This window comes from Camellia sinensis, chromosome 9, assembly GCF_055761805.1.
Source record: "Camellia sinensis isolate YWXY chromosome 9, ASM5576180v1, whole genome shotgun sequence".
NCBI lineage: Eukaryota > Viridiplantae > Streptophyta > Magnoliopsida > Ericales > Theaceae > Camellia > Camellia sinensis.
The window spans coordinates 107,307,191-107,379,279 of record NC_138969.1 but is presented as its reverse complement, the minus strand read 5'-3'; the positions used below and the strand labels follow the sequence as shown (position 1 = coordinate 107,379,279).

The window sequence follows — 72,089 nt, the reverse complement described above, 5'->3', positions numbered from 1 at the left end:
TCACCACGACAATTACTATTCACCTTTCTTGGTCGTTATTCATCTTACTGGGCATTTTTCGTTCGCGGTTACTATTCATCGCCGGAGGTACTATTCATCGTCGGTGTTACTATTCACCTCCGGAGGTATTATTCATCGTCAGGGTTACTATTCACTGCCGGAGGTTACTATTCACCGCCGATCACTATTCATCTGGTGGAGTCACATTTTTTAACAAATTAGGTGGTTCAACCGACCATTTAAAGTAGTAAAATTGCAACAATTTATAAATAGTAAACTACAACATTTTATATAAATTACAACAGTTTATATACAACAGTAAATTACAGCAGATATGTAGATGGTGCAGCCTTCCCGTTAAAGCAATAAAATAGTTACATAAAATAATAAATTACAACAGATATGTGGGTGGTGTAGCCTTCCCATTATAATAGTAAAATAATTATATAAAAAGTAATTTACAACAGATATGTGGGTGGTACAGCCTTTCCATTAAAGCAGTAAAAAAACAGTTATGAAAACCAATAAATGAAGTATTTAAACAAGTCATATCACATTTTTAAATTAAATGAAAGTTTGCAAAAATTTACCTTTCAAAAAAATGATGAATTTTCTGAGTCACAAACCTTCTTTTGATTACCCTCAAGGTTGTGGAATGCGTTCTCAATTTTCAGTCCAAAATTTGGAATTTCAGCTTTAGTGGTTGGTTTTTTAAATTGATGAAATGGAGATAAAAGTTTGGTATAGAAAAATAAAATATCTACGAAAGTATTTTATTTTTTTCTCTCTTTCTAAAAAAAAAACTAATTTTCCTTTTTTCTGATTTTTTTTTCTCTCGAACTCTCTCTCACCACTTCTTGTTTTTCTCCCTGATTCTCTTCCCCAAAAAGCAACCCTCCAATCAATTCTTTCTCTCTCTTTCAATTCTTTGATCCTCCCTTTATAGAAAATAATTTTAAGAAAATGACAAAAGAAGAAGCGGTGGAATGAGCTAATTTCAAAAGGTGCATAGTGATTTTACTATGCACTGCATAGTAAAATTACAATGCATTTTATAATATAATAATATATAAAAGGTATTATTAGTATAAATATATGTACAAATACCCCAAAAATATATATAAAAGCAGACAAATATGTAAAATTTAAAATAACAAAATACATGGACTAATAAGCAAGCCAAATATGTAACATAATTTGACCAAAGCAAGTCTAAAGCAAAAGAGAAAAAAAAAAAAAAAAAAGTGAACGGTGGGAGTGTGGTGAATTTTTCATAAAGGGTAATGGTACCTTTATATAATATAATAATATATAAAATATTTAATATATATATATATACAAAAGTATGATGCCTGGGTGAAACCACGGCACCGAATGAATTTAATAAAATATTATATAATAATATAACATTATATATATATATATATATATATAATACATAATAAAGGAAAAGAAAATGGAGAATGGGTTTAAAATAATTTGGCAGAAACAGGTGTAAAGCTGGGATTAAAGTTTACATTTTATCTTTTTACTGAAAATTTTGTAAGATAGTATATTCTTATTTTTATAATCGAGTAATCAAAAGAAAGTGTCTAAGTCTTAGGGTTGGTCAAAATGGGGTATCTATAGATATGCCAATTGAGTAGGAGGGGAAGTTGGTCTAGAAAAGCATGGAGTTCTGCATGGGCTATAGGGTTGAGAAGATGGCTGCGAGAAATGATGTCACAAGCCCATAACAAGTTCTTATGAGAAATATCATCTCGCAGGACTTCGAAAGACAAATGGGAAAAAGCGTCAAGCAGGGTCTGAGCCTTATATTGCTGGTAAGCAGTTGGGGGAACTGGAGCTTGATAAGGAGTGAAGTGTTGACTCTCGAAGATGGTGAGCCTCAATTCCTCGATCCAATTTGGGTTGGGGGGCAATAAGTAGCAGTGGGAGCCTCTTTGAAAGAAGATGGAAATTCAGGTTTGTTCACACACTCAAGCTAATTAGAGGAGCAAAGTTTTGCTTTTTTGGCTAGAAGTGCAGGACAGATTCCTAAGGCTTTATCAGGGTGTGGAACCCTCGCACCATTTGGGATGGTAGAGTAGAAGTGTACCATGCTGAAAATAGGTTGTGCTCAAGGTTACATAGACGATTGAAAGGAATATACGGGTACACTACAGAGCTACGCTTGGAAGGATGGACTACAAGAGAGTCATCGAATTCAGGAAATCCAGTATGGATGCGTTCCCTCGTTTGAGGTTGAGTAGAAGTAGGCCAAACTCCTCAGCTATAAGCTTAAGAAGAAGAAGAGGAAGTAGCAGCCTCATCCCACACAGAAGGTTTTGTGGCAGAAGAAGAGCTTCCAATATCCATTATTGCAAAGTCTAAGACTAAAGAATTGTGAACAATATGTTCTTGATCCAAAGGTCGGTGAATTGCAAAAGCTTTCATAACTTGCATAAATGGAGGCGGATAGGTGTAATCAATAAATGCATTGAGATTCTTTCGAGACCTATAATCATCTTCCATAGACTCCTTGAATGCTCGATCAATGCAAGAAGCGGTTTGCTTGGCCATGAGGATTGTATCAGTCTTTTCGAATGCTCAGATAGTGAGAAAAGTTCAAGGCGTTGAAGAGCATTTAATGCAGCACAAACATTGCAATGATGGACGTCGATTGCAGTTCTAAGAAGATGCAAAGTCCATGCACGTCCTAGGACGTGGGTAAAGTGACTTGATCTACTAATATCACCAAGTATTAGATATATTAGTGCGGAGGGTAATGTTGGCTGTATAATTTGTAAAAGCCAATCACAATTCAACACGTGGCATGAAGAGGGCAATTTGGGGAGTTAATACAAGTTGCCATCCATAGCTAAACACGTGCCAGCCCATATTGATAATAATGGGTCTGCGTAGCGTTGGAACGATCGAGGAATATAAGATGATGTGGCCTAATGGTTACTAACAAAGTTCAAATTCAAAATTAGGATGGAAGCCTAATTGTAAAGGTTGCGTAGTGGGACTGACTGTGAGAGAGCATGTTCAGCAATCATGGGAAGACATTTCGACGGCTAGAAGCCCACTTCGACGGTTATCATTGAGAAATATAAATAGCAAATAAGGCCCTAGAATGAAGCATCCAGCCTCAGATCAAAAAACCAGTTTTATTTATTTTATTTTCCCTTTCGGTTTTTACAGTTCTTTGCATTTCTGCATTTCAATTCCTATACTACACTTCATTCCTAGGAATAGTTTCAAATAGCTTGTTGCTGTAAACCTCTACGAGGCTGGATCATATCATTGTAAGTTGTTCGTTTTACTTAATGAAATTCAGATTCGGAAATTGTTCTTCACTTGTTGTTATTTGCTAAATTCTCCTAAATAAGCCACCAGTAAAAATCCTCTTCATTGAGGCTGAGAGAACTATAACACAATCGTCTGATAATTGGTTAGCAATTAAACATTCTGTAAGGACTGATTGATCCTTGTTGCCACGCTTAAAATTACATTATTAACCTTCGAGAGCCAAAAAAGCCAACAAACTCTTACAAAAAAAAATAAAAATAAAAAAATAATATTTACTATAAAAATACATAATATTTATCATAAAAATATATAATACGGTGCATGTGGTACCCATAGCATTACCTTATTTTAATTGATAGACCAGATGTAGGGACAGCAACTTTGAGAAAAATTGTTAAAATTGATTCAATATTATTTATACTACAAATTTCCAAATTAAAATATCATAAATATCTATCAATATATATAAATTTGTTTGATTGTAATGTTATTTTTTTATTTATGAGATAAGATACTAAGATTATTGATAGAATTGGGAGGGATAAAATTATACTATAAGATTAGATATGGGGCGATTATTGACAAGATTGTAAAAATAAAGTTATACTATGAAATTAGATGGAATGACAAATTATGAGATAAAATATGATAAAATCATTAATAGGATTATAAGGATAAAGTTATACTATGAGATTAAATATATGATGCTATCATATAGAGGGCTATGAAGGATAAAAGTAATTGAATAGAATGAATGAAATAAAAAGATACAATTATTTTTTAGTGTTAGATAACAAATAAAAAAAAAATTATGTGGATATTACATATGGTATTATTTACTCCCCTCATTTTTTTCCTATTGAATTCTCCATATCAATACTAAAATTATCCAAAATTTAGTACGATGCAAAAACAAACACCGAATTGGATTATCTTGTGGAAACTATTTAGAGGAGACTTATATGGAGGTCCTACTAGGTGGATTTATTGTCTAATAGGTCCTATAATAATTAATGACGTTTTTCATCAAATACTATTAAAAAATGTTACTAATTGTAAATTTTCAGCGATAGTTTAAAAAAATGTTACTAATTATAAGTTTTAGCGACAATTTAAAAAAATCGCCACAGAAAAAGGGTCACTAATTTTTAACTTTTAACGATAGTTTAAAAATTTGTCACAGAAAAATGTCACTAGTTGTAAGTTTTAGTGATAATTTATAAAAATTATAAGAAAGTAAAATCACTACTTGTCAATTTGTAGCAACATATGCAAAAAATGTCACGAAAAATATTAGCGACGATTTTACTAAAACTTATTTTCAATAAGACTTGATGGAAATTTAATCCAACTATTATGACATATTGATAATTTACCCAACTATTTGTCCCCTCTTCAATCTCATCTCTCTTATCTCACAATCAAACACCATATTAATTAGGGTGAATTACACTAACGGTCCCTATAGTTTGGAACTTGTGTCATTTTGGTCCCTGACTTTTTAATTATAACATATTTGACCTTGAATTTTGAATATTGTTCCAAATAAGGACAATTGAAGATACCATTACTCAATTTCAAAGACAAAATCGTCAATTTGATAAAATATAAACGAATTTGACAAAAATAAATGTCAAAAAAATATGTTTGAATTTTAAAAATTATTTCTACTAACCGGAGATAAAATTATGTAAAATTGATAAATCTTTTACACATTTATTTTTTTTTTATAAATTAATTTTTATTATGTGTTTGGATAATGATCATTTAATGGGTGATTGTTAGAATTTTAATGTGTAATCGATATACAATATTTAATATATAAAATATTTTTAGTTTTGGATTTTTTGATTTAATGGATTGATTTAATAACGATATAAAAGTTGTTGCCATATTTAACTTTTGAAAAAATAGAAACTAATTTAATAAAAATAAAAATAAGCACCCATTACATGATCATCATCCAAACACATAATAAAAATTAATTTGGTAAAATAAATAAATAAATAAATGTGTAAAAAATTTATCAATTTTACATAATTTTATCTTTGGTGAGTATAAATAATTTTTTAAAATTCAAAAATATCTTTTTGACATCTATTTTTATCAAATTAGTTTATATTTTATCAAAATGACTATTTTGCCCTTGAAATTAATTAATGGTATCTTTAATTGTCCTTAATTGGAACAAGATTCAAAATTCATAGTCAAATGTGTTACAATTGAAAAATCAGGGACCAAAGTGACACAAACCTTAAATTATATGAACTGTTAGTATAATTTGCCATATTAATAATAAATAAAAAATTATAAGTCAGTGGTAATTTTTAAAAATTATTACACATAAATAAAAAAATTATAATTTTTATTATAACTATTTAGGGATAATTATTTATAAGTCCTATTATGGAGACTTATGCTACATATGGTCCTACTAAAAAATTTATGTTTCCATAAGTCCTGTGGTAAGTTTGTTGACACATTTACCCTCAATATTAGTTGTTAATATCATAAATAATAGTAAAACCATATATAGGAAATTGAATGTTACCATAGATCATATCTATATAAACGTAACGCCACGTGACACCTACATAAACGTAACGTAATGTGACACCTACATAAACGTAACGTGATACCTATACGTAACGTGACACATAGGAAATTACATGTTACCATAGATCATATCTACATAAACGTAACGTAACGTAATGTGACACCTACATAAACGTAATATGACACCTATGATCTATGGCAACATTCAATTTCCTATATAGAAAATTGAATGTTACCATAGATCATATATACATAAACGTAACGTAACATGACACCTATGAAATTGAATGTTGCCATAGATTATAGGTGTCACGTTACGTTAGGAAATTGAATGTTGCTATAGATTATAGGTGTCACGTTATGTTACGTTTAGGAAATTGAATGTTACCATAGATCATATTTATATAAAATATAACGTGACACCAACATAAACCAGCAACATTTTCACATTTACATTACGTTTATGTAGGTGTCACGTTACGTTACGTTTATATAAGTGTCACGTCACGTTACGTTACGTTTATATAGAATCTTGTGAAATACATTCCTATCTAAATAGGACTTGAGACTCTATAAGAAATTATACCAAACTTAACCTATCATAAGTATCTGAAAAAAAAAACTTATAAATAAGTTTTCCAACTATTTATAATGTTTATAACTTTTTTCTTATTAATTTTTCTAACTTCCACCACATTGTTATATGTCCCATTAACATTTCGATAAACCTTACATATTCCCTTTTCAATCAATTCCCTTTCAATTCCTTAATCAAACATGTGCATTGAATGCTCCTCGTATTGTTTCCTTTGTCCATTATGAAAAATCATTTTTCCCCTCATTGCATCTGTACGTTGTGCCTGTTTGGCAGAAATTATTTACAGCTTATTTTAGCTTTCAGTTTAATTTAAGCTATTTTGATGTGTTTGGTTTAACTTATAACTTATAGCTTATAGCTTTGTGGAAGTCAGAAATCAGCTTATTCTTTGAGTGGAGCAGGAGATACTTTAAGAATAAGCTGGAAATCAGCTTAAGCTGAAAGTTATAAGCTATAAGCTGTTTAGGCATAAGCTATAAGCACTTTCCCACAGTTCTACCAAACAGGGCTGTTGTGGACTGTGTTTGTTATTGAAACCACACATTTTTTTTGTCAGAAAGAAATCAAATTTATTATTATTATACATATAGATATTTAGAGTTAAATATATAAATTGTCTTCAAAATATATATTTTGTGTCATTTTGGTCATAATATTTTAAATGTGTCAATTTAGTCATAATATTTTAAACCAATATAAAGACCATTTAATAACAAAATTAATAATCGACAATTAATAGTGAGAGTAGGAGTATTTTCATTAAATTGCCTATAGCAGTAGACAAGTTGAGAACTATATTAGCACAATTAAAATATTAAAAACTAATTAAACTAAAAGAAATCATATATTTCAGGGACCTTTTTTTATTCATATAATTATCATTATTTTGTAGGACAAGTAATTTTATTTTTTTTATGAAAAAGTAAGCTTTTGTAGTAATTATTTGAAAATGTGTGTATTTTTATTTTTTTTTAAATTTTTGCCAAGTGTTACCTTTTACACAATTTTTAATGTTTTAAAATAGGATTAAGATTTTTTTTTTTGGGAGAACGGCTAAAACATATTACATTAATAAAACAAAAAATAGATAAGTTCAAGATAGATAAAAAAAAAAAAAAACCAATATCAAAAGGAAAGTGAGTGGACCGAGCATCATGAAATCTGAAAAAAAATAAAAATAAATAAATAAATAATTAAAAAAATAATAATAACCTCATTCGAAGTAGTAGTTAGATCAAACACTTCCAGGGACAGACTCGAATAAAATAGAAGAGAAGAGTCTCAAGCATTGCGACACCCTACAAAGCAATCACATTTAGATCAGTACAAGTAAAGCAATTTCTAAATGTGGTGTTAAAGTAACTTTAAATTTAAATTAAAATATATGACAAAATTAGATCATTCTAACATTGCTTATACTTATAGTTCTCTAAAAATATATATAGGGTCATTCGTTTTCAGAATTAGATTTGATGAGATTGTTAGTGTGTGATTATTAGTGTGGGGATTGTTAATAAGGAAATTAAGAAAAATTATTTTTGTTTGTGATATATTTTAGTAAGGGGATTAACTATATGGAATATCATAAATATCCTTTGATGTTTTTGATATATTTTAATATTAAAAAATAATATTCTATAAATATATTTTTGTACTATGCTATTTTAATATATATATATATATATATAATAACATAAAACAAAAAAAAAACAAAAAAAAGAAGCAAAAAGAAAAAAATCTACACAACTATAAAATACACAACATGGGCAAAATAGTTTTTTTCTAAGTTAATTCTCTCACTAGTTTTGAAATCTAACCCATGGAGGCCTTTGCTAATTCCTACCTCCAAGACCATCAAGGGTTGGGTTTCAAAACTAGTTAGGAGATTAACTTGAAAATTGTATAAAAATGTATGAAAATGTATTTAAAATAAGAAATATATAGTGAAAATATGTTAAATGTGCATTGAAATTGTAAATTTTGTAAGAGAAATTATTATTTGAAAATTAACCAACACTCACTGAGTGATGAATACCGTCACCCAAATATAAATTATATATATATTAAACAAATCATCAATATAAATATTATGATCTATTATAGAAACTAATTATATTTAAACCAAAAATTTCATCACATTAATAATATACTCACTAACAATTGTAAAATAGCTGCATACCCATTAATATATAAACATGTATCACATTAATAATATACTCACCAACAATTACAAAATAGCTGCATACCCATTAATATATAAACATGTATCTAATTAAAGAACTTATGAGTGCCTCACATCACATGTGCCTACAAGCTTCTCCCACTTCCCATTGCCCATAAATTCCCCTACTGTTTGTAGTTGTCATTGTGTCTGGTTCCACATAAATGTGTCCACGGTGATGATTACTTTTTTTTTATTTTTTATTTTCAATAATGCTAAGTATCGTGAAAAAAGTATCATAAAAAGTCTTCATGAAGATTCTCCACCCTTTAATTAGTTTATAGTGTTTGTAGTGTTTTATTATATGTGATAAGATTTCATTTGTAACTGCCTCTGTAACTGAGTAACTGCCTCTGTAACTAACTCTGCATTTCCACAGATCCCTCAGTCCAAGCTTCATCAGTTCACTCAGTCCAAGCCTCATCAGTCACAGCAGTAGTTCAACTGCATCAGAATCAGCATTGATATGTTGTCTATCACAATCCTGTATTGATAGCAGTCCTCATTATAATATCTGTAACAGTTGTAAAGTTTGTTAATTAGTTAGAAGTGTTTGTTAGTGAATTAGTTAGTTAGTGTTAGTTAGTTATAAATATCATCTCTACTGTAATGTAATCATTGAGTGCAGAAAGTAATGAAATAAATCTTCATCTTCCACATGGTATCAGAGCTTGTGAGAGCTCTCACGAGCAGATTCATCCATGGCTGATCCTATTTCTCTTCCATCTAATCTTACTTCTCTCTTATCAAATTTTAGTTCTCTTGTCACTGTTAAACTTGATGTCAGCAATTTCCTTATATGGCGAAATCAACTTCATAATATTCTTCGAGCCACTGGTTTTTTGGGCTATGTCACTGGAGCAATTCCTTGTCCTTCATCCGAAATTACTGATGCCTCTGGCAAAACAATTCCTAATCCTGCATATGCTCAATGGGAGGCTATTGATGCAAATCTTCTCACATGTCTCATTGCAACTCTTTCTCCTGCTGTATATTCTTCTGTTCTTCATCTACAAACTTGCTCACAAGTCTGGAAAGCACTTGAACAGAGATTTACATCTGTCTCTCGATCTCATATTCATCAGCTAAAGAACAAACTTCACACCATACGGAAGCAGTCTTTCTCAATTGACAGTTATCTGTCACAGATCAAAGCTATTTCAGATCAGTTAGCTTTGTATGGTGCGAAGGTTGATGATGAAGACCTAATTCTTCTCATATTAAATGGCTTACCAGAAGAATATGATGCATTCAAAACATTCATTCGAACTCGATCTACTTCAGTGTCTATGGAAGAACTGTGTTCTCTCTTTGGATCAGAAGAAATTCATATTGAAAGTAAAATCAAGCATTCATCTAATCAAGACTTGCATGTTGCCTATTCAGCAACAAAAGGTTCTTCATCTGGTTCTGTTTTTGATGCTTCATCCTCCAACTTTGGTTCAAATCATCGCTTCAATAATTTTAGAGGCAGAACTCAGCACAGAGGAAGCCGAGGTGGTAGATCTCAGAATAATTTTTGTGATTTTCGTGGTGGAAACAGAACTAATCGACATTCTTCTGGAAATCGTTTTAAATCAGAATATCCTTCTGCATCTGTGTGTCAGATCTGTGGAAAATCAGGCCATATTGCTTTAGATTGTTGGTATAGACATGATAATGCTTATCCATCTACTACCACTACTACACTAAAGGCCTATACAGCAACAGTGCCTTCACCATCATCAGACTCTACTGTACCCCCTTGGTATACCGATTCAGCCGCTACAAATCATCTCACACATGACTTGACCAATTTTCAGCAATATCAAGAGTATCAGGGATTAGATCAAGTTCAAGTTGGAAATGGCTCAGGTTTGCCTATTCAACATGTTGGCAATGGTATTCTTCCTACACCATATTTTTCATTCCTTCTTTCCAATCTTTTACATGTTCCTCCTATATCTTCCAATCTTCTATCTGTTCATCAATTAACCAAGGATCACAACTGTCTTGTTATTTTTGATTCTGATTCTTTTATCATTCAGGACAAACACACACATAAAGTTCTGCATAAAGGCTACAATGTGCATGGTCTTTATCAAATGTCTCCACCATCTTCCATCTGTTCCAAGCAACCACAGGTTTTTCAGTCTTCCACTGGTTCTACTGCTTCAGTTTCTGATCTGCTGTGGCATAAAAGGTTGGGGCATCCTTCAACTGTCAAGCTGCAGCACTTGGCATCACATCTTCCAAATAAAACTAGTTTCAATAAAGCCATAGCTTGTACTGACTGCTATGTGTCTAAAAGTCATAGACTTCCCTTCCAATTGTCTTGTTCATCTGTTGATAGTCCATTTTCTCTTATTCATGCTGATGTATGGGGACCGTTTACTGTTGATCATGCCCCATTTCGATTTTATGTTTTGTTTGTTGATGATTGTACTTGATTCACTTGGATCTATCCTTTACACTTTAAGAGTGAAGTCTATGACAAATTGCTTGAGTTTAAAGTCTATGTAGAAAATCAATTTCATACTTCTCTTAAAATTCTACGAACTGATGGAGGTACTGAATTTGTTAACAAAAGAATAGCTGTCCTCTTCTCTTCCCATGGTATTATTCACCAAACCAGTTGTCCTTATACTCAAGCTCAGAATGGTGTGGCTGAAAGGAAGCATAGGCATATAACTGAAACCGCTATTACTCTTCTTCATCAATCTTCTCTTCCTTTAAAATTCTGGTTTGATGCTGTAGCCACTGCTGTCTTTTTAATAAATAGAATGCCTAGTTCTATTCTGTCCAATACATCTCCATTTCAGGTTCTTTTTCACACACTTCCAGATTATTCCTTCTACAAAGTCTTTGGTTGTCAATGCTTCCCTTGGTTGAAACCTTATACTACTCACAAGCTTCAACCCAAGTCTGTCTCCTGTGTTTTCTTAGGCTATCATCCAACTGTTAAAGGGTATAGATGCTTAGATCCTCTAACTGGAAAACTATATCTCTCTAGACACGTTATCTTCAATGAATCTTGTTTTCCATATGCAACTACTGTTGCTTCATCTACTTCTCCTTCTTTCTCTTTGCTACATCTTCATCAATTTTTCTGGCCTTCTTCTACTTGTTCTGTATCTCAGATTTCTTCTTCTTCTCAACCTTCTCTTTCTCTTTCTCATTCTTCTTCTTCATCTCCTTCTCTTTTATCTGTGTCTCAAGCTTCCTCATCTTCTCCTCATCCTTCCATTTCCTCTCCTCATGCTATTCCTATTACCTCTCTTACTATTGATCTTCCTCTACCTTCTGCTCCCTCTTCTTCCAATATTCACCCTATGCTTACCAGATCCAAGACAAAACCTCCTGTTTGTCTTACTGCTGTATCAGATTTCTCTTATCTTCATTCTGAACCTCCCACTGTTGCAGCTGCCTTAGCCTCTCCTGTATGGTTTTCTGCTATGCAAGAGGAGTTTCAAGCTCTGCAACAACAATGTACTTGGGATCTTGTGTCTCTTCTTTCCCATAAAACTGCAATTGGATGTAAATGGGTGCATAGAATCAAACGTAATTCTGATGGTTCTGTGGCTAGATACAAAGCCCGATTGGTGGCTAAAGGGTACTTACAGCAAGAAGGAGTTGATTTTCATGAAACCTTCAGTCCTGTGGCAAAGCAACCCACCATTCGCATCTTTCTGTGTTTAGCTCTGCATTTTCAATGGCCTATTCACCAGTTAGACATTTCTAATGCCTTCCTTCATGGCACCTTAGATGAAGAGGTTTATATGCTTCAACCCCCAGGTTTTGTTCACAATTCTCACCAAGTATGCAAGCTTAAGAAAGCTCTATATGGCCTCAAACAAGCTCCTCGAGCTTGGTTTTCTACCTTCTCTAAATTTCTTCTCTCTCAGGGATTTGTTAACAGTCACTCAAATTCTTTTCTCTTTGTTCAACATACCAAAACTAGTCTTATCATTCTTGTTGTTTATGTTGATGACATCTTGGTTATTGGCAGTGATTCTTCCCTTCTTACTAAGTTTATTCATCACATGCATACTGTTTTCTCCATGAAAGAGTTAGGTCCCGTGTCCTATTTCTTAGGCATCTCTGTTCAATCTTTGCCTCATGGTTATTTCTTGTCTCAAGCTAAGTATGCCACTGAACTTTTTCATAAAGCTGGTTTGACTAATTGCAAACCTTGTTCTACCCCTTTAGCTGTTAAACCTCCTCTTTCTGCTGGTGATGATCTTTCCTTTTCCAATCCTTCTCTTTATCGTAGCCTTGTTGGAGGTTTACAATATCTTACCATTACCCGTCCTGACTTGGCCCTAGCTGTTAATCAGGCCTGCCAGCACATGCATCTTCCCACCAATGCTGATTTTCAGGCTGTTAAACGCCTCTTGAGATATGTGAAGGGCACTCTTCATCATGGTCTTCATTTTACTTCTGGCCCCTTTTCTCTTCATGCTTTTCCAGATTCAAACTGGGCTGGTGACACCGTTGATCGTCGCTCTACTTCAGGATACTGTGTCTATTTGGGTCCTAATTTGATATCTTGGAGTGCTAAGAAACAATCTATTGTTTCTAGATCTTCAACTGAGGCGAAGTATAGAGCTTTGGCTAATGCCACTGTCGAACTCACATGGTTGCAACAACTTCTCAAAGATATGTACATATCTGTTCCTTCTATTCTTGAGCTCTGGTGTGATAATCTATCAGCTATGGCCTTGGCTACTAATCCTGTTTTTTACTCTCGGTCTAAGCATATCGAAATTGATTGTCACTTTATTCGTGATAAAGTTGTTGCCAAGCACATTAATTTACAGTATGTGCCTACCACAGATCAGGTGGCTGACATTTTCACCAAACCTCTTCCTACCTCCCGATTTCAATATTTGAAAGACAAGCTTCTTGTGCTTCCTTGCCCCATCAGGTTGCAGGGGGCTGATAAGATTTCATCTGTAACTGCCTCTGTAACTGAGTAACTGCCTCTGTAACTAACTCTGCATTTCCACAGATCCCTCAGTCCAAGCTTCATCAGTTCACTCAGTCCAAGCCTCATCAGTCACAGCAGTAGTTCAACTGCATCAGAATCAGCATTGATATGTTGTCTATCACAGTCCTGTATTGATAGCAGTCCTCATTATAATATCTGTAACAGTTGTAAAGTTTGTTAATTAGTTAAAAGTGTTTGTTAGTGAATTAGTTAGTGTTAGTTAGTTATAAATATCATCTCTACTGTAATGTAATCATTGAGTGCAGAAAGTAATGAAATAAATCTTCATCTTCCACAATATGTTATACAATCATTTTTGGGTTAATTTTATAAAACTTTTCATGATATTATTTTCATAACATTACTCTTTTATTTTATTTTATTTTATTGTAGGCTGGTCCACTCACTCATTCAGATATATCGGACCAAGCTTTCCCAGTTAGCAGGCACCGAGAGGCATAATTATTCGAGTTCTTCACACAAAATCACTCACTCTCACTCTCTCTCTCTCTCTCTCTCTCTCTCTCTCTCTCTCTCTCTCACACACACACACACACAAAGCACACACACACAGAGCAAACAGTGAGTGTAAGAAATGTCGCAAGTTGGGTTATGTGTGGTTTCAGTGGTTACCATATTGATAAGTCAGTGGCTTTACAAGTGGAGGAACCCAAAATGCAATGGAGTTCGGCCTCCAGGATCTATGGGGCTCCCATTTATTGGAGAAACGTTTCAACTTCTCATTCCCAACTACTCCTTAGATCTCCATCCCTTCATCAAGAAGATAATTGAAAAGTACAATAATCAACTTTTATGTGCACTTGTTCGTTTTGTTGTTTTATTTCTTTAGTAGTGCTTGGTTTGAATATTCTATTTATGGTAGTGGTTGTTGTCAAGGGCGGTTCTAGGGCTAGGCATAGGTAACTGTAGCTTAGTTCAAAATTTAAAAAATTTGTAAAAATTTTTTTCGTAGCCTAGTCCCGTCCCAAATAAAGGTAAATAGTTTTTTTGTTTGTTTTTTAGATAGGCAACCCAATAGCAGCCCAATACTTACCCAAAAAAATAGATAGGTAACCCAATAGGTTTGTATTTGTTTAAAGAACAAATCTTCTGAAATAATCCTCACATCTTCTAATAAATAGGCAGCGACCCTCTCCATCGTCTCCAACAACCTGTAACAGCTCCACTTTCCTAACATTTTTGGTAAATGTAATTAACCAATTATTTTATTTCGTTGGTTGAAAATGGATTTGATTAACAATGGTTTTGAAATTTTGTCTTTATGCAACAAATATTATATTGCCCTTAGTTTTTTTATGATATTGCCTTGTTCAATATTCTATATTACTCTTAGTTTTTGAACTTTGAGGGAGTTTTTTTTGAACATATATAAAAATAATGAAAGCTTAAATAAAAATTATTGAGGATGTATATAAAAACCCTAATATTTAAAATTATTGCGAATATGCTCTGATTTAATATTAAATAGGGCTAAATTTTAATTTTTTTTTTTAGGTTATAAATAATGGAATCTTCACACTCGAAAACAAAAAATCACTTTTCTCATTATATCAAACAAAACAGAAGTCTAGTAGTACAACATCCAATGTTGTTGAAACCTTATTTTGTGATGTTCAACCGCTTTCCATGCCTCAAGCAAATAAACCAAGCGAATTTGATTCAACTGTTATTGAACGAGATCTTGGTTTACGCTTGCAAATTTGTATATATTCTGTTAATCAACAGGATGAGGTTAGACAAGCTTATGTGAACTTGGGGCTTTATTAACCTAAACTTGAGTATCCTAGGTCCTCATTTGGAAAGCAGAATTGCTGATTTTAACATATTTGGTTTAAACAATTTTCTTAGCTGGAGTATTCTCCTTCAAAGGATAAAGTATATTGTTTTTCATGCTTTTTGAAAATTGATTTATATTATACAATCGATGAATTCGAATCTTTAAAGACTTGTCGAGCACAACTTAGTTAGATTGTTTCTAATCAATAAATTTAGATATTAATCTAGATTATATTATTATTATTATTTTTTTGTTATGTGGTTGTACTTAAAATATTGTATAATTTTATCTTAATATTAATCCATCCCATTGACCAATCTGGATCCGCCCTTGGTTGTTGTTGTACACAAACAAACAAAACAGGTATGGAAAAGTGTTTTCAACAAATTTGGTGGGAAGGCCAATGGTGATAACAGCAGATCCAAAGCTGAACAATTACTTGATTCAACAAGAAGGGAGGGAAGTAGAGCTGTGGTATTTGGACACATTCCAGAAGGTATTCGGTCTAGAAGGTGAAGCCAGACCAAATGCTGTTGGTCAGATTCACAAGTACGTCAGAGGCTCCTACTTGAATTTCTTTGGTGTCGACAGGCTCCAGACTAAGTTGCTTCCTGAAATTGAAACCACCGTTCGCATTAACATGCACCGCCGGTCTACCCAAGGAACCATTGATGCCATAAAAGAAACTGCTAATGTATGTATATATATATACTACTGTATACTACCCACTGCAGCAAACTAAACTATAAACAACTCTCTCTTTCCATAGGGTTTTAATCGGTAGAGAGAAGTAGGAATTCACGATTTATGTTGGGGATGGAAAACAACATGAAGACTAAATAATGGCGATTACCTTAAAGTATGGTCACATAATGTTCCGAAATTATTAAATAATTTCCCCTCTCTTCATACTTTCTCCTCCGTTTCTTTTTATTACTCCTCCCTCCCTATATCTCATCATATTTCACAAATCATCCATGCTATTATTATATATATACACAAATAAGTTTAATGTTCGGATTAGTGCAATGTTATATGGTTACCTAAATGCAATTACTAGGTTTTCATTTTTGAAAAAGACTCCCAAACTTTTCGATCATAAATTCATAATTAAAAAGAGTAACGGTATATATAATCTTATTTTTATTCTTAGACATAAAAAATTTATTATTTTATCTTTTCTTAATTATATAGAATAAAATAATAAATAATGCAAATTTTCGGGAAAAAATAAATCAATTTGTTTCATCTTTAAAAAAAAATTCAAATAATAAATGCATTATTTAAAATGAAAAATTTTACGTTGTTTATGTAGTGTGGAACAAGTCTTATATTAAATTATTAGGAAGTTATCTAATATTAATTTTAGAGAGATTATTTATCTTTAAGTATTTTATCAATGAAAATAAAGTTTTTTTTTTCATTAAATGATTTAATAGTATCTTAACAATTTAAGGAATTTATTTAATATTGCATGAAATTTAAGAATTTTATTAAATAATGTTAAAATATGTATGAGTCTTTAATAATATATATGCAAAACCTAAGGGGAGGTAAGTGAAATTTCTCATTTGATTATATAAGGTAGCTAATAGACAATTTCGTCATTTTTGATACTATAACCTATGACATCAGCATGGCATCAACAATTTCTGTTAAATAGCCTAACAATAGGAGAATCTTGATAATAGTTTCAAAAGTTAAGAAAGTTAATGTAATTATTAAAATTACAAGAGAAGTTTCTATAATTATCAAAAACTTCAGGGAGATAAGTGTAATTTATCCTTATTATTATTATTCTTACATCAAGATCATTCACACACAAATTCTGAGGCTAAGTTAATTAATAGGGAGATGCTATGATGTACACCTTTAAAAGGTGTATACGTATGCCTTGTATAATTTTTTTTTTATTATAAAATTTCACACAATTTCAAAACATAAATAGAAAATGTCATAATTTTTGTAGTACGAAAGTCATAACTTTTTTTTTTTTTAATCATAAAATGTTATAACAAAAATCATAAAATGTCATAACATTATCATTTCTAATTTTAAGATACACATTATAAATTTAAAATTTATAATTTTATCACAAAATGACATAACATACATCACAAATAATCATAACTTTTATTATAAAAAATCATAATTCATTTTATGATATGCATTTTTTTAGGACTTCTTGTCGTAGATTTCCCCTAATCAATATTTGTTGTCTTGGGTTTTGTAGATGGTGGCAATTTTTGCTGCAAAAACTCTGTTTGGTCATGATTTTGAAAAATCATCTGATGATATAGGAATCACCATTGCTGGATTCGTGGAAGGTCTTTTGTCCTTTCCATTGAACATCCCTGGTACTAAATTCTACAAATGTATGAAGGTAATAACACTACAAAACATAAATGTACAGTGCTTCCTTTCTTTTCCTTTTTCATGTTTTCAGAAAGAAAAAAAATAAATAAATAAAAAACATCCACTACTTAATTAATTTTCTGTTTCTAATGTTTGTTTACGAAAATCGTTTTAAAAAAATTTAAAACTGATTTTCTGTTATTCACTAAAAAAAAAAGGATTTTTTTTTTTTGGGGGGGGTCTTTTAATGTATTTTTTGAAAACAGAAAACAAAAAACAAAAATTTAATAAATCATTTCGTTGAAAGTAGAGTATGATGAATAATTATAGAGGTGGATTTATGGATTATGATTTTGCTTGTAGGATAAGGACAAGTTAGAAAAGGTAATAAGGGCAAAGTTAAAGGAGAGAATAGCTTGTCCAGAGGAAAAGAAAGGGGACTTCCTTGATCAAGCAGTGAAAGACTTGAACACTGACTTCTTCTTGACAGAGAATTTCATCGTATCAGTCATTGTTGGAGCTTTGTTTGCAACTGTTGAGACAATATCCACCTCCATAACACTATCTTTTAAGTTATTTGAAGATCACCCTTGGGTGGTGGAGGATCTAGTGGTATAAATGAAATCAACAACCCAATTACTACTAATTAATGTTGATTATTGTTTTAGGCTGAGCATGACATTATTCTAAAAAAATAGAGAGGACAAGAAATCTCCGCGGACTTGGGACGAATATAAATCCATGACTGTTACCATGCATGTGAGTTTCACACTCTAAACTCTCTCTCTCTGTATATATATATATATCTCTTTTGGAAATTAATTTTACTGGATTAATTTTATTAGATCTTTCCATTTTTTACTTCAATCTATACAATAAATTATAGGACTGGGCTCCCTCTAGTCATACAACCGGATTGAAGGGTGTTGTTTAGGCTTTTGGAGGTCATCACCGGTTTGGTTTTAATGATTCGAATCGTTCAATTGATAAGGTTCTTCGTGTATATCATCAAAAACAAAAAAAATAATTAATAAATAAAAAGGTAGATCTAATAATTGTAACTTATTCAATTTATTACATTTGTTACCAAAAAATATATAGTCTATTTTTAAAAACACAATTATCGTCTTTTTTTTTTTTTTTGTGTGCGACAAACACGATAAATTTAACAAGTTACGATTATTAGATCCATCTAATTTTTTTGTGTGAATCATATATACGAAATATTTAACAAAATAAATAGTTCATATCATTTAAATGAAACTTGCGATGAATCCCATGAACCTGAACAACGCTCTTCAGACCCTATGCTTAACTAGAGGGGAGCCACTCCAAAATTATATTATTTGCAAAAAATGTTAATGCACCCAAAAAGTATTTTAAAAAATATCTATAAATAAAATGTATGATATATATTTAAACTATATATCAATCCATACATTATTTTTATATCTTGGAAATTGTCGAATACCATTTTTTTAATTATGGTTGTTCGGTCTTACACACAAACAATCAAATTTAATATGTAGTTCGGTGTATGAGAATAAAATAAGTAAATAAATAATTTCAATGAAAGCCATCCACTCATGCATAGCATCCCTTACAAAGTAAAATATCAACACATAGTATCCATGAATGAATAATATTCTACAAAATTTATTAGTAAGATCACTCCTAATTTTTTATTATCTATGTATGTGTATTATCTGTTGAGTACTGTGATTGAACTAATTTATTTGTTCCTAAAACTTATTCATATATATATATATATATATATATTTTCATCATGCAAAAAAGAAATTGGCACATTGCGTCGTTAACTTGTGTTGGTATGCCAAAAATGCAGGTTATCAATGAAGTGCTGAGGTTGGGAAACACTGAAAGATATCAATTTTAATGGTAATATATATATATATATATATATTTTACCAGTAAACTAAAAATTTCATAAAAAACATGTAATCAAAAGTATAAGAAGATAAGAGAGATTCATAAAGTACAATCTATCCCTATTGCTGCTACTTGTATCCACACAACTAACTTCTCAACCTCACAATTTTTAAAATAGAAATAAACAAAAATAGAAAAAACAAAACAAAAAATAGTCTACACCCAATGCTATTGAACTCCAAAGTAAACAATTCCCCCAATTTAGTCCATTAACTAGACCTTCAAAATGGGCTTGATCCAGCACAACTTCTAAATTTATACTGGGCCTTGGCTCCCCCATTACCACTTAAACTTTTCATAAGCCCAACATGGTCCACACATCCTCACCTTTATGGCTTTCTTCATCTGACCACTTGTTTGAATTATAATGGTATATATATATGCGTCTAGTTAATTAATGGTCAATGTGTTGTTGTGCATCTTATAATGGTTATATATATATATATATATATGCATCTAGTTAATTAATCATCACCATAAATTATGCATCTAACAAAATGGTCATGTATTCCTTCCTCTCTTATTAGGATGGGAGACCACATGTTATATAATTATGACCTATTAATTTGTGAAGCTATGATTAGGGTTTTACATCTCAAACTTAATTATCTTAGAGTTCAATACCAATTGACTAATTTCAATCTCCAGGTTATACAATTCCAGCAGGTTAGGCCATTATGATTGTTAATTCTACCCTTCAACTAAATCCCGATGTATTTAAAGATTCATTGAAATTCAATCCAAAGCGTTGGGAGGTTGATTTTATTCTCTCTCTCAAAATAAAGAAATTAATGATACAATATTGTTAGTCAAAGATCATTTGTCTCAATATAAATTTTCAATGTGTTGAATTCTAAATCTCAAAATTCTCACACAATCTAATATTATTGATAGTGGTTCGAGATATATGACCAAATCTTTGATTCATTAATGAAAGCAGGACATTGATCCACAAATTGCATCAAAGAATTTTATGCCTTTTGGTGGCGGGACAAGACAATGTGCTGGTGCAGAGTTGGCCAAGTCATTTTTTGCCATCTTTCTCCATGTTTTAGTCAGTGAATACAGGTGTGTTTCCCATTTGTTTCATATTTCATGATTGTTCATGTTGCTTCGATTATAGTGACAAATATGATTTAACAAAAAAAATGGAAGTCATAAACAACTAAATTGGAACAAAAGAAAATAATAAAATTCATTTCTTGGTATGCATTTAGTTAAGATAATATATCTTTGTGATGAATTTATAACAGTGGACTACTTTCACAAGAGAAAAAAGAGAGGATGAAATTGGAAATTAAGTTAACATGTTAATCAGATTTGTAAAAAAAAAATTTCTCATTTAAAAAAAGTTTTAATGTAATTTTTTCATTTTTGTTTTTTATTCTGATAGGTGGACCAAAATTAAGGGAGGGGACATAGCTCGAACGCCTTTGTTACGATTTGAAGATGGCATGCATATTAAGGTTTCTAAGAAACATGCATAATTATGAAACACCACCAGTGTTCAAATGTCATATTTATTTTTCTTATTTGGGTTTGGATCTATGTTTGTGTTTGTGTCAGTGTTGGGGCTTGTAAAAACTATGATGGGCAGCATTGAGCTGGTTATAATTTATGTTTGTTTACGAACTATGTAAATTACGGCTTGCAACACATGTCGTAAAAACTCTTTCACGACATACATACAAATGTTGTTATATGACATGCCGTGAAAAGTTGAGCGTCATTTACGGCATGCAGGTAAAGTTATAAAAAGTAATAAATTAAACATTAATGACATACTTTGTATGTTGTATATAATTTTACGACATTTTTGTCATGCTATAAATCGTCACACTTTTCATGACATAATTTTGCATGCTGTAGAAGGTTATTTTTATATATTTATGGCATACCTTGTATGTCGTATATAATATTTTACGACATTTTCTTTCATGTCAGAAATCATTACACTTTTCACGTCATAATTTTGTATGCCGTAGAAGGTCGTTTTTAATATATTTATGACAAACTTTGTATGTCGTATATAATCTTTTGCAGCATTTTCTTGCATGTCATAAATCAGTACACATTTCACGACATAATTTTATATGCCGTAGAAGGTTAGTTCTAATATATAATATATATACATGAATATAACATTGCTTAACAGTATGGAGACAATAACTTATAAAATGCAACCTGTGAATAAACCAAGCAGAAGCAGCAACTATGAAGTAAGCAAAAAAATAATAATAATCTACTATTCATACACCAAACAACCCGCAAATTAACTTCCATCATCAACTTCTATCATATCAAGCTGATAACAACTTCAGACATATAAACCAAGAAAAGCATCCAAATTATAAGATTCACTAATCTCTAAAATACGACTTTAAACATCCAAAAAACATAACTACAAATCATAAATCAATTAGTCTAATATTTAGTCCGAAAGAATGAATTGACTAAGCCATGCAACTATACTTCCTATTGCATCTTGAAGATTATACATTTCATGAGTAGAATGAAACAACGACACATTGACTATTACGTGGCTTACCCATACTTTCCAACGCATAAGTCCAAGGGTCACATGATGCACCTTTGACTTAGGACCCCTTGATGCAATTTGGCCTTCTGCAACCACCAGGTTGTCCCCTCCCAATGCAATTACTTTGATCCGACCAAAATTAGGAGTATATAAGCATATTACATAGCATTCATCCCATTTACCGAGTATTAGTTCAACAAATGAAATGAAAGTGTCAAAAAGTTTCAATCAGATTAAAAAAAAATATTTATGTTGACAGAGTTAGAGTTGGTTGCAGCACATGGGGGGCTTGAAATGTCTATTTCGCTATTACTTTCAAAGGATGTATTCTCTCTACTAAGGTTTTAATGTGGTTTCCTCCTTTCATTAATTGTGAGGTCTTAGTTTTGAGGACTAGAAAAATGACTTTTTCCTCCTAATTGGAAATGATCCTTGTTATAGTATCTGAGAATTGTTATACTGAAAGAAATAAACTATATTACTATCGTCTTATAATGCCCTCTGTTGCCTGGCAACACAATTCCTGATGTCTCGTGATATGTTTATAGGATATCAAAGATTTTGTCAATTTTCATTTCGATTCACTAAGACCTTTTGGATCTCAAGTCAGAAGCGTCAATTTTCATTTCAAAATGAAATGTAATAACAACACCATTACTAAACGCAATCAATAGAGAACATACCTATCATATCTAGAAAGATTTGCATCCATAAAACTTGCATCAACTCCAACATTATGCTTGTTCAATTAATTGCCCCTATCCAAAAAAAAAAATAAAAAAATGAAGAAGAAGAAGAAAAGTCTCAATGCTCATCAAGATGGAGGCTAAGAAAGAACAAACAAATTAAATGAGAAGGAGGTCGAATGATAATGCTGATTACGAGAGTGGTGAAAGACATAATTTCTTCCATTGCTCATCCTACTCAAAGCCACTTTTGGAATCTAGTCCAAATTCATAGACTACTAGATGATGAGGACCATAACACCGTAGGAAGGCAAACAAATATTGAATAAATTGGCCCAAGTCAAAGTCATATTTTAAGATACATCACCAGCATTACATATATACATATATACATCACCACCATTACATACATATACATATATAAAGGAGTTGAAGGAATAAAAAAGTAGTTCCTTTGCTTACATTAGAAAAGTAGAATTAATACAATCATATCATATTCCTCCATATCATAGTGATGCAAAGTCTCGAGATATGAGACCAAATCAGTAGTAGCATCATTGACAAAAACCAACTGGAAAGATGGCTGGCTACATGTAAATGTAATCTATAGGCAAACACTAGTCTCTTCATTGAGGTAGCCGGCCTAGAGCAAACACATTTTACGGGCACCATCACTACCAGTATTATCATCTCACCAAAATCGATGAGAAAGCTCTGGAAATTAAGTTCATGCTGGCAATGACCGTCTGTCTGCCCAAAACTTAAATTTTCTCAACAAAGAAGGGTAACCAAACCACCAGGATAGGATTTGACATTGACTTGGGAGAACTATTTTCTCAGCTGTTGTTTTTACCTTAAAAAGTAAGGAAATTTTTCTAGCCAATTAATATTTGATTAAGTTTGAATATTTACAAGGAGAGTGAATTAGATCCCTAAAATTAGAACTAACTTTTTTCAAACCCTACCAATAGTAAAACAATCAAAACTCGAATTAATCAAACAAATAACATACAGATCGAATAAAAAAGGTTGACTGAGAGAGAGAGAAACTGAATTGAGACCTTTTCCAGAGATCGCGGTGGGATTTGGTGGAGACAAAGGCTAGAGAGGTGTATGAGCTTCAAACAAAATGAGCAATCATAGAAGTGGAAACCCTAGAAATGAAAATCAAAATCAAAATCAAATGAGAGAGGAGAAACTGAATTAATCGAATAAATTCAATAAAGTGCTGCTCTGTTTTTTCATGTATATCTGAATAAGTTAATTGAACAAGGGATGTAATTCAAGGCTCTCATATTCCCAAACTAAGTAGATATGCAAACACTGAATTAATCGAATAGAAACTGAAAAAATAGATATGCAACCAACAATATATACCAAATTAATCAAATGGAGAAACTGATTCAAAATCAAATCAAAATCAAAGAGAGATGAGAGATGAGAACCCAAGAAATCAAAATCAAAACTCTAGAAATTAAAATCAAAATCAAAGAGAGATGAGAGAGGAGAAACTGAATTAATCGAATAATGGATGTAATTCAAGGCTCTCATTGAATTTATCAAATAAAAACTGAAAAAAAAAAATAGATATGCAAGCTACAATATATACCAAATTATTTTTGTATTAAAAAAATCAAGATTATAACTAAAAAATCTAGTTTATTGGAAAAGAAAAAAAAATTTCTCATATCCACTAGAAATTTATAAATATTTAAGAACATCTAGAATTTTATTTTTATTATATATAATTAAAATATAATTTCTCTAGAGAATAATTAAAATATAATTTTTTTTTTTTTACAACATGAAATGTATTTTGTCTTTAAGTGAAAATATTTTATAACATATTTTTGTATGTAATGAAAATATACATTTTTTATGGCATACTTTTGCATATCATAACAAAATCGGATTGAATTTTTTTTTTATTTTTTTTAAATTTTTTGTAGAAGTTTTCACAACATGCATTAGCCTATAAAATTATAACATTTTACAACATGAAATGTATGTTGTCTTAAGTGCAAATATTTTATGAAATATTTTTGTAAGTCATAAAAACATACATTTTTTATGGCTTACTTTTGCATGTCATAAATATATAAATTTACGACTTACATGATATGTATGCTATTATTGAAAAAACATTAATGGCTTGCCAAAAAAAAAAAAAAATTGTCGTAAAATGCATGCGGTAAATATGATGCCGTAAATAGTTAGTTTTGTTGTAGTGAGTTGAATTTACCTTTTATCCTTTAAATAAAGAAAGAAGATCTAGCTCTTCGCCTTTTTGTATTAAATTTTAATTTATTTAATAAATTTTAGTTGGATAGAATATGATGATAATTGGTTGGTTTATAGGTGCAACTGAATTCACGAGGGTGTTGGAGTGGTTGAGTGGGTCTCGGGTCTCATCTTGTCAGACATACAGACAAACCCTTAAGAATTCACCAGTGGGTGTTTGTCGCAAGGGCCCTCCAATAACAAAGTTAGTTCTTTGGAAGTAGTATCCAAATGGAGGAATGTAGAGATATGCGAATAAGATACCTGGAGTGCATATATTCATGGATATATGCATAAAGAAATCTAAGGGTAAAGTAACAGCGTGTATCTGATGTATTTTGCCCATTTCGTGGATCGCCACGTGGTATACTTCCCTTGGGGCATTTACAACCGTACTTGCTAGGGGAGAGCAACGGATATTTCGATTCGTTCAAACTGACTAAACCGAACCGATCCGTTGCATTTTGGACGGATGCATGATAACGAATGAACGGTTGGGGATTGATTTTTTTTGATCCACCTAATTAAACGAATGGCGAATTTGGGGTTCTTTTGGCTGTAACTGAACCGTCAAACCATGAGCACCTCTAGTAATTTTTAAGACTTTGTGTTTTCAATTCGTTTAGATATTCTATTTGTGTTTTCAATTGAAAAATAGTTTAGATATTCTGTTGTATTTTGAATTTATTTTCAATTTGGAAATCCTTTTAACAAATGGAAATGGTTGATATTTGGTATTTTTGTGTGGAAAATATAGGGCTTAATTTTGTCATATTTTTTTTGGAAATCAAATTAAATAGTTTTTGAATTAAAAAAAAGCAATGACATAGTTTTGATAATGCATGGTTTTCTTATATGTATTTATTATTGGTAATTGACAATTTACTTGATAATTTTTTGGTTATGTTAGTTGGATTGTTATCCAAAAAAAAAATGTTGACAAGTTGTTGTATTATGCTCAAAATTTGTAAAAGTTTAAACTGTCAAACCGATTCGCATCTATCCGTTAATCCACCAATCCGCTCAATCCACATCCGTCAATTCGGCAGACGGATGCGGATTGATTTTTTTGAATTCGCCCATCCGGCGAGCAGATAACGAATTGGAGGTTTCCCAGTCACAATCAAAACGCGAACACCCCTAGTACTTGCTAATGCAAAATAATTGAAAACCAAAGTGCAAGCTATCACAAATAAAAATGCTAGAGATTCCAAAAATTTTACTAACATTTCTACCAAATGTCTCACATATTCTAATAAAAATGCTAGGCTTCACCTCTAACCTTACTAGAAAATTAGAAACTCATGGCTCTGAAATAAAATCCCATAAATGAAGTGCTAATCATACTTAAATAAAAAAGAAACAAAGTAAGAAAAAATTCATTTTTGTTTTCATCATCAGGATACTTGGGAGGGTGCACAAGTCAATGGTATTAAAATTAGTCTACCCATGTGATAAATATAGGTTCCATACAATTATTAGATTGGTTTATACATGTATTTGGATTACGATAGTAGAATTCGGAATCTATTAGGGATCTTAATATGTGTAGGATTACCTAATTGTATGAAATTAGGATTCTCAATGATAGACTATTATAAATAGTCATTTGGACTATAGGGTTTTCCTGAGAGAGATTGAGAGATTGTGAGGGAGAAAAATAGAGATGTAAGGTGTGAGAGAAAAGAATACCGCGTGGGCAACAAGGTGAGCAAGGGCTCAACTACCCTTGAGCATGGGGTTCAGGTAGCGGTGTGGGCACATGTATTCTCTGATAGTGGAAGTTCTCTCTCCGTCAATGTAGGCAATTTGGGCCAAACTACATAATCTACGTTTGATTATTTTTCTCTATTGTATGTGCGTGGGTATGCTTCTATTTGCATTGGTAGGATATGGTATAAATCTCAACAAGTGGTATCAGAGCTTATAATTATCAATCCTAGGTGCGGTTACTGCACACGGAGGACTTACACAACAGACAAAAAGGAATCCTGGTCGTACAAAAAAAAAAAAAAAATCCAAAATCCGATGAAGGCAATGCAATGGAAACATCGATTAATTGGAACACAATGCACAATTGAGGGTTTGGGTTTGTGTCTTTGTCTTGTTAATGGATTATAATCTTGTGTGACAAAAATCATAAAATAAAAAGTTTAGAATATTTTTGTTATATCAGTGTGTATATATTATAGAAAAATTCAAGGTGAAGGTGGTTTCCAAGGTTTTCAATCCTTGCGGATTCATTGGTACAGTCAAATTTTTCAAATTCTGAATAGGTTTAAAGGGATTGGACAGATTTCGCGGTGATCTAGGTGATCAAGTTTGGTTGCGGGTTGATCAATGGTGATCTAAGAGTAATCTAATTCAATCAACAAGGAAGTCTAGTCTTTGTAGGGTCAGTCAAAGTGTTTTTTTTTTCCTGATTGGACATCATGATTGGCAACTTTTATAGGCTTGTGGGGTATGTTGTGACAAGAGAGAAGTTGTTGTCAAACATCAAACGAACAATATGAGTTATGGGTGAATAGTGGTGAGCACCAGTTGCTAGGATATTTAGTGGCCAATAAGAGGAAGTCAATGGGTTGCTGGGTGTTCACAAAAGGAAGCTTCAGGCATAGAATCTGAGACGGTTTCGCTACAAGATGGTGTACACCAAAGAAGGAAGTTGGGTCTCTTTTCAATTGAGGTTTAATTCGTGATAGTGGAGACACATTAGGGAGGTACGACAGTTCTCATGGGCTTGAGTATGAGGATAGAGGAAGCTATGAAGCACATGTTTGAGCATTATTGTGTGAGTTGCAAATAGCATGGGCACCCGGTTCAAGGGGGTGCAACATCTTCTAAGTGAAGATGAAGTGTATCACGCAAACCAGGACATCTAGGTTGGAGGATGCATATAAAATTCACCCCACATGGGTGGCGAGGGTGATTGGGTCAGTCAAAATTAGGTGTCTACAAGTTGGTGGACCAAAAACCCTGTTGCTGGTGTTTTCTTGAGTGTTTTCCCTCTTTTTGTACAATTCGGGTTCGTCTGTGCTCACTTTTGAAAGAAATAGGTTTTTTTTTTTTTTTTTAAATTGTGAAAATGTAGAGTTGGACTTAGTAGAATGCTCGAAATGACGTCTTGAATCCTTGAAAACTCTTTTTGAAAACATTTTAAGGACTTGAAAATAATTTCATCTAAAAATGAGTTTAAGGTTGGGAATTATATCCATTTGAAAGGTTGCTTGAAGACAATTGAAATCCATCATTTGTTCATCATCGGGGAATCATCTAAGTCTTAAGGCCGGTCAAAAATAGAGTGTTTATAATTGGATCCCCTCCAATGATGGATATAAATCATTCTATAGTGCAAATTAGTCTCCTGCATCTCTAATTGTCAGGACTTGACAGCTTGAAATTTTGCCAAGTGTCTCATGATTTCTGTCTTGAAGGACAATTCTAGCAACCACTTTGATCACTAAAGGTTAACCTCCCCAAATTTGTTCTTTATGTGGTAGGAACATGGCCCGCTAAGTTCCAACTAATTTTCACATGTACTCTAACTTAGCAACTAATTCGGAACATGGAGTAACTTCCAACATTATTGTATGATGTGGGAGTCAACTACTTTCTATTTCTAGGAACAGTTGGGCTGATTTAATCTCTCTCTTCTTGATGCATTTAATTAAGAAAAATGATCCGGACCCCTTTTCCCCCCTACCCCCCTTTGACCCCTTTCTTTTCTTTTCTTTTTTTTTTTTTTTTTTTTCCTCCTCCTCCAATCACCACCTGGCACGTGTGTGTGGGGGGTGGTGATTGGAAGGGGTCTCAATCACATCCCTTTAATTAATAATGGAATTATGGCTACCACGTCATCGTTTAGTGCTATTATTCTTGCAATACCATTGTCGTTTCATGTATCTTCTGCGCCATCAATCCTTTGCCAGTGGTCATTTGACCAGTCTTCTTTTGCGTCTTCATCAGAACTTTGTAGCACTCTGCCTTATCAACATTCTAGGAGTTATGGTCATCTTGCCACCACTTTTCTGTAAAGTTTTGCTTCACATCTAGAACGACTATGAATTCTTGCATCATGGTTCAAAACTTTTATGAGTTCTTTCACCATAGTCCAGACTGAATACTAGTTTCTGCCCAATGTTCCAGGCCGATTGTTAGGTAGTTTCTACACTATATTCCAAGTTGAATGTTAGTTTTTGCACTGTATTCTAAGCTAAATGTCAGGTAATATATGCACTACATTCTATGATGTTGTGAATTCTTGAGAAATGTGTTGGAGGCCTTGCCATTCTTGTAATTTGTTCTGCTTAGGCTTACAGGATATACCAGATTCTTGAAAAGCTTGGCATACTTGCCAACATCCCTATTAAGCTTGTAGGAATGTTTGTTGACTGTTGATTGACTTTCTCAATGGCTAAGAGGCCTTAATTCCTAAATATATAGACTTTATATGGAGCAATCACTACAAGAAAAATTCAATGTCACGGCGCTTAGAAAAAGACGTTTTTTGAAAAACGTCTTCGTTTCTCGTTTTCCAAGACGCGTGCCTTCACTGATGCTTAACCTTGCCAATTAATTAATGAGTTAAAAAAAGGAAAAAGAAACAAACCTCTGATACTCAAACCTAATAGAATATAACTTTTATTTCCAACATCAGAGTCACCGATTCATTCCCCTCTCCCCTCTCTTTCTCCTTCTCCTTCTCCTTCTCCAACATTATTCTCTGTCTAAAATGGCATGAATGAAGCTCTCTTTGTAGATATTGATGAAGCAACTGATGATGAAGATTTCAAGTAAGTCTATTGTAGATCAAAACCTTAAATCTCTCAATCGTTTTTCATTATTTTTTTATTTTGAAATCTTGTTTTGTGCACTCGATTTGACTAATTTTTTTCGAGATTATTCGATCTCTCTTCGATATTGTTTGATCTCCCTTGATTTGACCAATTTTCTTCAAGATTGTTCGATCTCCCTTGATTTTCATTTATCTAGGGTTTCATTCTACACGGCGCTGAAAAAATGCAGTGGATCTTTTTGAAAGGGCTTTTCAATCTCGCTGTGTTCACTCGAGATTCAGAGATTTTCATGACTGCACAGTAGCAATCTAGATCTGTTTTGATTTACATTCTATTAGTTTGATTTCATTCGATTGACTGAAACGGTTGCTTAGGATTTCGATTTCCATTGTTGATCTAGGTGCTCTTCTCTTTTATTGGTCTGACTCAAGCTTGTTTTGGATGATTTTGATTTCGATCTATGTTTTTGTTTTTCTTAGGTATCGGATCTATAGCTCTTTTATTTGTTTTAGTTCTCTCAGGTAGTCAGCTTCAATGGTTTTGATCTGTAACTGTATTTTATTCAAATAGTTTTATTGTTTGTTCTACAAATAGGTAGCTTAGAAGATTTATATATTTTCTCTCACTCTCTGTGTTTCCTCTTTTTAAGGTTTTTATTTGCTAAAAGATGATTGAGCCTTTTGGGATGAAATATGTTTTAAAGTTGATATTAAATAAATTAAGTTATCATTTTCACCAAATAAGGGTGAAATGGAGGGGTTTTGGCCAAATTTCCCTTATAATTATATGTTTGTGTATGTGTAAACAAAATAAAAGCAAAGAAGAACCTGTGTACAAATCTGAATGCTCATTTTTTAGCCTAGCCTGAAAAGGCCTCTACTCTACTTGTTTAGGCCCGTGGATAGAAAGGATATGCATGTAAGTGTTGTGCTCTCATTCGATGGACTCGTTGCACTTTTTTTTTGTTTTTGTTTTTTTTTTGTATATTGTTATGTATGTACATGTATGATGTATATTAGTGGGATGCATCTAATGGCTTTTCATTAATTCTACTTACAGGGTGGTTCCCAAATCTCATCTAACTTGTTACCTTATTCCCAATCTTGGAAGTGAGGGAGAATGAAGTAGTATCCTACCAGAGAGATTTGAAGAGCCTCAGAAAGATGGAGGTTAGTTAAAAGTCACTTGGAAGATTTAACATGTGCCGGTATTATTGCCAAGGCCAAACTGAGAAAACAATATTAGGGATTTGTTATTTTGTGTTTCTTAACTTTCTTGTTACATATTTCCTGTCTGGATAAAGAATGCATGTAATCAAGATTTGGGAACTTCCTAAAAATGCTAGCTTTTTGACTTTTTAATTTTTTACACTAAAAAGCCAAAAAGTTAGTTTTTTACTAACTTCTCAAAGCACCACATAAATTTTTGCTTCATGGTACCATAACCACTGTTTTACGGATCTCTGCAACTCTTCTACTACAAGGGACCATATCAATGCTTATAGATTTGTTTCACAGTACTAACTCTGCATCCAACTTCCAAGACAAACGCTATTATTTATTTATTTATTTTACTTTCTTTTTAACAATCATTTACTGTCTTGTGTTAATATTCAAGATTTTTTGAATGAGTTATCTTGACAATTTGCTCCATTGCATTTATGTTGAAAAATAATCAACATACCATAACTTTCTTGCAACCTGGTTCAATATGTCACATTCTTTTACACTTCTAACAAATTGAAATAACTAAATATCATAATCTATATCCATGCTACTAACAAAAGATTCAATAAGAGAAAAGATATACTTTATGCTTAGACCTTTTTCATATATTTGTGAAAAATTTAATCCCTCAATCTAATTATATAAATGTTCTAATTTTAAACATTTATTGATTTAATTTTGAACTTTAACATTTTCTCACAATTAAACTTCCATTTTAAAATATATTAATACCAACATTAGTATTATTAATATGAAACATGTGCAACACTTCATCATTTACAGACTTTGAAAGTGTCAAGATGGAATTGATCAAAAATACTTTTTGTTGTGTTTGGATCATGGATTGTGGAAGGGATTTGTGAAGGGAAAGGAAAAGTGAAGGGTTTCTTTTCGCAAATTTCTATCCGAATTCATGATTCAAACATAGCCTATAATAATCTATTAAGTGTAATACAATGGAGTATTGAATATGATTTTTAAAATATAACTAATACAAGATTCCAATATTTAACTCTTTAATTATTCTAATGGAGAAGATGTGGAGGGGAAGACCTAAGCTGACAAGGGATGCGGTAGTTAAAAAAGATATTAATTTATTTAATTTAATCGAGCATATAGCCCTTGGTAGATATTGCAGATAATTGAGTTACAGCTTCCTTCATTTTTCAACAACTTTGATCCTCATGCTGCTGTTGCTAATTTCCCTTCAGGTAATGTATAGCGACCCCGGTCTTTTCTCTTTAGATTATTGTATCCGGACTTAGGTTCCGTGGATCCTGTCATTACTTATTGGTTGTTGTTGTCCTTTAATCTCTTAGTATTTGAATTATAGGTTGTGTTGGACGGGTCTGTTACAGGTTGGTTGATAGTTGATGCCAATAGGTGATGCCCAGATTTTGGCCTTCACGCTCGAGCGGAGGTTTTAACGCTCGAGCGGGCCCTTCGTTGTTGCTTCTCCGCGCGAGCAGGAGTTTTGACGCTCGAGCGGGATTTTCCATCTCCCAGTATTTTGCTCTGCAGTTCTTCCGCTCGAGCGGTAGTTTTTACGCTCGAGCGTGATCCCTTGTTTTGTTCCTCCGCTCGAGCGGGGAGTTTGACGCTCGAGCGGGTGCAGCGCCTGCAAAACTTCTGAAAGGGTGCAATCGACGCTCGAGCGGCTTTCTTCACGCTCGAGCATGATTCTGTGTCTTACGCTCGAGCGGGGCTTTCTACGCTCGAGCGTAGAGTCGACTACATCAGTCCGTGATTTCACTTTTCTGATCACTTTTTGACCTACCTTTTCATCTCTTAACTTTTAAAAACCGCCCCTTGAGAGTCTCTCTCTCTACTCTTACCTTCTCTCCAAGATTTGATCTATTTCCGGTGATCTTCTACCCTAGTTCCTTTGGAAGAAAGGTAGAGCTTCACGAGATCTTTCTTTTAACCTGAAAAAGAGAGGATTTGGAGCACTTTGGATTTTGGGTCATCATCTCCATCTTCTTTATTTTAGTTGTGATCTTCAAGGTAGGGATTTCCTACTCTATTCTATAAGCTTTGTTCTAAGTTTGGTATTTTGATAGGTTGGGGACACTTTGATAATTTTGGGAACAAAACCTGGTTAAATTGCTAAATTGATTGGAGTAATTAATTTAAGGAAAATTGGGGAATTTGGTTAAATCCATGAAATTGGGGAATTTATTGATTAAATGGTGTAGTTGGTTAATATAAATCACTCGCCTATTGAATTGTTGTTATATTTATTTCCAGTCTAGAAATAACTGTTTTGGGCTATCGGTGGAGGATAGTCGTGATTGTTGTAGACATTGCATGTGGATTAGGAATAACTGAAACTAATCACATTGGTTAAGTCATTAATTTGACTATTGAATTAATACTGAAAATACGTGTATTGGTTGAGCATTGCATTTGCATATTGTGTGGGAGGAGATAGGGGATGTACTCCACGGTTTAGGGGAAGATAGGGGATGGACCTCTAAACCGGATTTTTGTTTGGGAGGAGATAGGGGATGGACTCCATTAGCACCATTTTTATGTGTGCTTATTATATTGAAGTGTTTTTACATGATTATTGATACAGCACTAAAATGTGTATCAAATGGGAAGTATGAAGTGTTTTGATATGAGCATGAGTCTCATTTGTTTTGTTGATATTGGAAGTAATGTGATTATGTTATATAATTCACTGTTGTAAGTTTGGCCAGGTTCTGAGCCATGTTGATAATAATGGAAAGTGAAATGTGTCTTAGACATTAGTGTTATGAGACTGTTTAATAATAAAATTGATTATTTTGATTAACCATCTATTGAATGCTATAGCTTTATTCAATGCTTATATTTGGTTTAGTATTTTTCTACTGGGCTGTGGCTCACCCTTTATGGGAACATCATTTTCAGGTTCAGGTGATAAGCTACCTCCACGGACTTAGCCTGGAAGGATTTGATGTTTGGGATTTTGAAGACTTGTCTTTAGTTATATGTTTTATTTTGTTATTTTTGGGATTTCATGTAAACATTCAAGCCTAGGGCTTAACTTGTAAATGAGTTAATACTCATCCTTTTTGTGTCCAAGTGTTAGCTTGGAAAGATGTAAGCCCTTAGGGCATTTATTTTGATGTTGCAGGATGTTACATGTGATGTCTTTCGATAAGAATACTCTGATGAATAACTCAAATGATTCATTTTCTTTTATAAATGCATGTTAATGTTATGGTTATTAGGGGTTTTTTTTGAGGGCGTGACAACTTGGTATCAGAGCGTACCGGGTTCGAATACTTTGGGTACGTGGGAAGTGATTAGTATCACAATGGGTTCGTCTCGCTTGATAGAGACTTAGATGTACTGTTATGTGCTTATATGATAGCATGTTTATGTGATTATGTGGGTATGGAACGTAGTTTCTAGGATGTTAATTGGACCCTTGAGTTTCTAGTAGTCTTGTTGGAAAGGCACTTGATCAATGCTGTTTCCAACCGGAACTATAGTAACGCTTCGGGACTATTATTATCCAGGAATGAAATTCGTAGGTGCTTATGTGATTATGTGCTTACGTGGAATGAATTATTTTTGTCCAATGCATTAGGACGCGAGTGTTTAGTTTTGGCACATTTATTAACGTGCTAACGTCTTTGTTTGTTTCCTTTATTAGGATGTCAGGACGAGGACGAGGACGCGGTAGGCGTGGTAGGCCGGGTAGGCAGGAGGTACCGGTGCCAGAAGAGATTCCGGCAGTTCATGAGGGAATTGGCCAGGCCAATGTGGCCGAGCCAGTAGGCCAGCAGGCTATGGGCGCTTTAGCCCGAGAGATAGCAGGGGCATTCAGGGAGTCAGTAGGCATTCTTAGGGCTGAGAATCAAGCCCAGGTTGTTGTTGCGGATGCAGGACCTTCCTTTCTGAAGAGGGAGTTCTTCCGGTCTAATCCGGATGAATTTGTGGATGATCCTAAAGAGCCGCTTAAGGCAGATGAATGGCTCGAACAGACAACGAAGACGTTTGAGATGCTTGGCATCGAAGACGAGGGGTTGAAGGTGACCTTGGCATCATTCCAGTTGAAGGGGGATGCGGGTCAGTGGTGGAAGTTCACTAAGGGGCGTATAGGAGGTACATGGGAGGCTTTTGTAAATGCCTTCCAGGAGAAGTTCTTATCTCCAACAGTTAGGGAGAAGCTGAGAGACCAGTTCTGCCAGCTTAAGCAGTCGAGTTCTTCAGTGGCCGAGTTTGAGGCTGCATTTACTAGTTTGTCCAGATTTGCACCTGAATTGGTGGCGTCTGAGGAACGCCGTTGTATTGAGTTTGAGAGGAAATTGAGGCGTGGCCTCAAGCTGAGAGTTGGGGGAACTATGATTCGGGATTATGGGCGTTTGGTTGATGCTGCAGCCCACATGGAAATCATGGTGCAGGAGGAGGAGGAAGGACAGAAGGGCTCCAAGAGGAGTCAGGATGGTCAGAGTGATGGTAGGAGACAGAAGGGTTTTAATCCCCAACAGTCTCAGAGTAGCTTTTCTAGATCGACTTTTCCTGTGCCGAGTGCTAGTTCGGGGAAAGGCAGTCAAGGAGACATTACCTGCTTCAAGTGTGGCCAGCTGGGCCACAAGTCTCCAGTTTGTCCTCAGAGGGGAGGAGTGTTGAGAGCAGCATCATCTGCGGCTCGATCTCAGAATCAGAGTCAGAGTAGAGGCCAGCCACTCTCGTGTTATCAGTGTGGTCAGCCAGGGCATCTGAAGAGATATTGCCCGCAGTTGGGTGGCGCACCTGGTGCATCTGGTTTGAGGCAGATTCAGGGTCAGCAGCCAGCTCAGTCAGGTCAGGCCTCGAGGGCCAATCAGGGGGCTTCATCGTCTCAGTCGGTGCAGCAATCTTATGCTCCTAGGGGTGAGCAGGTTGATCAGAGGTCATCTGGGCGCGTGTATGCTGTTACCGCGCAGGATCTTGTACCGGCTCCATCTGTTGTGAGAGGTACTTTCTTGTTTTGCAACTCGGTTGCTAATGTTTTGATTGATACGGGTGCATCTCATTCCTTTGTGTCTGCTGCATTTGCATCTGTTTTGGAGTTGGAGTTAGCACAGTTAGCATCTCCTATTTGTGTAGTGTCGCCTCTTGGGGGTGAATTGATTTTGAAACACGGTGTTAGGGGTTGTGATATAGAGGTTGATTCCCATAGAATCCCATTTTCCTTTGTAGTTATGCCTATGAGAGGTTTCGATGTTATTTTGGGCATGGATTGGTTATCGTCATACTGGGCAGTTATTGATTGCTACCGCCAGAGAGTCACTTGTTGTACCGTGAATGGTGAGTATTTTCATTTTCTGGGGGACCGTGTTGGTAGTGTTTTGCCACCGGGGTATGTTCCGCGAGGACGGAGTGAGCTTAGTGGTCTACTTGCTAACCTTTCGATTAGTGAGGACGGTGAGACTCAGATTGTGTTGCCAAGGGTGGTGTGTGAGTACTCGGACGTTTTTCCTGAGGATCTTGTTGGTTTGCCACCGCATCGAGAGATTGAATTCTCTATTGACTTAGTGCCCGGCACGGCGCCGATTTCTATGGCACCTTATCGTTTTGCCCCAGCCGAGTTAGTTGAGTTGAAGATCCAACTCCAGGAGTTACTAGACAAGGGTTTTATACGCCCTAGTGTTTCGCCGTGGGGAGCACCAGCCCTCTTTGTTAAAAAGAAAGGTGGTGCTTTGAGACTTTGCATAGATTATCGGAAATTGAATCGGGCTACGGTTAAGAATGAGTACCCTATGCCTCGTATCGATGACCTGTTTGACCAGTTGAAGGGTTCCCGTTGTTTCTCGAAGATAGACTTGAGATCGGGTTACCACCAGTTGAGGGTCAGGGAAGAGGATATTCCGAAGACGGCATTCCGTACGCGGTATGGCCATTATGAGTTTTTGGTAATGCCATTCGGGCTCACCAATGCACCGGCAGTCTTTATGGACTTGATGAACCGGATCTTCCGGGAATTCTTGGATCAGTTTGTAGTCGTTTTTGTGGACGACATCCTTATCTATTCGCCTTCTGAGGAGGAGCACGAGGCACACTTGAGGGTGGTGCTTGAGTTACTTAGAGCCCATAGGCTGTATGCCAAGTTTGGGAAGTGTGAGTTCTGGCTGAGAGAAGTCAAATTCTTAGGCCATGTGGTATCCGGTGAAGGAGTGTCTGTTGATACATCCAAGGTAGAGGCAGTGCAAGATTGGGCACAGCCTAAGAGTGTGTTTGAGATCCGCAGTTTCCTGGGGTTAGCTGGGTATTACCGTCGGTTTGTGAAAGACTTCTCCAGGTTAGCATCACCGTTGACTAGACTGACTCGGAAGGGAGTTAAATTTGTATGGAGTGAGACTTGTGAAAAGTCGTTTCAGGAGTTGAAAGTTAGACTGACTACCGCTCCAGTATTGATTATTCCAGAGAGAGGGTTGGGTTATGCAGTCTATTGTGACGCCTCACGAGAGGGTCTGGGTTGTGTATTAATGCAAGAAGGGAAAGTAGTTGCCTATGGTTCACGTCAGTTGAAAATTCACGAGCAGAATTACCCTACGCATGATCTAGAGTTAGCAGCTGTGATATTTGCCTTGAAGGTTTGGAGGCATTATCTTTATGGTGAGAGATTTGAGGTATTCTCGGATCATAAGAGTCTGAAATATTTGTTTACACAGAAAGACTTGAACTTGAGGCAGAGGAGGTGGATGGAGTTCATAGAGGATTATAACTTTGAATTGCATTATCATCCGGGCAAGGCCAATGTTGTGGCCGACGCCCTTAGCAGGAAACCTGTTGGTGACATAGCTAGTATAGCCATCCGAGAATGGGAGATGTTAGGTGCACTTGGAGAGTTTGATTTGCTTCTGGACGAATCCGTTGAGGCTGCGGCCTTGTTTTCTGTTGTTGCGCAACCTACACTTGTGACTCGAGTGTTAGAGGCTCAGAGGGGCGACCTTGAGGTAGAATCCTTCCGTGAGAAGATTTCTGGTGGGAAGGTTGAGAAGGGTTTGACGGTGTATCCCGACCTGAGTGTGAGATACCGAGACCGTCTGTTTGTGCCGGAGTCTCATCGAGAGGAGGTACTCCGAGAGTTTCATCATTCACGCCTTGCAGTACATCCGGGAGGTACTAAGATGTATCGGGATTTGGGTCGCCAGTTTTGGTGGCGGGGTATGAAGAGAGATGTGGCAGCTTTCGTGTCTAAGTGCCTTACTTGTCAGCAAGTGAAGGCCGAACATCAGAGGCCAGCGGGTTTGTTACAACCCTTGCCTATTGCCGAGTGGAAGTGGGAGCATGTCACTATGGACTTCGTTGTAGGTCTTCCGAGGACTCAGCGGGGCAGTGATGCTATTTGGGTGGTTGTAGACCGGTTGACTAAGTCGGCGCACTTCATTCCTATGCGCGTTAGAGATTCAGTAGATCATCTTGCCGACTTGTATATTCGGGACATAGTGAGGTTGCACGGGGTTCCAGTGACGATCGTTTCAGATAGAGATCCTCGTTTTACTGCCAGGTTGTGGCAGAGCTTGCAGAGTGCCTTAGGCACTAAGTTGACCTTTAGCACAGCTTATCATCCTCAGACTGACGGGCAGTCCGAGCGTGCTATTCAGATCCTTGAGGATATGCTTCGGGGTTGTGTTCTTGACTTTGGTGGGTCGTGGGAGAGGCACTTGCCTTTGGTGGAGTTTGCCTACAACAACAGCTTCCAGTCTAGTATCGGTATGGCACCGTTTGAGGCCTTATACGGCCGACCGTGTAGGTCTCCTGTTTGTTGGGCCGAGGTGGGTGATGCACCTCTGTTGGGTCCGGAGTTAGTGAGGGAAACGACGGAGAAGGTTGAGCTTATCTGTAAGAGGCTCGTTACAGCCCAGAGTCGTCAGAAATCTTACGCCGACCGTAGGAGAAGACCTTTGGTGTTTGAGGTGAGTGATCACGTCTTTTTGAAGATATCACCAAGACGGGGATTGATGAGGTTTGGGAAGAGCGGGAAGTTGTCCCCTCGATTCATTGATCCTTTTGAGATCCTTGAGAGGATTGGTGAGACTGCTTATCGTTTAGCTTTGCCGCCGCAGTTATCCGGAGTACATGACGTGTTTCATGTGAGTATGCTTCGGAAGTATGAGCCGGATCCATCACATGTATTGGATTGGACCGATTTAGTAGTTGATAAGGATGTCTCGTATGAAGAGAGACCGGTTAGGGTCTTGGATAAGCGGGATCAAGTCTTGCGAGGCAAGACCATTCCTTTGGTGAAAGTTTTGTGGAAACATCACGGGGTGGAGGAAGCCACATGGGAACGTGAGTTGGAAGTCCGCGAGAAATATCCGGACATGTTTAATGATTTGTAATCTTGTAGTTAGATTTTGTAATATTGTCAAACCTTAAAGCTTTTTATATATGTCTTAAGCTGTAAAACATTTAGAATGTATTGGTTAATGGAAATATTTTGGAACTTACCTCGAAATGGAAGTTTAATGGAACATTGTATATATTGAATATATTGAAAATTGTTGAAATTGAAAGAAAATTGCATAGTGTTAATGCAGATTGAAATATATGTTTGTTTTGTACATTGTGGCATGCCTCTTAGTTGAGAGATGGAATGGCCGGTGTTGGGTCAAGTTGTTTATTATTGAGTTAACATATTGTTGGAATTTGAGAAAACTTTTTTTTTAAACCTTGTGCTTAATTTCGGGGACGAAATTCTTTTAAGGGGGGGAGGTTATAGCGACCCCGGTCTTTTCTCTTTAGATTATTGTATCCGGACTTAGGTTCCGTGGATCCTGTCATTACTTATTGGTTGTTGTTGTCCTTTAATCTCTTAGTATTTGAATTATAGGTTGTGTTGGACGGGTCTGTTACAGGTTGGTTGATAGTTGATGCCAATAGGTGATGCCCAGATTTTGGCCTTCACGCTCGAGCGGAGGTTTTAACGCTCGAGCGGGCCCTTCGTTGTTGCTTCTCCGCGCGAGCAGGAGTTTTGACGCTCGAGCGGGATTTTCCATCTCCCAGTATTTTGCTCTGCAGTTCTTCCGCTCGAGCGGTAGTTTTTACGCTCGAGCGTGATCCCTTGTTTTGTTCCTCCGCTCGAGCGGGGAGTTTGACGCTCGAGCGGGTGCAGCGCCTGCAAAACTTCTGAAAGGGTGCAATCGACGCTCGAGCGGCTTTCTTCACGCTCGAGCATGATTCTGTGTCTTACGCTCGAGCGGGGCTTTCTACGCTCGAGCGTAGAGTCGACTACATCAGTCCGTGATTTCACTTTTCTGATCACTTTTTGACCTACCTTTTCATCTCTTAACTTTTAAAAACCGCCCCTTGAGAGTCTCTCTCTCTACTCTTACCTTCTCTCCAAGATTTGATCTATTTACGGTGATCTTCTACCCTAGTTCCTTTGGAAGAAAGGTAGAGCTTCACGAGATCTTTCTTTTAACCTGAAAAAGAGAGGATTTGGAGCACTTTGGATTTTGGGTCATCATCTCCATCTTCTTTATTTTAGTTGTGATCTTCAAGGTAGGGATTTCCTACTCTATTCTATAAGCTTTGTTCTAAGTTTGGTATTTTGATAGGTTGGGGACACTTTGATAATTTTGGGAACAAAACCTGGTTAAATTGCTAAATTGATTGGAGTAATTAATTTAAGGAAAATTGGGGAATTTGGTTAAATCCATGAAATTGGGGAATTTATTGATTAAATGGTGTAGTTGGTTAATATAAATCACTCGCCTATTGAATTGTTGTTATATTTATTTCCAGTCTAGAAATAACTGTTTTGGGCTATCGGTGGAGGATAGTCGTGATTGTTGTAGACATTGCATGTGGATTAGGAATAACTGAAACTAATCACATTGGTTAAGTCATTAATTTGACTATTGAATTAATACTGAAAATACGTGTATTGGTTGAGCATTGCATTTGCATATTGTGTGGGAGGAGATAGGGGATGTACTCCACGGTTTAGGGGAAGATAGGGGATGGACCTCTAAACCGGATTTTTGTTTGGGAGGAGATAGGGGATGGACTCCATTAGCACCATTTTTATGTGTGCTTATTATATTGAAGTGTTTTTACATGATTATTGATACAGCACTAAAATGTGTATCAAATGGGAAGTATGAAGTGTTTTGATATGAGCATGAGTCTCATTTGTTTTGTTGATATTGGAAGTAATGTGATTATGTTATATAATTCACTGTTGTAAGTTTGGCCAGGTTCTGAGCCATGTTGATAATAATGGAAAGTGAAATGTGTCTTAGACATTAGTGTTATGAGACTGTTTAATAATAAAATTGATTATTTTGATTAACCATCTATTGAATGCTATAGCTTTATTCAATGCTTATATTTGGTTTAGTATTTTTCTACTGGGCTGTGGCTCACCCTTTATGGGAACATCATTTTCAGGTTCAGGTGATAAGCTACCTCCACGGACTTAGCCTGGAAGGATTTGATGTTTGGGATTTTGAAGACTTGTCTTTAGTTATATGTTTTATTTTGTTATTTTTGGGATTTCATGTAAACATTCAAGCCTAGGGCTTAACTTGTAAATGAGTTAATACTCATCCTTTTTGTGTCCAAGTGTTAGCTTGGAAAGATGTAAGCCCTTAGGGCATTTATTTTGATGTTGCAGGATGTTACATGTGATGTCTTTCGATAAGAATACTCTGATGAATAACTCAAATGATTCATTTTCTTTTATAAATGCATGTTAATGTTATGGTTATTAGGGGTTTTTTTTTAGGGCGTGACAACTTGGTATCAGAGCGTACCGGGTTCGAATACTTTGGGTACGTGGGAAGTGATTAGTATCACAATGGGTTCGTCTCGCTTGATAGAGACTTAGATGTACTGTTATGTGCTTATATGATAGCATGTTTATGTGATTATGTGGGTATGGAACGTAGTTTCTAGGATGTTAATTGGACCCTTGAGTTTCTAGTAGTCTTGTTGGAAAGGCACTTGATCAATGCTGTTTCCAACCGGAACTATAGTAACGCTTCGGGACTATTATTATCCAGGAATGAAATTCGTAGGTGCTTATGTGATTATGTGCTTACGTGGAATGAATTATTTTTGTCCAATGCATTAGGACGCGAGTGTTTAGTTTTGGCACATTTATTAACGTGCTAACGTCTTTGTTTGTTTCCTTTATTAGGATGTCAGGACGAGGACGAGGACGCGGTAGGCGTGGTAGGCCGGGTAGGCAGGAGGTACCGGTGCCAGAAGAGATTCCGGCAGTTCATGAGGGAATTGGCCAGGCCAATGTGGCCGAGCCAGTAGGCCAGCAGGCTATGGGCGCTTTAGCCCGAGAGATAGCAGGGGCATTCAGGGAGTCAGTAGGCATTCTTAGGGCTGAGAATCAAGCCCAGGTTGTTGTTGCGGATGCAGGACCTTCCTTTCTGAAGAGGGAGTTCTTCCGGTCTAATCCGGATGAATTTGTGGATGATCCTAAAGAGCCGCTTAAGGCAGATGAATGGCTCGAACAGACAACGAAGACGTTTGAGATGCTTGGCATCGAAGACGAGGGGTTGAAGGTGACCTTGGCATCATTCCAGTTGAAGGGGGATGCGGGTCAGTGGTGGAAGTTCACTAAGGGGCGTATAGGAGGTACATGGGAGGCTTTTGTAAATGCCTTCCAGGAGAAGTTCTTATCTCCAACAGTTAGGGAGAAGCTGAGAGACCAGTTCTGCCAGCTTAAGCAGTCGAGTTCTTCAGTGGCCGAGTTTGAGGCTGCATTTACTAGTTTGTCCAGATTTGCACCTGAATTGGTGGCGTCTGAGGAACGCCGTTGTATTGAGTTTGAGAGGAAATTGAGGCGTGGCCTCAAGCTGAGAGTTGGGGGAACTATGATTCGGGATTATGGGCGTTTGGTTGATGCTGCAGCCCACATGGAAATCATGGTGCAGGAGGAGGAGGAAGGACAGAAGGGCTCCAAGAGGAGTCAGGATGGTCAGAGTGATGGTAGGAGACAGAAGGGTTTTAATCCCCAACAGTCTCAGAGTAGCTTTTCTAGATCGACTTTTCCTGTGCCGAGTGCTAGTTCGGGGAAAGGCAGTCAAGGAGACATTACCTGCTTCAAGTGTGGCCAGCTGGGCCACAAGTCTCCAGTTTGTCCTCAGAGGGGAGGAGTGTTGAGAGCAGCATCATCTGCGGCTCGATCTCAGAATCAGAGTCAGAGTAGAGGCCAGCCACTCTCGTGTTATCAGTGTGGTCAGCCAGGGCATCTGAAGAGATATTGCCCGCAGTTGGGTGGCGCACCTGGTGCATCTGGTTTGAGGCAGATTCAGGGTCAGCAGCCAGCTCAGTCAGGTCAGGCCTCGAGGGCCAATCAGGGGGCTTCATCGTCTCAGTCGGTGCAGCAATCTTATGCTCCTAGGGGTGAGCAGGTTGATCAGAGGTCATCTGGGCGCGTGTATGCTGTTACCGCGCAGGATCTTGTACCGGCTCCATCTGTTGTGAGAGGTACTTTCTTGTTTTGCAACTCGGTTGCTAATGTTTTGATTGATACGGGTGCATCTCATTCCTTTGTGTCTGCTGCATTTGCATCTGTTTTGGAGTTGGAGTTAGCACAGTTAGCATCTCCTATTTGTGTAGTGTCGCCTCTTGGGGGTGAATTGATTTTGAAACACGGTGTTAGGGGTTGTGATATAGAGGTTGATTCCCATAGAATCCCATTTTCCTTTGTAGTTATGCCTATGAGAGGTTTCGATGTTATTTTGGGCATGGATTGGTTATCGTCATACTGGGCAGTTATTGATTGCTACCGCCAGAGAGTCACTTGTTGTACCGTGAATGGTGAGTATTTTCATTTTCTGGGGGACCGTGTTGGTAGTGTTTTGCCACCGGGGTATGTTCCGCGAGGACGGAGTGAGCTTAGTGGTCTACTTGCTAACCTTTCGATTAGTGAGGACGGTGAGACTCAGATTGTGTTGCCAAGGGTGGTGTGTGAGTACTCGGACGTTTTTCCTGAGGATCTTGTTGGTTTGCCACCGCATCGAGAGATTGAATTCTCTATTGACTTAGTGCCCGGCACGGCGCCGATTTCTATGGCACCTTATCGTTTTGCCCCAGCCGAGTTAGTTGAGTTGAAGATCCAACTCCAGGAGTTACTAGACAAGGGTTTTATACGCCCTAGTGTTTCGCCGTGGGGAGCACCAGCCCTCTTTGTTAAAAAGAAAGGTGGTGCTTTGAGACTTTGCATAGATTATCGGAAATTGAATCGGGCTACGGTTAAGAATGAGTACCCTATGCCTCGTATCGATGACCTGTTTGACCAGTTGAAGGGTTCCCGTTGTTTCTCGAAGATAGACTTGAGATCGGGTTACCACCAGTTGAGGGTCAGGGAAGAGGATATTCCGAAGACGGCATTCCGTACGCGGTATGGCCATTATGAGTTTTTGGTAATGCCATTCGGGCTCACCAATGCACCGGCAGTCTTTATGGACTTGATGAACCGGATCTTCCGGGAATTCTTGGATCAGTTTGTAGTCGTTTTTGTGGACGACATCCTTATCTATTCGCCTTCTGAGGAGGAGCACGAGGCACACTTGAGGGTGGTGCTTGAGTTACTTAGAGCCCATAGGCTGTATGCCAAGTTTGGGAAGTGTGAGTTCTGGCTGAGAGAAGTCAAATTCTTAGGCCATGTGGTATCCGGTGAAGGAGTGTCTGTTGATACATCCAAGGTAGAGGCAGTGCAAGATTGGGCACAGCCTAAGAGTGTGTTTGAGATCCGCAGTTTCCTGGGGTTAGCTGGGTATTACCGTCGGTTTGTGAAAGACTTCTCCAGGTTAGCATCACCGTTGACTAGACTGACTCGGAAGGGAGTTAAATTTGTATGGAGTGAGACTTGTGAAAAGTCGTTTCAGGAGTTGAAAGTTAGACTGACTACCGCTCCAGTATTGATTATTCCAGAGAGAGGGTTGGGTTATGCAGTCTATTGTGACGCCTCACGAGAGGGTCTGGGTTGTGTATTAATGCAAGAAGGGAAAGTAGTTGCCTATGGTTCACGTCAGTTGAAAATTCACGAGCAGAATTACCCTACGCATGATCTAGAGTTAGCAGCTGTGATATTTGCCTTGAAGGTTTGGAGGCATTATCTTTATGGTGAGAGATTTGAGGTATTCTCGGATCATAAGAGTCTGAAATATTTGTTTACACAGAAAGACTTGAACTTGAGGCAGAGGAGGTGGATGGAGTTCATAGAGGATTATAACTTTGAATTGCATTATCATCCGGGCAAGGCCAATGTTGTGGCCGACGCCCTTAGCAGGAAACCTGTTGGTGACATAGCTAGTATAGCCATCCGAGAATGGGAGATGTTAGGTGCACTTGGAGAGTTTGATTTGCTTCTGGACGAATCCGTTGAGGCTGCGGCCTTGTTTTCTGTTGTTGCGCAACCTACACTTGTGACTCGAGTGTTAGAGGCTCAGAGGGGCGACCTTGAGGTAGAATCCTTCCGTGAGAAGATTTCTGGTGGGAAGGTTGAGAAGGGTTTGACGGTGTATCCCGACCTGAGTGTGAGATACCGAGACCGTCTGTTTGTGCCGGAGTCTCATCGAGAGGAGGTACTCCGAGAGTTTCATCATTCACGCCTTGCAGTACATCCGGGAGGTACTAAGATGTATCGGGATTTGGGTCGCCAGTTTTGGTGGCGGGGTATGAAGAGAGATGTGGCAGCTTTCGTGTCTAAGTGCCTTACTTGTCAGCAAGTGAAGGCCGAACATCAGAGGCCAGCGGGTTTGTTACAACCCTTGCCTATTGCCGAGTGGAAGTGGGAGCATGTCACTATGGACTTCGTTGTAGGTCTTCCGAGGACTCAGCGGGGCAGTGATGCTATTTGGGTGGTTGTAGACCGGTTGACTAAGTCGGCGCACTTCATTCCTATGCGCGTTAGAGATTCAGTAGATCATCTTGCCGACTTGTATATTCGGGACATAGTGAGGTTGCACGGGGTTCCAGTGACGATCGTTTCAGATAGAGATCCTCGTTTTACTGCCAGGTTGTGGCAGAGCTTGCAGAGTGCCTTAGGCACTAAGTTGACCTTTAGCACAGCTTATCATCCTCAGACTGACGGGCAGTCCGAGCGTGCTATTCAGATCCTTGAGGATATGCTTCGGGGTTGTGTTCTTGACTTTGGTGGGTCGTGGGAGAGGCACTTGCCTTTGGTGGAGTTTGCCTACAACAACAGCTTCCAGTCTAGTATCGGTATGGCACCGTTTGAGGCCTTATACGGCCGACCGTGTAGGTCTCCTGTTTGTTGGGCCGAGGTGGGTGATGCACCTCTGTTGGGTCCGGAGTTAGTGAGGGAAACGACGGAGAAGGTTGAGCTTATCTGTAAGAGGCTCGTTACAGCCCAGAGTCGTCAGAAATCTTACGCCGACCGTAGGAGAAGACCTTTGGTGTTTGAGGTGAGTGATCACGTCTTTTTGAAGATATCACCAAGACGGGGATTGATGAGGTTTGGGAAGAGCGGGAAGTTGTCCCCTCGATTCATTGATCCTTTTGAGATCCTTGAGAGGATTGGTGAGACTGCTTATCGTTTAGCTTTGCCGCCGCAGTTATCCGGAGTACATGACGTGTTTCATGTGAGTATGCTTCGGAAGTATGAGCCGGATCCATCACATGTATTGGATTGGACCGATTTAGTAGTTGATGAGGATGTCTCGTATGAAGAGAGACCGGTTAGGGTCTTGGATAAGCGGGATCAAGTCTTGCGAGGCAAGACCATTCCTTTGGTGAAAGTTTTGTGGAAACATCACGGGGTGGAGGAAGCCACATGGGAACGTGAGTTGGAAGTCCGCGAGAAATATCCGGACATGTTTAATGATTTGTAATCTTGTAGTTAGATTTTGTAATATTGTCAAACCTTAAAGCTTTTTATATATGTCTTAAGCTGTAAAACATTTAGAATGTATTGGTTAATGGAAATATTTTGGAACTTACCTCGAAATGGAAGTTTAATGGAACATTGTATATATTGAATATATTGAAAATTGTTGAAATTGAAAGAAAATTGCATAGTGTTAATGCAGATTGAAATATATGTTTGTTTTGTACATTGTGGCATGCCTCTTAGTTGAGAGATGGAATGGCCGGTGTTGGGTCAAGTTGTTTATTATTGAGTTAACATATTGTTGGAATTTGAGAAAACTTTTTTTTTAAACCTTGTGCTTAATTTCGGGGACGAAATTCTTTTAAGGGGGGGAGGTTATAGCGACCCCGGTCTTTTCTCTTTAGATTATTGTATCCGGACTTAGGTTCCGTGGATCCTGTCATTACTTATTGGTTGTTGTTGTCCTTTAATCTCTTAGTATTTGAATTATAGGTTGTGTTGGACGGGTCTGTTACAGGTTGGTTGATAGTTGATGCCAATAGGTGATGCCCAGATTTTGGCCTTCACGCTCGAGCGGAGGTTTTAACGCTCGAGCGGGCCCTTCGTTGTTGCTTCTCCGCGCGAGCAGGAGTTTTGACGCTCGAGCGGGATTTTCCATCTCCCAGTATTTTGCTCTGCAGTTCTTCCGCTCGAGCGGTAGTTTTTACGCTCGAGCGTGATCCCTTGTTTTGTTCCTCCGCTCGAGCGGGGAGTTTGACGCTCGAGCGGGTGCAGCGCCTGCAAAACTTCTGAAAGGGTGCAATCGACGCTCGAGCGGCTTTCTTCACGCTCGAGCATGATTCTGTGTCTTACGCTCGAGCGGGGCTTTCTACGCTCGAGCGTAGAGTCGACTACATCAGTCCGTGATTTCACTTTTCTGATCACTTTTTGACCTACCTTTTCATCTCTTAACTTTTAAAAACCGCCCCTTGAGAGTCTCTCTCTCTACTCTTACCTTCTCTCCAAGATTTGATCTATTTACGGTGATCTTCTACCCTAGTTCCTTTGGAAGAAAGGTAGAGCTTCACGAGATCTTTCTTTTAACCTGAAAAAGAGAGGATTTGGAGCACTTTGGATTTTGGGTCATCATCTCCATCTTCTTTATTTTAGTTGTGATCTTCAAGGTAGGGATTTCCTACTCTATTCTATAAGCTTTGTTCTAAGTTTGGTATTTTGATAGGTTGGGGACACTTTGATAATTTTGGGAACAAAACCTGGTTAAATTGCTAAATTGATTGGAGTAATTAATTTAAGGAAAATTGGGGAATTTGGTTAAATCCATGAAATTGGGGAATTTATTGATTAAATGGTGTAGTTGGTTAATATAAATCACTCGCCTATTGAATTGTTGTTATATTTATTTCCAGTCTAGAAATAACTGTTTTGGGCTATCGGTGGAGGATAGTCGTGATTGTTGTAGACATTGCATGTGGATTAGGAATAACTGAAACTAATCACATTGGTTAAGTCATTAATTTGACTATTGAATTAATACTGAAAATACGTGTATTGGTTGAGCATTGCATTTGCATATTGTGTGGGAGGAGATAGGGGATGTACTCCACGGTTTAGGGGAAGATAGGGGATGGACCTCTAAACCGGATTTTTGTTTGGGAGGAGATAGGGGATGGACTCCATTAGCACCATTTTTATGTGTGCTTATTATATTGAAGTGTTTTTACATGATTATTGATACAGCACTAAAATGTGTATCAAATGGGAAGTATGAAGTGTTTTGATATGAGCATGAGTCTCATTTGTTTTGTTGATATTGGAAGTAATGTGATTATGTTATATAATTCACTGTTGTAAGTTTGGCCAGGTTCTGAGCCATGTTGATAATAATGGAAAGTGAAATGTGTCTTAGACATTAGTGTTATGAGACTGTTTAATAATAAAATTGATTATTTTGATTAACCATCTATTGAATGCTATAGCTTTATTCAATGCTTATATTTGGTTTAGTATTTTTCTACTGGGCTGTGGCTCACCCTTTATGGGAACATCATTTTCAGGTTCAGGTGATAAGCTACCTCCACGGACTTAGCCTGGAAGGATTTGATGTTTGGGATTTTGAAGACTTGTCTTTAGTTATATGTTTTATTTTGTTATTTTTGGGATTTCATGTAAACATTCAAGCCTAGGGCTTAACTTGTAAATGAGTTAATACTCATCCTTTTTGTGTCCAAGTGTTAGCTTGGAAAGATGTAAGCCCTTAGGGCATTTATTTTGATGTTGCAGGATGTTACATGTGATGTCTTTCGATAAGAATACTCTGATGAATAACTCAAATGATTCATTTTCTTTTATAAATGCATGTTAATGTTATGGTTATTAGGGGTTTTTTTTGAGGGCGTGACATAATGTACTTTCTAATTTTACCATCAGATTCTCAAGTATTCATCACTGTTGTTTAGCTGGCTCTCGGATGTGCTTACAGCTTGAAAGTGCAAATAACATTTTTTTAAAATTGGACATGTCAGGTGTGCAAGCATATTTGGCTGGGCTTACATTCGCATTAGCCGTTTCACCTTGCAGCACTCCTGTGCTGGGAACCCTGCTTGGATATGTAGCTGCATCCAAGGTACTTTTAAATGTTTATTGATTTCAATTTCCATCTGAATTATTACCTTTTCAGACTGCTTTATGCTGATCGTTCTGGGCCTATAATGATGGCTTAGCACTCTTATCTCTATGTCTCATGTTTGGATGCATCATATATGCTATACATTGCATTTGAGCTTCTAAACCTATTATTTAATTACATAACAAGCAGGTCAACTTAGTATGACTGCATTTATCTTAACATTCACAGTTGAGGGAGCAAAATTGGCACAATATTGGTGGGGCCAATATTTGTAATTTTATAGGAAACCCAGTTTGCAAGAAGTCTACCCAAGTGAAATTTTGAGACTCAGGAGGGGCCATGGCCCCCCTTCATCCAAACATAGGCCCACCCCTAGATCCATCTTTTGAGTTGATAGTTTGCATAATGCTTACTGGTTGATTATTTAATTCGATCCTCAGTTCCAATATTGAGACAAAAAATGCAGTCATAAATAAATAACTAATGTGAAACTCCTAACAGGATCCAGTAATAGGTGGCAGCTTACTGTTGACATACACAACTGGCTATGTTGCTCCTCTACTTCTAGCTGCTTCTTTTGCAGGAGCATTGCAGGTATACTCTTTTTTCACTATGTAAAATCTTGTATGTGAACTCTTGATGTGCATAATTTACTGCTGCTTTTCCCCTCCTTTCCGAGGTATATATAGATAGTGCATTGTGGGCCTGTAGAGCCTGCTTTCATTCTGCAAATTCTTAGCATGGATCAACCCAATGAGGTATTTTCTCCCCATTTTTTGGCATTAGGATAAGTTGTGCTTGAGGTTCCTTTTTTGCATCTACTCTTCAATGTTCATCTTCATTAGTGGTTAGATGTTGACAATTATGTTCCTTCGAGTGTGGTTGTCGCTCATATACATGACGTTAGAAAAAAGAAGCTTTCAGAAATGAGCGGGGGTTCTGGAGCTGGTTCAATTGGTTCAATCTCAGGTTTGAGTTATTTTATTGTTTTAAATTTGTTACAATTTTTCTCCTGAAAAAATGATACATTCTTTGAACTTCTAATGAAAATTCCATTTTTGGCTTACTCAAAAGGGTTCTGCTTTTTCAATTACTTACCTCCTTCATCTCTTCTCCAAAAGATAAGGATCCATGGAATTTTCATTAGAGAAAAGAAGATACAATGGATGGATGAGATTAAAAAAAAAAGAAGTGAAAAAGGGGTGCTTCAAGACAATAAGAAGCTTGTTACCCAACACATGGAATAAAATAGTGATGTACAATCAACACTAGGTTTCTTATAACATGCTTGTTTTTTTTTTTTTGGCCGCAAAATGCAGTAGTAGTCACAGAGTCTTTATTGGGTTTCAGGGTGTTTCTTTGCATGAAGTTATGCAAAAGTTATCAGACATCAATCCCTCAAGAAATCAGAAGGCTTCTCTCCTTAATGTTATACTTAAACGTTGTCAGTTGCAGATGCATGACATTCATCTGCTAGTTCAGTTTCCTGTCTCAAATGATTCCTTTGGATGTTTGTGTGAGACTAAGGAGCTTAATGCAAAATCTCTGTATGCTGCGGGTCGGTGTTTTCTGGGAGGGCTTATCAGTTCACTTTTTGCTCCTTCGAAAGAGAGCTCTTTCAGTCTTGATCTGAAAGGTTTTCAGATTGGGCTGAAGAGAAGAGATCACATCAGCTGTCCTATACTTTTATTGGATCTGTTCACTCGCCTCAAATTGAAAGATCTTCAGCTTATGGACTTCAATCTTAATGTTCCAGAATTAAGTTTTTCAATTTCTCTGGTAGAGCTTCCTATTATTTTAGTGTTTTATACACTCTCATCCTATGAATCCAATTCTGTTAGAAATGGTAGTCACCTATGGAACATAGCTGCAAGCAGAATCAGTTCTCTGATTTCTACTCGTAGATGGTCATTGTATAAATTGGTTGGTATTGTGTGTTTGTGGTTACAGTATGTCAATGCTTATGAGAATCTACTTATATTAGTTGGATATCCTGTGGACGACATTATGAAAAGATCTTCTGTTAAGATGTCTGAGGATGACATATTTGCAATAGCTGTTAAAAAACAATGGAGGAGTGTTTCTGAAATTGAAAAGAAGCTGCCTGCTGAGGCTATTGCATGGGCACGGCGAATAGCTCGTTACAGAGCAGTATTAAGTATTCAACAGACGAAGAATTGTTCTAATAAATTGCTAGTCACCAGTCGCTTCAAATTCTTCAGTAGGGTCCTTATACTCCTAAAACTTATTTGGAGTGTTATATGCAGAACATTCAACTCATTAATAAGCTTGCTTCTGCATATATTTTTTGCTGATCATCCACAGATTGATGAACAGTTTGGAGTTGTTTCTGAAGATTTTTGTGCACAAAGTTGCTTCAGTGTAAGCATGGGAATAATTTCAATTTTTATCTCCCCAGTGAATAAGGTTCAGTCTCTTGTTGGTGGGGATCCAATCTCAGATGTTGGGAGCTCATCCTCGGATTTATTTTCATTTTGTGTTTCAATTGATGGGTTCGTCTTAATGTACACAGAAAACATTTTTGAACAGTGCTTTTCCATTTCATGTGGGCCTTTGACGGTTACGTCCTCGTCTCCTACTGACAATGGTGAGTTGTAATGTACATCTTATGTTTTATAGCTGTAACACTTCTACCATTATTAATTTATGCACTTTACCTAATTTGGCTTCCATATTTTGATACAGGCATCCAGACCAGTGAAGATTACAGATTCTATGCTATATCAACTGGGTTAAGTGAATTTAGTATCAAGGACAAGACATCAAATTAAATCAAAACTCAGGGGGTTTGTCTTAATGTTTTTCCTGTTATTTTTTGGCGAATGTTAAAACATAATTTGTGGATATGTTATTTTGTAGTTAAATGGTAATTGTATATTAAATTGAATAGAAAAGTGAATTAATGTTGTATTTGCTACTTGGCAGCTTTTCATATAATTGGTTTATCTTTTGACAAATGTTCATTTGAATAGGAACAGGAATTATTGATTCATATTAGTATTATTTTTCAATTTTATTACAGGTATTTTTTGGTTCACCCACATAGAATTAGCACAATTTAAAAAAAATAAATTAAAAAAATAAAGATATAATGGCGTTTTTGAAAATGTCACTATACAGTCAACGGTTATATTTTTAAAATCCAAAAAAAAAGCAATGACGACGTTTTTAAAACGTCGCTAAAAACAGTCATGACGTCAGTTTAACGTTATGTATCACATTTAGCGGCGTTTTTTAAAACGCCGCCTATAACCATTTAACGACGTTTTTAAAGCGCCCTAATGTTATAGCGACGGCCGCAGCTTCGACGTTTAGTGCTAAGCGCCACAAAAAGAATTAACGGCGTTTTTGGCACCTATAGCGGCGTTTTTTAAACGCCGCTAAAAGCTGAATTTCCTGCAGTGAATTATTCAAAATTCAAGCTTAGAATGCCACTTCCTTTAATGCCATATTGTCATTTTTGGTATAAACACTAAAATCTACTGATGTTTACTGTGTGGTAAAAATAAATAAACAAAATACTTCCTTTTTAGTCGATTTTTTTTTTATTTCTTCTTAAAAACTTTAAAAAATTGTTAAAAAATCCAAAAAGTTACTTTAAAAATAAGGGGAAATTACAAAATGGAAAAATAATTGCACTATAGATAGAACCGTGTCCTTCACTTTGAGGCTATGCCATTCTAAGATGTTGCTAAATGGAACGATCTTGTCAATGTCCACAAATGATACGAAATTTCACTGACCAATTGAAAAATCACTGACTTGGTCATCAAAATTTCACTAACCTAAGTCACTAAAATTTCATAAATTTTTTTTTCTTCAGAATTTTATAGTATTCGTGGATCTTGTTTGAAAGATCTTGTCAATAGGATTTTAAAAATATAAATTTTACAAAAAAATATAGATGTAAATAAAAAGTTATTAAATTTTAAAGTTTTGAAACCACTTAAACAATGTAAAAAGCTAAAAGAGAGAGAAACATCATTATGAGGGAAACAACGGGAAATATTAGGGTTTTTAAGATTATAAGAACATTTTGGACTGTATATGTTAAAATGTATCCTTATCACTTTAAGATTTCAAATCTATAGACTTAACTAGCAAACAAATTGTTGGTATCCTTAGACTCTTACACAAACTTGTACGTGGATGTTTTCCTAATTTTGTCCATGAAAAAATTATAAAAATAAAATATAATCCTATAAGCATTATAAATTAGTTAAAGGCCCTACCTTATTAAGATTTTATTCTAAAAATATCTAAAATTATATTTTGTCCTTAAAAAGTGGGTGCCAATTTTTTTTGGTGAATTCCTTTATAAGCGTAAAGTTAATTATATATAGTATTTCTTTTCTTTTTTTTAATCTTTTATAATAGCTACTGGGTTTCTTTTATCTATCATTACATGTCTGATTTCATTTATAATTTATAATTTATTGTCTTTACTTTTTTTTGTTAAGTTAATTAATGTATTATTTTGTTTTATTATTTATAGTAATGTGTTAGTATTTAAATTATTTATTCTACTTCTTCAGTATATCTAATACTCATACAATTTTGTTGGCAATGTTAAAAGATCAAGCTTTAATATTAATTTCAACACACAGCAAAACAAAATACTTTTTAAAGATAAAATAGAAATTCAAGGTTTTTTTTCTTGGTAAGGCCTTTTACTACGTTATAATACTTATGGACTTCTATTTTATTTTGTAATCCTTTTATCAATAGTTCAATAACTAAGTCGACTTTGACTTATACATATAAAGAACTTAAGAGACTCAATTAATAGTTTAGGAATTAAGTAGACAATTTGATAATAGTTTCGGGGTAGAAAGTGAAATTAACCCAATAAAATCGTTCCATTGTTTGTTGGCGGGGTTATGATTAGGGGCGGAGCCATGATTCCTTCAGTTGGGGAGCCAAATCGCCATAGGAAAGTGTTAAAATCCACCTACTCTCCACCTACTTCACCCACTTAAACCTACTCCACTAAACCTAACCCACTACACCACTACCACCTCACCTACTCCACTAAACCTAACCCACTACACCACTACCACCTCCACTTCACCTACTCCTTACCTACTACACACTCACCCTCTTCTATATATAGGAATCATGAATCATTGTAATATATATCAACATATCAATCAATAATACATCAATTCTTACATGGTATCAGAGCTATAAGATTTAGGCCCGTATTTTGTTTTCTCACCGGCGGGCAGCCGGCCGGCAACCTTGCCTTCGCTGCCCGCTGGAATTTTCTACACATACCTTCACTTTCCCGACCTTCCCACACAAAATCCTCTTGGCGATGCTGATGATGCTTGCACAGTTGGTGGATCAACTATTTGTTGCAGCATGTAACAAACCCACCGTGTTTTGTATCATCACTGAGTATTTACAGAGCCTCTCTTTCTCTAGTGAGGTTCTAGTGAAGGTTCTGTCTTGGTGTAGCCTCGCCAGAATTTTGCTAGTTATTTCTGGCACTGTTTTATGGTGCTGGCAGCGTGTTCTTGGAGATGGTACGTTTACCGTTGCTATCGTCTCTGTGAGGGCATTCAGAGAAGTTTTTTGGGCTTTGGTTCATGTGTGGTCTGCAGAACATGTGGTAGTGCAATACCGTGTAGTTGTATACCACTGGTTTGGCCTTTGTTTTGAAAAACTGTGGGCTGAATTTCGTGACAGTTGTTTGGTGTGCTTGAGTGGATTTGTTCCCGCCTGAAGTTCCTTATCATTTTTAGGTGGGGCCCTCCATTTGAAGATGCTTAACGTGGGTTCACATGGCTGAGGTTTGTGTACATTTTAATATATGTTGTTTAAGTTGGTTTTGGGGCCCACAAGTTAGCTTTGTTGAAGAAGCTACTGATTATATTGGTGGTTTTGTAAAGAGTGGATTGTGGGACCCCTTTGATTTTTTTATGGGGCTCACGTGGGTGCACCTTGGTTTCTATAGCTTGAAGGGAAGCTAATTTTTTTGGTGTAAAGTGTGTTTAGCCGGTGGTTATTTTCTTAGGCCCACGGTTAATAAAGCCACATTACACAATCACCAGCTGTCCACTCCCGTTGCACCACTTTCTTTATTTTATTTTATCTTTCTTTTTTATTAAAAAAATAAAAAAAAATAAAAAAATACAGATTTGCACAACAACTTTGTTTTATTTATATTAGGGATCAACCCCGATCACAAAAAAAAAAAAACAAAAAACAAAAAAAAAAAAACAAAACAAAACAAACAAACCACAACAACAAAACAACCACATCCACAGGCAGGATTTTCTTCTCTACTCTGCCGCCGGTCTCTTCTTCTTGCCTCCGTCCTGAGCGGCCCTTGACGGTGCTGCCTCCGTGTTTCCCACTCCACTGGGCACGATCACTCCACCCTGCTCCTCCACTACAGCATATGGCGGCCCTCCAAATCAGAACATAACGGTGGCCTTCCGCTTCAGCTCCTTGTTTTCCGCCTTTAGCACACTTATCTCTGCTCGCGCATCCTTATACATGCGTTGGAGCAGAGCCAGTTGGGCGTTTAACTGCTGCACCTCATTTGTCCTACTCTGCAGCCGGTTCGACAAATTTGTAACCGCAGTCATGGTTTCCACACATGACTTCAATGTATACTGATTGGCCTCTACATCCGACTGCACTGCCATTCTTTGCTCCACAGACCGCATAGGAAAGTTCAACGGAGCAAACTCCGGGGCGCTTGGTTGAGGTTCCAGTGCCACCGCACCAGTTATCTCTCTTGTTGACTCGTTGAGGTCGGGAAAGAGAGTGAGCAGACCACGGGAAGATGAGGCCATGTTCTGGGTCGCTGAACGGGAAGAAGAGGCCATGTTTTTTGGGTTGCTGAGTGTTTCCGAGAAGGGTTGGATACAGAGTATTTACAGATTGTTTCAGAATGACCAGTTCAGAGGTTTCAGTCTGGTTTGGTTTCCACCGCCTCCGCATTGGTTTATATCGACACTGACGACGCGGCCGACACGCCGCTCTGTCGCTCACGTGCCTCGCCGCGTCTCCGACTCACCTTTTGATGGCTCGACGCTTTCTGTCGGGCACGACTTTTGATGAAGTGGGCGCACCTTTTGAGGGCGCAACTTTTGATGGCACGCCTTTTGAAAAATTGGGCACACCTTTTGAGGGTGCGACTTTTTAAGGGTCCGACAAGACTCTGTAAACTGTCCCGACATAGATTCCGGTTAGTTTCTACAAGGGTCCGACAAGACTCTGTAAACTGTCCCGACATTGATTCCGGTTAGTTTCTACATGGGTCCGACAAGACTCTGTAAACTGTCCCGACATTGATTCCGGTTAGCTCCTTTATGGGTCCGACAAGACTCTATAAACTGTCCCGACATTGATTCCGGTTAGCTCCTTTATGGGTCCGACAAGACTCTATAAACTGTCCCGACATTGATTCCGGTTAGCTCCTTCATGGGTCCGACAAGACTCTGTAAACTGTCCCGACATTGATTCCGGTTAGTTTCTACAAGGGTCCAGCAAGACTCCGTAAACTGTCACAACAACTATCACAACATTGTCTGCTACAACGGTCCGACATGACCCCATACAGTGTCCTCTACAACGTTATGACACCACCATACAGTGTCCTCTACAACGTTATGACACCACCATCCAGTGTCTTCACCAATGGTCTGACACGACCATACAGTGTCTCCTATCCTTTTTTATTTTTATGTATTTTTTTGTTTTGTTACTCTCTCCAAACTCAAGTTGGTTAGTTCCTATCCCCCTTGAGTTTGCGGGGGGCTATTAAAATCCACCTACTCTCCACCTACTTCACCCACTTAAACCTACTCCACTAAACCTAATCCACTACACCACTACCACCTCACCTACTCCACTAAACCTAACCCACTACACCACTACCACCTCCACTTCACCTACTCCTTACCTACTACACACTCACCCTCTTCTATATATAGGAATCATGAATCATTGTAATATATATCAACATATCAATCAATAATACATCAATTCTTACAGAAAGGCATAAGATAGATCTGTTAAGTCGTCAATGGACCGAATCGAGTTTTATTTAATTAAGTTGGACCAATAAAATTATAAGAGATTAGTCTCAATTAATTATTATTTGTATGAATTTTATAATTAAGGAGGTCAAAATGTATAATAGATAAGTAGTAAGGTACTAGTTGTTAATAGTTAAAGAATCTTAATGTAATTAATCTATTACACAATGTTTTTAGGTCCATACAATTTCACTAGTGATTCCATTAAATAAATTATCAGAACTTACAAGTAAACTATATATATATATTTCTAAATTTTAATTGTTATCAAAAAAAATTTTGTTTGATATGATTTCACACCAATAAAACAAATTATATTTTTTGTTTATTGTAATATTTTTAATAGGGGTTAGATTAAAAAATTTCAATAATATTAAGATGATCATCTTTTTTACCACAATTTATTTAATACCTTAATTGCTCATGTTTCATGCTAATATAGCATTGACAAGATGGCAAACAAAATATTGTAAAAAAATATGATTATCACAATATTATTACATTTATTTCAAATGCAACTCTATTACAATGTGAAACTTCATAATTTTTTTACAAGGACAAAATTGAATTTTTAGAGGCAATCATGTAATATAACCAAAAATAAATAACATAATATAACATAACATACATATGAAATTCAAGATTTCAAAAGTTGGAGGGAATCCCCTAACTCCACCCTGGTTAAGATGAGTTATGAGGAATTTAATTAAAGAAAATTATCATTCAAGGCCTCGTTTAGGAACCCTCATTTTTAGTCAAAAAGTCAAAAAATTATTAAATTAGTCAAAAAGTCAACAATCCATACCAAAAAGTCAAAGATTCTCTTTTCTCTCTACTTTTTGCACATCTTTTCGTAAAAAGTCAAAAAGTCATCCCAAACATACTAGTTTTTTTTAGTTCATATTTTAGCCAAATAGTCAAAAAATTACTAAATTAACCTGTTCCCAAACGAAGCCTGTACGTTTAGAAAAATAATTACATATTTATTGAAAAACTTATAATTGCAATAATTAAAATTGATAAAAGTTACAATTAATGTGTGGGAACCCAAAATTCAACATGTGAATTATTTGGGGCCATCATCATGATATATGTCATTATTTAAAGTATCTTGCTGGAGAGTATTATGGGTCATCCCAACTGCCTTTAAATATGGAGCCACCATCACACAAATGAAGGAACAATATTATGCTTGTGGTTGCATCCACACTCCTACCAAAGGTAGCACAACTACCTGAGTTGGTGGTTTCGGTAGAGCCGTTCATATTCTATGTAAAGGGCTAATCTCCAAAAGGTCAGGAGGACAATAACTGAATACTACATTCATATATACATAGTAGATCATTCTACTATTTGATTCATGGAAGTTGTTGTAACTTAGACATATATTGGAGTGCCAGTTCAGCATAGGCCGATGGGGCACTAACGGTGTCTTGTTTTGCAGATTTGAAGCGGGTTTGTCATCGCTTCACGGATTCAATCATCAACAACGCGTGTTCAATTTTTCCGTACACAATTGGCGCCATTCGTGAAAAACGATAAATCCAACTAAGAAGATGATAATCTCAACATCATCATATTTATACTCCTTTCCATGCATCAAGACTTCCATGATCAATCATTTGCAAAGTATACAAAGATCCATAGATGGGTCCCAACACCATTAGGGTGGTTGCAATCAAGGACTTATATTATATAAGTTCTAGTAAATCCTCCGCATGGAGTGATCAACAACTCCACATGCTTAGAAAATTTTCTATGAAAGCCATACTTAACAGTTAGTAACCTATCTTAGTTACTGAGCTTGGTACATGCAAATGTAAGACTAAATTAATTATTTAGTCATTAGGTTGACCCACATGATATGATAATATAAATTAGAGATTTGACAGGATTATAGTTCCATATTTTTTGGTACAATTAATTGGTAAATAAAGAACAGTATTTTCCAAGTATTCTACTTTGATGGGAAAGTGGAATCATTGTTGAATAAAGGAACTGGTTCTCTCTCTACCTATAAAAGGATATTCAGACTACCCATCAAAATAATTCTGAATTCAATGTATTCTAAAGAGAGCCAAGAGAGAGAAACCTTTTTTTTAGTAATATTGATATTAGGTTTACGTTCAATCAATCATGGATCACTTGAAGGTTTTGCATAACTGATCCGATAATGTTATTTATTTTCCGCATTATGTTATTATTTGTGAAAATCATGATAATTTACAATTTTAGATTATGAAGGTTGTTATATGCATAACACCATAAAATTATTTACATATGGTATCAGAGCTCATGTTTTAGAACATTATGATTTTCCGATTAAGTAAATATCAATTAATTTTTATTACAATTATGATTGCCTCGATCCAAAATTTTTAATTTGCTAAACATGATATGAAATTTAGCCTCTGTTTGGGAAGTGGGTTAGTTTTTTGGCTTTTTGGCTTTTTTGGCTATTTTAGCCTGGGCTTAAAATCTTGGTTTGGGAAGGGCTTTTTAGCTTTTTGGCTTTTTTAAGTTTTTTTGTGAGAGAAGAATGTAATGATTATGGGTTGGATGTGATATTTTGTTTGTTATGGCTAAAATAGCCTAATGTATAAATAATATTGGACTGCGTATTGTATAAATAATATTTATTTAATGAGTATTAACTCTTTAATGATAAACCAAATGTTTTAATATTTTGATAATTGAATACTATGAATGATTTAATTATTTTTATTATGAGGGATGGTTTAGTGGATAATGACCATGTATTGTTTGATTCGGTAATGCCTAAAGATATTCGTATTACATAATGAACCATTATTATTCATGTTTTGTTAAATTTTATATTATCAAATTTTACTGTGAGGCACATTAAAGTGTTATTGTGATCTTTATAATACTAAAGCATGTTGCTATTTATGGATCTAACTATAACCTTTAAAAAATTATTTCAGTATGATGTTATTACCACCATTATGTATAAGCTTGATTTTTATAGGTGGTTTAATGAGGTACAGAAGTATTTATTCTTATATGACATAAAATATAAATTGTGTTAATATTTATTATCTTAATATTATTTTTATGATTTATTAATATGCATTATGATTATGAAGATGAATAATTTTGAATAAATTATTATTTATTCAAAAATGTTTACACAAAGTTTTTATTTTGATTTGAAATCTAAATTATGATACGATTAGTAATTGCCAAAGTGATCCAATCGGAATAACACATAGATATCAAATCAAATAATTGAAATTTAATACCCTTCCCAAGTATTAAAAAAAAAAATAATGACTTTGAAAATCACAATTCTTTAACTACAAAGATATTAGGTTGACCCAAAGGTGCACCACTTCTAAGTGATTGTTGAATTGGAATAGGATAGTCGATGGGTATTCATAGTTGATATTGGAATGAATACCCAAAGGTAACAGACTTACTTAATTATGAATATTTTATCAACTAGTCCTATTGGTGAAAGGGAATTACCATAATTGTTAACTAGTATGCTATTAGATTATCTCAAAGGTAGATCACGACAATACTATTTGTGATTGTTTAAACACATTTCAAATTCGAGGCTCAAACATATTGGATCCAACCAATCACTCTGAAGCAAATAGTTTTACTATTAGGAAACACAAATCCAATGTTCAATAGTATACTATTCAAAACTTCATAACATGGACAGTAGTCTTATAACTATGAATCACTAATTTCTCAACATGTGGTCAGTAAACTTTCTACTACTATGAAAATGTTTTGACCAGTGATCAGTAGTCAATTTATTACTAGGAATCACAACGTCCTGACATAGGATCAATAGACTCTTTCATTACTAGGAATCATCATGTCTTGCCGTATGATCAGTAGCCTCTCCACTATTAGGAACCATCATATATTGACATGTGATTAGTAATCTGTTTACTACTAGGAACTACAATGTCATAATTGTGTAGCCAGTGGTCTAATACCTCCTAGGAACCACCAGTTTTTTATTTGTGTGATCAGTGATCTTGTACTCACCCGGAGCCACCAATTTAAGAATATATTTGAAATTTAAAAATTCAAAAATATATTCACCCACTCTAACGGGCTGTCTCATTTTTTGCTTTCAAGCAAAATCGCATAGCAATCATACATGCTATTATTGACACAAGGATAACATACTAATTGCCTCTAATTAATTTAGAGATATTATCATGTAATCTTATGTTTTCCTTTAATCACGCTTGATCTCTCTAGATCTTTCTTTAAAAACCTCGCAAGTCTTAAGATTTTCAAGTGGAATAACATTTTCTGTTGTCATCTCTTGAACCCATCACAACAAAATTTCACTATTCTATTTTTTCAGAAACTAAACTTAACACTAGAAAATCCAAAGTCTGAAATTTAATTCAAAACTGACCTCATCACTTACCCTAGAATCAAACATGGTCAGGAAAGTTTCCAAGAAGATTGGACCCCACACCAGTCCCACTTAAGACCCTGTTAACCTTAGACAAAACTTTCAAGAGCATGTTGACTCCTAGTCCATGTGAAACAAATTTATAAGTTTTTCAGGGGATAAACTAGGTTAAAAGAAATCAATTCTCAAGCAAATAAAAATTGCTACTAGAATTACACTACTCATAAAAGTTAACCGGTACTCCTAAAACCAAGCCCATTATTTTTGAATAAAAATCAAAAATATTTTAGCTAATGTTAAAATCTTGTTTCTTCTTCCAAAACCAAAACACTTTGTAAATAATCAGATTATAACCAAAGATTTTCTCCAAACTTGGTTTTGCAACACTTTGGGAATAAAAGAATTAAACCCAAAGATTTCCTCAAACCCCAAAGATTTGAAACCAAAACCGTTTCAGATATCATTTCTAAATATAAATCAGAAATACTCTTTAGCCAAGGCTAAACTTTGGTTTCTATTACAGAAAATCAAAACACTTTGGAAAAGTAAAATTAACCCCAAAGATTTTTCCTAAAGCTGAAGGTTTATAAACATCTTTCATTCCCCTTTTTCTTTCACTATGGTAAAACAATTGAAAATTACAAATTAAAATGCAACTGCTACAATTACAAATTATCTAAATCTGCAAAACCGGAGTTCATGGTTGCATCCGGAATGATCTATTTAGCCAAGAACACGCTTATCCACTTATAATGCTTATCTTTGTATAAAACACATTATAAAATTCTATCCTCGTTGGCGCTAAATCTCCATGCTCACTGTTTATATACACACTTAGATACAAGACAAATTAATGAACCAATAAAGTAAATATTGCACAAGTAATTTCAGCTATAACTCGTAATGTGTAATTCAAAGGCTACAGATGCATTGCAGTTACAAGAATGTCATGAGTTGCATGGCCATGAATCAATTATATATATAGGAATATTATGGTTATAATGTTGGCATTCCAACCATGCAATATATAACAATAAAGTTAAATTTCCACTTATCATTCTATGAATACAAAAATATTTTGAAGTAATTTCCTTAATTACAAATCAAGACATGAAAGAACTCATAATTGATACAAAAAAAGAACATAGAATGAATAAGATTAATGCCATTACAATGCCAAGCTATACCACCATGCTATAATGCAACATCATCATAAGCAAGCACAGTAATAAGACTATTATACGTGCAAATTCGAAGTTGTTTTACTAAATTTCCTCCAAAAACAAACCTTTTTGGAAATATTTTATGCCATCAGAAACCTCTCGGCTAGACGAATCTCCTGAAATTCTCAAAACATGAAATCCAACACTTCGTTTTTTCCAAAATTGAACTAATCGAATTAAATCGAAATGGTTAACAAACTTTCAAAAGAACAAACGAAATAAACCTGAAATAAAACTAAACTACAAAGTGAATAACTAAATTCGCAAATATGTCCAAAATTTGAAGGTCCAATATTATGCCTTATTCCATGCAAAGATAATCATGTTCAAATAAAAAATTAGTAGTCCATTTTACTAATTCCAATTTGTTTTGTTTGCTCATATTATATATCCTCCTTTCGCATTTAGGTACACCTGTAAAGAAAGTTAACTACAAAAGAAAACAAATAACAAACAAATCAAATAAATTAGTAAGAATCTTAACAAATAAAATTCTTATTTTATCTTATCAATTCTTAGTAACTTATGCACTAACAAACAAATTACTCATGCAATAACAACTAATTAATCTAAAATATATTGTATAAATAAATTACTAAAAATGAACAACTCAAAATAATCCAATAACTCTAGGCAATTAAATTAATTTTAATTACAAGAGTCACTAGAATAAAACTATAATAAAACTAAATTGTTTTGTCAAAACCTATTTAAATGAATCTGTTTTAAGATTGTTGGTATTTTTCCATAATAATATAAGAAAAATATATAAAATGAAATAAATAGAAATGATAAAACAATATTTTTATTTTATTTTATTAAAGAATGAAATAAAGAATAAACTACACAACTAAAAATATATAAATAAATTAGATTACAGCATGGAACATATTACAAAATGGATTCCCATGAACATATAAAATAATATGCAAGAAATAGTTCAAATCTAAAAGTTTGAAGAACAAAAGATAAGAGATGCAAACCAAAGACTATGTGATATCACAGTTTTCTTAAAACAGATTCACCACCTCCCGATGGGTACTAGAGGTACGCCAACATCTGTCTCCCAGGGTGCGATGGTCGAAACTAGCTAATGCAGAAGCATCTTTTAAATAGCTTCAACGAACTTGACAATGATTGCACCCTCTCTAACAAGAAACCAAAGAAAGGCTAGCAAAAGAAGATAGGAAAAATTTTCTTTGGTGGGGGGAAAAAAAAAAAAACATCTTCAACTTTTTATCTCAAAACACCATCTCCATTTTCCATCAAAAATCTCTCCAAAAATTATTTTACTAAGTTGGAGGGGAAAGGCCTTTATTTGTATAAGTTGGGCAATCCCTAGTCATAAAGGTTATACATCAATAGGACCATCAAATGCCATTAACCAAGGCCATCAACTCTAGCCATTAGGGCTAGAGTTACAAAGGTTGAAAACTTATGGCCACTAATATAGTCATTAACTCTGTCATAACCCGATCCCGCCCCTAAGGATTAAGGTCCTAACCGGCCAATAATCATGGGATTATCTATGATCTCAAACAATTTCAAAAATATTAAAGGGGCCAAAACGGAAGTGGATTTAAAAACTCTATCCAATGAGCTGTGCTTATATGGTATAACAAAATTATTCCAAAGGCATTTCATAATAACTCACATATATAAATAGAGTTAACATCTTACATACATCTAGGAACATTTAGATATACAGCCAGCCAGCCAAACAAAAACTTATATACATAGGAGATCCAACGTGTTCACCAAAATTGCAAAAGAGTAACAAAAGAACAAAAGAGACAAAAACAAAATCTCGTGCGTGAGACATTCGGTCTGGCTCCTCAAAAACTTGACTTCCTCCCATAATCTTCATTGAGGCTGGGTTTGGACGTCTCTTTGCTCACTTACATACACATGAATGAGAGTAAGCGAAAGCTCAGTGAATAATATCAAATAAGGAAGTTACATTAATGAAAATTTGTTAACAAACATATCAAACGGCCTTAGGCGCATTCATGTTTCTATCTAATACATCAAACGGCCTTAGGCCCAAACGTATCAAATGGCCTTAGGCCCAATTTATTCTTATCAAATAGCCTTAGGCCCAATTCGCTCGTGTCAAACGGCCTTTGACCCAATCATTTCTATCAAACGGCCTTTGGCCTAATCATTCATGTCAAACGTCCTTTGTCCCAATCATTGGTATGACTAACATCCAATTCAATTTAATAACTTTGTAGCACTCATACATAAGTAAGCATTCGGAAGTAGCATACTTCATTACATTCTTATTAAGATATTACTCACAGTGTTCTGCCGGTGGATTTGCCTTTACGCTTGACCCTATACAATTCACAACATATCGGGTCACAAACAATTCGATTTGTTCTTAATTTATTTATTTCTCTTAGGCCTCTTTCTTATCCTTTTAGGTCATTTACAATACCCAATGTATGTCTAAGAGTGCTTAGAAATGAAAGAGAACAGAAAACAAAACACAAAAATGACTTTTCAAAATTTTTGAAACAGGGTTCTCCGTTCGAGCGCAGCTTTGGTCGCCCGAACGGACCCCTTTGGTTTGCAAAAGTACTGGTTACTTGCAATTTATGCTCGAGCGAGACTTTCGATGCTCGAGCGAGGAGTCTTACAAAACAGGGCTCGCTTGAGCGCAACTTTGGCTGCTCGAGCCATCGTACAATTTTCTGCAAAACTTCTGGGAGCTAAGTTTTCACGCTCGAGCGAAACTTTTCTCGCTCGAGCGGATAGGTCGAATTCTGGGTTTTCCAGAATTCTTTTTGAAGCTCAAAACACTACTTCAAATGTCCAATTCGTGTATAACTCATCCAAACATGCAAAAATATACCCAAAAACATAAATTTGAAGAGAACTTCCAACCATAATTCAAAATTCCATGGATCTAATGGTATTAAAACATGAACTTTACATATATATACAACCCATGTTTTGTATCTTGCATAGACAAGCTTCAAGGCTTGAAACTAAGCCTCAATACATGAAATTTCTTACCTGCAGGTATCAAACAATCTTCAATGAACATAATCAACATGCTTTACATTCAAATAAGCAAAATTATGGCCAATTCTCACATACATGCATCCAAAGATTTCAAATTCACCAAGCTTAGCTTAATTATGTATTAAACTTCACATATACTTTGAATTCACTTAGTTATGAACTTAAACTCATAAATTTGAGCTTAATTACTCACCTAAGAACTTCAATTCTTCCAAATACAGTCAATTCTTGAGCTAATTCTCTTAGTTCTCCAATTCCCTTGCAAAATCTTCAATGTTGGCCTCTTTCTCTCTCTAAAACCGCGCACTCTCTCTCTCTCTCTAGAGTGTATTCTAAGCCAAAATGAGTTCAAAGAAAGGAACTTGAGTGTATATAGGCCTATTTATAGGCTTGCCTAATCAAATTGATTAAGGCTAAGTAATAGTGCTCTAATTTTATCATATTGAATCTAATTATTTTGATCCGAATCAATTTTTAATTAAATTTCACCGTAGGTTCTAAAAATCATGCTAAGCACAAAGATACAGTCAATTTTTCTCGACGACCTTCAATTTAAATTCTATAGTAGAAAATCAAACAGATTTTCCTATGGTGAACAGATAGAAATTCCAACACATACATAATCATATAAATGGCACTTAAAATCATGTTAAGCATATACCCACAATCATAATTAAGATTAATTAACATAACATGGGATAGGGTTATCACAAGCTCCATCATCAAAAAATGAGAGTTACAAAAATTTACATTTCTCATGGACTTAATATATATATATATATATATATATATAATGATATCTGAACAAACAAACTAGATGGGTTACAAAATGAATACTAATGTTGTGTCACAACCTGATCTAAGGCCAATTCTCAAACACATGCACAAGTTAAGCCCAACACAACATAGTTTAGCCCAAGCTCAAGATTAAGTCCAAGTCCAAGTCCAAGTCCAAGACCAAGACCAAGACCAAACCCAGCACATGTACAAGCACAAGCACAAGCCTAAGTCCAATCCAAACCAAGATTAAGTCCAAATTTAAGCCCAACTTTATTGATGCACACTTTATGACACAATTCTCATTCACAACTCAATGGTTTCAACTCATTATTTTTGTATTACAATCTTCTCACTTAAGAAAGTACAAAATCACTTAGACCTACTTTAACTGGCGGTTAAGTCCTACTTTGATTTTAAATTAAAGTTGCTGAAAAACCATTATCTCCAACACATTTTCCTCTCTGGCAGCTCATTTTGCATTAGTTAAGTTATATTTTCTTGCGCAAAAAATGCATAGTTACTATTTTTTGTTCCTGTGCAGTAACATAGCTTAACTAGTTAAGGTTAGGGATCAAGAAGAAAAATGGTAAATGACAGGACCTCCCCACATTTATTGTAACAACCCGAAAATTTTAAGTTGTTCCTTAAATTTTATATTCATATTATTTAATTATAAATGAGATTATCGGGAAAAAATATATAATTAGTTTAGATTTGGAAATTGAACCCAAAGGTAAGAGATAAGCATGAATTAATGGCGTATTAATGGGAATGCGACACGTGGGCAGCCGCGTGGCTTGGTGCCCACGGTTCTCTTTCTATATAAAGGAGGGGGGAGGGGAGTTGCTCAGGAGAGAAAAAGGAAAGGAAATGAAAGGAAAAGAAACTAAGAAAAGAGGAAGAAAATAATGGAAGTCGAAAGGGTCTTTGGTAGTTGAAAGAAAGAATGAGGTATTAATTTTAAGGTGAGTTATATTATATTTTGAGTTACCATAATATATTTTACGTATGTTTTGACTTACCATAATTTATTTTATACAAGTTATATTTTATTAGTTATATTAATACAAGTTATTTTTTTTTAAATATTTCAGTTACGCAGATTAATTTCTGAACTCTATTTGTTTAAAATGAAACCCATAGATATGTTTGTTTAAATTTTAAAGAATATTTGACAATGACCTTATAAACAATTATGTTTTGTAAGTATCACCACGGGAGTCCCATGCCTTTGGGACTTGGCCTCTGTTGTCATAGATCTATTAACCTCTATTCTGTGCAGAGCAAAGTGTTGTGCGGAGATAAGTGCTACACTATTGTGGGAGCCACCTCTTAAATCCGTATCTCTGTTCTGACTGTCACTCCTGTGACCTCTGTTCTGTTTTGTTCAGTACCGTAGTTATGGTTATTTATTTACATAATCTCAGTTTTGCTACTTAAATAATTATTTATTCAGACTAAGTTATTTTAAATATTTTAGTTACATAATTATCCATGGTTATTTCGTGTCCCTTATACTTTTGGTATAATATTTCTCACTCTGCCATGTATTTATAGCTGTTTACCAATTTTCAGGAAATAGTGCAATTCATAAATAACTTTTGGAAAGTCTTAAACGCGGGGCTGCGAAATAGACACACACAGCACTTTTATGATATTTTTTATATGTAAATATCGACATTTTTGGTCAATACATTTTGTAATAAAAATAGAAACTCCGATGATTATTTTGGTACCCTCACTTAAATATTTTTTTAGCTCGCGTTTATTTATTTGTTCAGGAATTGGTCGGAGGTAACTTCAGTTACTGGCCATCACAATACTTAACCCTTGGGTACGGGGAGCGAGTCGTGACAAATGATATTAGAGCAATGGTTTATAAAAAAAATAAATAAATCATCATTGGAGCATAGAACGCACGCACATTGAAAAATTAGGATAACAGGTAATTAATACCTAAATATTATATTTTGTTAGTCGATTTAATTACATTATAGTTTTAAATGATTTTAATTATATTAGTATAATTTTATATGATTATATATATATATATATATTAATTTTTTTTTATTTTTTTTTGTGTGCCTAATTTGTGAAGGATATTAGATATAATTTATATTTGTTATAATAAAAGAAGGAAAAAAAAAAAACAAAAGATGTCGAGTTCAAGCACCCACCAAAATTATAATATAATTAAATACATATAATTTCAAGTTCAATATTCAAAAATAAATAAATAAATAAAAATAATTCATTTTAACTTTTTAAAAGGGGGGTTCAAATCATAAATATACTAATTTTGAAACTATTTTCCGTCAGTGAAAAGTTCACAGATAAAAGAAATGGGAGTTCATCTCAAATTCCTTCAACTTCTGTATATAATTTTATCATTTCACTTCTAGTCGCTTGTTTAATTGTGTTCTCATTTTATTTTTTATTTTTTTTGAAACAAAACTAATGAAAAGTTTTTGAAATCACCCATTATTTCTCATTTTGACACAACATAGTTTTTGACAAATAAACAGTGAGTTATTTTTGGTAATTTTTTGAGGTAATTAATCATCAAATTTATTCTCAGACTAATCATCAAATTTATTTTATATATATATATATATATATATATTTATCAGAGTGCGTAACGGATAGCTTACACATATGACAAATTTCGAGAATGAAATTTTTAAAGGAGGAAAGATTGTAACAATCTGAAAATTTAAGTCGTCCTCTAAATTTTTATATTCGTATTATTTAATTATAAATGAGATTATTGGAAAAATATATATAATTAGTTTAGATTTGGAAATTGAACCCAAAAATAAGAGATAAGTATGAATTAATGGTGTATTAATGGGAATGCGACACGTAGGCAGCCGCGTGGCTTGGTGCCCACGGTTCTCTTTCTATGTAATGGAGGGGAAGGGTAGTTGCTCAGGAGAGAAAAAGGAAAGGAAATGAAAGGAAAAGAAACTAAGAAAAGAGGAAAAAAATACTGAAAGTCGAAAGGGTTTTTGGTAGTTGAAAGAAAGAATGATGTATTAATTTTAAAGTGGGTTATATTATACCTTGAATTATCATAATATATTTTATGTATGTTTTGACTTATCATATTTATTTTATATAAGGTATATTTTATAAGTTATATTAATATTTCAATTACGTGGATTAATTTTTGAACTCTATTTGTTAAAATGAAACCCATGGATATATTTGTTTATATTTTAAAGAATATTTGACAATGACCTTATAAACAATTATATTTTGTAAGTACCACCCCGGGAGTCCCACACCTTAGGGGACTTAAATAACCATCGGCCTCTGTTTGACTACTTTGTGGCCCTCTATTGTCATGGATCTATTGACCTCTGTTCTGTGCGGAGCAAAGTGCTGTACGAAGATAAGTGCTACATTATTGTGGGAGCCACCTCTATAATTCGTACGAGCCACCTCTTAAATTCGTATTTCTGTTCTGACTGTCACTCCTATGACCGCTGTTTTGTTTTGTTCGGTACTGTGGTTATGGTTATTTATTTACATAATCTCAGTTTTGCTGCTTAAATGATTATTTGTTCAGATTAAGTTATTTTAAATATTCTAGTTACATAACTATCCATGGTTATTTTGTGTCCCTTGTACTCTTGGTATAATATTTCTCACTCTGCCATGTGTTTATAACTGTTTACCAATTTTCAGGAAACAGTGCAATTCGGAAATAGCTTTTGAAAAGTCTTAGACGCGGGGCTGTGAAATAGACACACACAGCACTTTTATGATATTTTTATATGTAAATATCGACTTTTTGATCAATAAATTTTGTAATAAAAATAGAAACTCCGATAATTATTTTGATATTCTCACTTAAATATTTTTTCAGCTCGCATTTATTTATTTGTTCAAAAATTAACCGAAAATAATTTCAGTTACAAATTATCACAATACTTAACTTTTGAGTATGGGAGCGGGTCGTGACATTTATAGTAGCTCTACACATTTGAAAAACTATACCTTGTTAATTTTCTTGAAACTTCACTTCATTGCTTGGTCTTTCCCTCTTCCGGTTAGATCTGGATAATAAGGGGTTGTTTGGGATGACCTAAATAAATGTATTTTTTGTCTTTTTACGAAAAAATGTGCAGAAAAATAGAGAAGTGATGTGATGAAAAAAAGATAAAAAAATAAAAAGATAAATTATTTGAGGTATGCCAAACTTGACCTAAGTATTTTTGCTTTCATTTAAAGGCAATAGCTTGTAAAGTTGAGACAATGATTTTTACAATTACATTTTGTAGTTATATATTAAATAGGATTTATAACCATATGATGCCATATCCGTAAATACCTTTGGTGTTTATAATATAATTTAATATTAAAAATTATATTTTATGATTTTTGTTTTTAGTATTTTCTTAAAAAATAATTACTTTGGGTGTTTGTAATATTTTTTGTGCTATATTATTTTAATACATATATATATATATATATATATATATATATATGACGGAATACCTAAAAAAAGACCACACAGATCATGAGTAAAATAGTCTTTTCAAATTAATTCACTCACTAGTTCTGAAACCGACCCTCGTAGACATTTGCTAATCCTTTTCTCCAAGGGCCATGATAGACCGAACAAACTACCAATCCCAAGCTCACTTTGCAAACAAGCATACGCCTCGTTTAGTTTGTGTTTCTTAAAAAATGTTGAAATTTTTTTTTATAAATAAGTTTTTAAAAGTAATCAAATTAAATAAATTTTTCCAAAATTTGTTTGGTTTATAAGTTTTCTAAACAAATCTCTCTCTCATACACGTCAAATCAATCACTTTTTTCAAAACTCTCTCTCAAAATAATTTTTCAAAACATCTTTTGAAAAAAAA

General features: G+C 35.3%; 1 protein-coding gene, 1 long non-coding RNA gene and 1 pseudogene across 4 annotated transcripts; 2 read left to right on the top strand and 1 right to left on the bottom strand.

Annotated features, from left to right (window-relative positions):
- Positions 1-14,168: 14,168 nt before the first annotated feature.
- LOC114271660 (beta-amyrin 16-alpha-hydroxylase CYP87D16-like) lies at positions 14,169-21,274 on the top strand (annotated as a pseudogene). The gene is made up of 9 exons (XR_014340164.1): positions 14,169-14,433; positions 15,800-16,130; positions 17,670-17,819; positions 18,155-18,403; positions 18,460-18,550; positions 19,638-19,690; positions 20,390-20,496; positions 20,682-20,809; positions 21,135-21,274. The product of XR_014340164.1 is annotated as a beta-amyrin 16-alpha-hydroxylase CYP87D16-like (transcript).
- A 739-nt stretch (positions 21,275-22,013) lies between these two features.
- LOC114293037 (uncharacterized) lies at positions 22,014-24,781 on the bottom strand. The gene is made up of 3 exons (XR_003639930.2): positions 24,028-24,781; positions 22,964-23,038; positions 22,014-22,402 (listed from the first exon to the last, which is right to left on the bottom strand). It is a non-coding gene; the product is annotated as an uncharacterized LOC114293037 (long non-coding RNA).
- A 4,930-nt stretch (positions 24,782-29,711) lies between these two features.
- LOC114264977 (uncharacterized) lies at positions 29,712-52,654 on the top strand. 2 transcript variants are annotated; one of them, XR_014340163.1, is made up of 6 exons: positions 29,712-30,039; positions 31,102-32,479; positions 49,596-49,696; positions 50,201-50,293; positions 50,411-50,457; positions 50,545-50,696. XR_014340163.1 is itself a non-coding variant. In XM_082887398.1 (6 exons), exons 5-6 carry the CDS (start codon positions 51,071-51,073, stop codon positions 52,489-52,491), a joined length of 1,323 nt encoding a protein of 440 aa, XP_082743524.1. In that variant the 5' UTR covers positions 29,712-30,039; positions 31,102-32,479; positions 49,596-49,696; positions 50,201-50,293; positions 51,050-51,070; the 3' UTR covers positions 52,492-52,654. The 2 variants fall into 2 exon arrangements, 1 of the variants encoding a protein (XP_082743524.1); XM_082887398.1 differs by lacking the exons at positions 50,411-50,457; positions 50,545-50,696 and adding exons at positions 51,050-52,307; positions 52,406-52,654.
- Positions 52,655-72,089: the final 19,435 nt, after the last annotated feature.

Bases quoted from the DNA above. Each gene is read 5' to 3' on its own strand.
- LOC114264977 (XM_082887398.1), top strand. From the start codon at position 51,071: ATGCAAAAGTTATCAGACATCAATCCCTCAAGAAATCAGAAGGCTTCT. The intron at 52,308-52,405 runs GTGAGTTGTAAT...ATTTTGATACAG, and splicing joins CTCGTCTCCTACTGACAATG to GCATCCAGACCAGTGAAGAT.